Here is a 72089-nt window from a genome sequence, read left to right as displayed (position 1 = left end):
GGAGCTAACCAATCGGTGCAGAGAGGGGCGCGGAAACGGGGACGCAACAACACGCCTTCGTGCATCTCATCTAGGTCGTCAACGAAATCGTTAATAGGGTGTCAAACATACAGATTCATGCAGCCCAGCAGGACTCCAACGAGCCAGAAATGGCCCAAGCTGTTCGGCATCGATCAGCGATTTCGCAGCAGGGGGTGAATCGTTGGTACGTGTCAAACGTGACGAGATCGCAATTGAAGTCGTTCTTGCGTCACAGAAACTGTGACGTAGTAACGATCTAGTTTACGATCTCGTTATGTGTGAAGTGGCCTTTAGGGATAATCTTAAACGCTGAGGAATTTGCAGGTGTTTTGTGGTAATTATTCTAATTTTTTGAGATAATGACTTTTGGGTTTTCATTGGCTGTAACCCATAATCATCAACATTAACAGAAATAAACATTTGAAATACAGGGTGGGGCATTTATATGGATACACCTAAATAAAATGGGAATGGTTGGTGATATCAACTGCCTGTTTGTGGCTCATTAGTATATGGGAGGGGGGAAACGTTTCAAGATGGGTGGTGCCCATGGTGGCCATTTTGAAATTGGCCATTTTGGATCCAACTTTATTTTTTCCAATGGGAAGATGGTCATGTAACACATCAAACGTATTGAGAATTCCACAAGAAAAACAATGGTGTTCTTGGTTTTAACGTAACTTTATTCATTTATTACTATTTACAATTTTATGACCACTTATAAAATGTGTTCAAAGTGCTGCCCATTGTTTTGGATTGTCAATACAACCCTCTTCTCTCACTCTTGACATACTGATAGCAACACTGCAGAAGAAATGCTAGCACAGGTTTCCAGTATCTGTTGTTTCAGATGCTGCACATCTTCTATCTTCACAGCATAGACAATTGCTTTCAGATGACCCCAAAGATAAAAGTCTAAAGCCTAGGTCACACGTAGCAACGCAGCAGTGATCACGACGACGATCTGACCTTATCAGGATTGCTGCTGCGTCGTTACATGGTCGCTGGTGAGCTGTCAAACAGGCAGATCTCACCAGCGACCAGTGACCAGCCCCCAGCCAGGAGCGAAGCATGGAAGCGATGCTGCGCTTGGTAAATAAGGTAAATATCGGGTAACCAAGCAAAGTGCTTCGCTTGGTTACCCGATATTTACCTTGGTTACCAGTGCACACTGCTTAGCGCTGGCTCCCTGCACTCGTAGCCAGAGTACACATCGGGTTAATAAGCAAACCGCTTTGCTTATAGTTACCCGATGTGTACCTTGGCTACGTGTGCAGGGAGCAGGCAGCTGGCTTTAAGAACCTGCGGACGCTGGTAAAGAAGGTAAATATCGGGTAACCAAGCCTTTGCTTGGTTACCCGATATTTACCTTGGTTACCAGCGTCCGCAGAAGCCTGCTTCCTGCTCTCTGCACATTCAGTTTGTTGCTCTCTCGCTGTCACACACAGTGATGTGTGCTTCACAACCAGAGAGCATCAACCAAAAAATGGTCCAGGACATTCAGCAACAACCGGCGACCTCATAGCAGGGGCCAGGTCATTGCTGGATGTCACACACATCGACATTGCTAGCAAGGTCGCTGCTATGTTACAGAAAATGGTGACTTAGCAGCAACGTCGTCGTCGCTATCGTTGTGTGTGACATGACCATTAGGGGGTCAAATCTGGAGACCTTGGTGGCCATTCAACTGGCCCACTATGACCAATCCACTTTCCAGGACACTGTTCATGTAAGAAGGCTCGGACCCGACGCCCATAATGTGGTGGCGTAACGACTCTATATAATATATGCGTTTCCCTTTCGTATTTAATTACTGAAATAAATTAACTTTTTAATTATATTCTAATTTATTGAGATGTACGTCTACTGTAAATATAATTGTCAATTATTGTGATGATACACTGCCACAGTAAAGTATTTAGCCATTCTATTTAATTTGTAATTGTGACTTAGGCTTGTCATAAATGTGAATCTAACTTTCCAAGTTCACGGATAGCACATAGGTCATCAGGTCTAAGAGCACTGTTTAATAGTGAATACAGTTTGTTGTATGACATTTGGTAACAGATCCAGTTCAATACATAGTGGTAAATGCAAAGAGGATGAATATTTTGGGGTTCAGAACTGAACTATTGATCAGCTATCCTTAACAGAAGTCATCAATATGAGATTGATAAGGGACCAATACCTGGTACCCACATCGAGTAACTGAAACTTGCTAAAATATTTCTGCCCCATACATCTCCAAGTTTCAGTTACTGCCAAATGTTCAGCTAATCAGTGGAGGTGCAGGGTGTCCTACCATCACCAATCTCTTATTCATAACCCATTATTCGGAAAGTTCATCATTATTTTAGTCCTAGACAAACCTTTAATCAGTTTGTGTGATATCCGTGTGCAAAACAGGTAGCCATATGAACAGCACGTAAATCAACTCAATCCAATGTGTTAAATTACATGAACGTTTTCACAGTGGCGTAGCTACTGCTTTTGCCGCCCGAGGCGGTCGTCAAATTTGCCGCCCCCCTCCTTTGGCCGTCGATAATCCAGAAACTTTCAAAAATCCGGAAAACCATCAAAATATTTATTTTTCATGGAACTACAATCAAAGATCTAATTGTAGACTGCTGCTATTAGTCCTAGACTTTCACCTTTTTACACACATGTAGGCCTATTATACACACAAACACAGCTCTGCTGCATACATAGACACACACAGCTCTGCTGCATACATACAGACACACACAGCTCTACTGCATACATACAGACACACACAGCTCTACTGAATACATACAGACCTACACAGCTCTACTGCATACATACAGACACACACAGCTCTACTGCATACATACAGACACACACAGCTCTACTGCATACATACAGACACACACAGCTCTACTGCATACATATAGACACACAGCTCTACTGCATACATACAGACACACACAGCTCTACTGCATACATACAGACAGACACACACACACACACAACTCTACTGCATACATACAGACACCCACAACTCTACTGCATACATACAGACAGACACACACAGCTCTACTGAATACATACAGACCTACACAGCTCTACTGCATACATACAGACACACACAGCTCTACTGCATACATACAGACACACACAGCTCTGCTGCATACATACAGACACACACAGCTCTACTGCATACATATAGACACACAGCTCTACTGCATACATACAGACACACACAGCTCTACTGCATACATACAGACAGACACACACAACTCTACTGCATACATACAGACAGACACCCACAACTCTACTGCATACATACAGACAGACACACACAACTCTACTGCATGCATACAGACACACACAGCTCTACTGCATACATACAGACACACAGCTCTACTGCATACATACAGACACACAGCTCTACTGCATACATACAGACACACAACTCTGCAGTATACATACAGACAGACACAACTCTACTGCATACATACAGACACACAACTCTGCAGCATACAGACACACACACACACACACACACAACTCTGCTGCATACAGACACACACAACTGCATACATACAGATTGACACAAAACTCTGCAGCTGCTGCATACAGACACACAACTCTGTAGCTGCTGCATACATGCATACATACAGACACACACAACTCTGTAGCTGCTGCATACATGCATACATACACACACAACTCTGTTGCACATATAGACACACATGCGGCTTTTGGGGGCCCGCACACGTGGCTGCTGCAAAGCTGAGCCTGCACCAAACACAGGGCAGATGTAGCAGAGCTGAGCCTGCACCAAGCACAGGGCAGATGTAGCAGAGCTGAGCCTGCACCAGACACAGGGCAGATGTAGCAGAGCTGAGCCTGCACCAGACACAGGGCAGATGTAGTAGAGCTGAGCCTGCACAAAGCACAGGGCAGATGTAGCAGAGCTGAGCCTGCACCAAGCACAGGGCAGATGTAGCAGAGCTGAGCCTGCACCAAGCACAGGGCAGATGTAGCAGAGCTGAGGCTGCACTAAGCACAGGGCAGATGTAGAGGAGCTGAGCCTGCACCAGACACAGGGCATATGTAGAGGAGCTGAGCCTGCACCAGACACAGGGCAGATGTAGCAGAGCTGAGCCTGCACCAGACACAGGGCATATGTAGAGGAGCTGAGCCTGCACCAGACACAGGGCAGATGTAGCAGAGCTGAGCCTGCACCGAGCACAGGGCAGATGTAGCAGAGCTGAGGCTGCACCAAGCACAGGGCAGATGTAGCGAAGCTGAGGCTGCACCAAGCACAGGGCAGATGTAGAGGAGCTGAGCCTGCACCAGACACAGGGCAGATGTAGCAGAGCTGAGCCTGCACCGAGCACAGGGCAGATGTAGCAGAGCTGATCCTGCACCAAGCACAGGGCAGATGTAGCAGAGCTGAGCCTGCACCGACACACGCGGCTCCTGGGGGCCCGCACATGCAGCTCCTGGTGGGGGGAAAGCCCATGCAGCTCACTGGGGCCCATAAACCGGGTGGCTGGGAGGGAGTATACAGGTAGAGGGGGGGAGGGCGGTAGCACTTACCGCTCGGTCACGGAGGAGAGGGAGCCCACACAGCACCAGAGGACAGCGCTGTGCTGGGGGACGCTGGCTGGCACTCCTTCATCTGTGGGACTGAGCAGGATGCCGGGAGGTAGCTCCGCCCACAGATGAAGCTCAATCCAGCAGGACGCTGTGGTCTGCATGCCTTAAAGAGACGGCAGACACAGTTTCCTGCTGAGGACTCCGGTCCTCGGAACTCGGCCCGGGGGCAGCAGAACTGAAGGCGAGTGGCCAAAATGCCGCCCCCCTGACACGTGCCGCCCGGGGCGGACCGCCCCCTCCGCCCCCAATTTGCTATGCCTCTGCGTTTTCACATTCAGTACGAAGCTTGTGAGCGTGATATCTTGAATTTACATGAGCGACCTCACGTCTGCTCCTTCAGAATCTCGCGCGTGCATGCTTACCATTCTTGCCGCCTTCTCATCCTGGTGTTTACATGCCAGGTTCAGACGCGCGCTGCGCATGACCAGAACCCCAGAAGTCTTCTGAGCATGTGCAGTGCACGTCAGAAGCCGACATGTAAACACCAGGATGAGAAATTGGCAGGATTGGTAAGTATGCACGTGTGGGATTCTGAAGGAGCAGACGTGAGGTCGCTCAAATAAGTCCATGGTAGCACGCCCACAGTGGCGTGATACCATGGAAAGTATGCAAACGCCCACAGGGCGATGCAACTCCCATTGGGCTAGAGACCCTGCTCATTTACATAGGGAATATGTAAGTAATAAAATGTATTTTATTACTTTCATATTACACAATTTTACAAAAAGGGATGGGTAGGAAGGGGTTACTAGCACACATACGCTCCTGCTTGTAGGTTATAAAACTTTTTTGACCTGACGGGTTACCTTTAAGGTCACCCCTTTGGCCTTCATATGGACAACTTGCTGCCAGAGGGTTTCAGTCACTTTGGAACGGCACACCATTTTTGCAAAGTCAGTGCAAACGGGAAAATTAGGCTGCCAGTTAAATAGGGTTAGTCAGATAATTAAGGACATTAGCACCAGAAGCCAGATTAACACTAATAACTTGCAGGTATCTGAAACTGCTTTTTAATTTTGTTCAGTGTTTCTTTTTATTTTTCTCATTTACATCTTTATTATGTGCTTTTGAAAAAATTCAATTTATGAAATAAGCTTAAAATACTGCTAGTTTACTCATGAACTTAATATTTAGTAAATTGTGTGTTCTCTAATTTTGATCTACAGTGTGTGTATATATATATATATATATGATCCACAATGTAGAGATGAAAGGTCGCACTCCAAAGGTCGAATAAAGAATTTCTTTTTATTCCACGATCACGGTTGTCTGGACCCGTAGAAGCAAGTTCACTTGCGAAACGGCTGCCGTCGTACGACGTGGCACACCCTCATCCTCCCTCACTACCTGTACCCCTGATGTGATCGTGGAATAAAAAGAAATTCTTTATTCGACCTTTGGAGTGCGACCTTTCATCTCTACATTGTGGATCTTGTATCGCCTTTGCTTTGGGACACGCACCCAGGTCTCCACCTGCCTGAAAGCACAGCTTTGTCAGCCATACAGGGATCGGCGGTGCCCGGTATCCTCCACTCAGCTTTATATATATATATATATATATATATATATATATATATACAGTACAGACCAAAAGTTTGGACACACCTTCTCATCTCTAGAACTATTAAGAGGAGACTTTGTGCAGCAGGCCGTAGTAGTAAAATAGCTGCTAGGAAACCACTGCTAAGGACAGGCAACAAGCAGAAGAGACTTGTTTGGGCTAAAGAACACAAGGAGTGGACATTAGACCAGTGGAAATCTGTGCTTTGGTCTGATGAGTCCAAATTTGAGATCTTTGGATCCAACCGTGTCTTTGTAGAAAAGGTGAACGGATGAATTCTACATGCCTGGTTCCCACCGTGAAGCATGGAGGAGGAGGTGTGATGGTGTGGGTTTGCTTTGCTGGTGACACTGTTAGGGATTTATTAAAAATTGAAGGCATACTAAACCGGCATAGCTACCACAGCATCTTGCAGCGGCATGCTATTCCATCCGGTTTGCATTTAGTTGGACCATCATTTATTTCTCAACAGGACAATGACCCCAAACACACCTCCAGGCTGTGTAAGGGCTATTTGACTAAGAAGGAGAGTGATGGGATGCTACGCCAGATGACCAGGCCTCCACATTCACCAGACCTGAACCCAATTAAGATGGTTTGGGGTGGAAGGCAGAGTGAAGGCAAAAGGGCCAACAAGTGCTAAGCATCTCTGGGAACTCCTTCAAGACTGTTGGAAAACCATTTAAGGTGACTACCTCTTGAAGCTCATCAAGAGAATGCCAAGAGTGTGCAAAGCAGTAATCAAAACAAAAGGTTGCTACTTTGAAAAACCTAGAATATAAGACATATTTTCAGTTGTTTCACTTTTTTAAGTATTTCATTCCACATGTTTTCATTCATAGTTTTGATGTCTTCAATGTGAATCTACAATTTATAGAGTCATGAAAAAAAAGAAAACTGTTTGAATGCTAAGGTGTGTCCAAATGTTTGGTCTGTACTGTGTATATATATATATATATATATATATATATATATAATATGTGTGTGTGTGTGTAGTACCCCTGAGACTGGTTGCTACAGGGTATATCATTATATCCTTCCCGGGCAGAAAGAGGTTAACCTGGGAAGTTTACACACACCTCACATAGATCATCTAAACACAGTCAGGAAGTGACTCAACCAGTTCCTAGCAGACACAGGCACTAGGGGAACTCCAGGTCACCATAACAACGATCTGAATCGTGTGCAAAGGTGAGGGGCAGGAGTAGGAGTAAATTACATAGCAGACAGGAAGTCGAGGTCAGTTCCAGTCAGACACAGACAGAGCAGACACGCTGTGGAGCAGCTCCCTGAGGAGTTCTTGCCAGGCACCCCTCAGGGAGGCAGAACGGAACCGACTGGGATGTAGCACCGCACTGACCTCTGCTACAAGCTCACCTGATAACAATCTGCCCGGAACCGACTGGGATGTAACACCGCACCGACCTCTGCTACAAGCTCACCTGATAACAATCTGCCCGGTGAGGGGACCATCAAGGACCTTACCGACGTTAGTGTCCGGGGCACAGCAACAGAAAGGGAACCTGGGAACGGGGACAGAGGTGTATATATATATATATATATATATATATATATGTTTGTGTGTGTAGTGCCCATGAGACTGGTTGCTACTACTACTGGGATGTAGCACCGCACTGACCTCTCTGCAGAGGGGAGCCAGCCAGACTGGGGCTAATAACACCTGGAGGGACGGTACCCGGTACCAGTAATCATGAGCAAAAGGAGTACAGTCACCAGGTAGAGTACGGTGTGAGTACTCACAGGACTGAGCACAGGCGGGGTACAGAGCCCTAGTTCAGGAAGATGCTACAAGCTCACCTGATAACAATTTGCCCGGTGAGAGGACCATCAAGGACCTTACCAACGTTAGTGTCCAGGGCACAGCAGCAGAAAGGGAACCTGGGAACGGGGACAGAGATCCAACCCAAGAGAGGGTAAAGCTGCCTGCCAAAAAGGCCAAGTCAGAGAGTGAGAGAGAGAGCATGACGGGATCCCAAGATGCCTCAGGCCACGGGGACCCACCAAGTACAGAGTTGTGAATAGAGGAGAAAGCCCACTGATTACCAGACCAGATCAAACCTCTGACCTGCCCTGGATCAACCGGAGTCTCTGACGGCGAGGACTAGCACCTGGGGTGTGATACCATCTTAACTGGAAAATAAAAGCATCTGGAACCTGCACCCGGTGACTCTGTGAGTAAATGCCGCTGCCCTGCGCTCCGGCGCTAGCGTGGACTCCTGCCCCGTTCTCCCCAACCTCCTGGGGTAATCCTGCTCCGCCTGTGGGGAGCGATACCATTCTGACTGCACCCAACACCTGCCCCGGACAGAGACTATGTAGTAGCAGTTAATTCCTGGCCACACACCACGGGTGGTGCTGTGAAGCATCCCCGATTCCCATCCATCATCGCCCTGGGAGAGGAAAAGTCGCAGGAAAGGTCTGCGGCGGAAGAGGCCGAGACCCAGTCGCCATTGCAACCAGTGACATGCTTCCCAGGGACCCGTCGCCCTCCTTCCATTCCCATTTACACAGGACATCTATTTGTTTGTCATTTCATGTAGCCGATGGGGCCACGGTGCCGGGTCAGGCCAGTCACACCAACCCCATGAAACCACTGGCCCAGTGACGAGTACCCTAAGGCCCCGTAGGGCGCTACATATATATATATATATAAAAAAGAGACTGGTACGTGTACCATTAGGTCCAGAAATATTTTGACAGTGACTAAAGTTTTGGGATTTTTGTTATTTATCAAAACATATTCAAGATACAGTTATGTAATGAACTTGTGCTAAAAGAGCACACTTTTGGCTTTAATTTGATGGCATTCACATCCTAACTGGAGTAAGGGTTTAATAATTCCACATCTTTATACAGAATGTCAGCAGGTTTTTGCTACCTCCTCTGAGAGCATCATTATGAAGTCAAAGAGACAGTGAATGCAATAATGTATGACTTACTTTATTGGGTGAAACAGTTGTGACATTATTTGTCACGGGTGTGTCACGTGCGACAGACAGTCATGTGATTTCTAGCTATAGAAGATCACAGCGTTTGGCTGTGCAGAATAGTTCCTGCTTCTAGTATTCATTGGTATAGGTAGCTTTCCTGCTGGATTCATCTCTCTCTCATTTGGACACAACAGGAGCTCGACGTCCACTCAGCGGCTGATTATCAGTACTCTTAAATACTTGATGTGCTGGAGGGGATACAGACCAGAGGAGAGGATATGGGTCTCAGCATTGGATGTGAATGCCACAAGATTGCTTCATTCATTTCAGGCTACCCATCCAGATTGGCCTGGTTCTGAGTGTCCACAGACCACTCATAGAAGGGGAGGTACTGTCACGGGTGTGTCAATTGTGAAAGTCATGTAGTTTCTGGCCATAGGAGGTCATAGCGTCTGGCTGTGCAGACTGCTCCCTGACTTTCCATTTGTCCTGCTGTCAGTATTCATTGTTAGTGGGAGCTTTCCTGCTGGATTCATCCTTGTGGACCCAGCAGGAGCTAAACTTCCACCCAGCTGTTGATTTCAGTATTCCCTTGGTGTTTAAATACCCCTTCCTTTGGACTGTGGTGGTAATATTTTTAGTTCCTTCAAGCTGAGGTTGCAAGCAGGTGTTTGTAATCCTCTGTGGTATCATTGCTGAAAACTCTGCTGAACTTCCACCTGGGTCATCTAATGTTAAGTAGTTCATTATTTTCCCTCTGTTTGTTCTCCTTGTGTCTTCTATAGTTGTTTAGTGGGGTTGACAAAGAGCTCAACCCATCTGTTTCCTATTTAGAGCCCAGCATTAAAGATACCTAGAGTCAGGTATTCGGCTTGGTGCATAGATGCGGAACCTATCTAGGGTGGTCAGGGACCCCAGGGATCAACACTAGGTTTAGTCAGGATCACCATTTTGCCTCTCCCTAGACACAGGATTTCCCTTCCCTTCCTTTTAGCCGTGCACTGTGTACTTCCCCATATTTAGCATAACACTACTATAGTTTTTAAATTTAGCATATAACAGAGCTCAAAACGCTTCTCCCACCCACAGCAGGCTCTCTATAGACTGTGTACATTGACAGTGATCTGCTAATCACAGCAGTGGGCGTGTGGGACTGCCACACACAAGGCAATGTAGTCCAACTATGATAAGTTACTGGAACTAAAACATACATTGTAAGCAAACAACACCATGGGCCTTGACAAGAGAGGCATTGCTGAAGTCTCAGTATTAACCCCTACAGGATGCTGTCCTGAGATTACTTAGGAAACATCTGCTGACAGATTCACTTTAATATGCAGCTGCCTCTTTTTCAAGGAAACAAACGTTATTGCACGATTATATCAAAAGCTCTTTAATAGTCTACATGGGCTATTCCCTTTTTAAACCTTAATGAATAAAGCATATAAAAGGTCTGGCGCTGATTCCAGGTATGGCATTTGCATCTTAAAGCTGTGTGTGTGAACCCAGAACATGTGGTCAAATAAGCTCTCAATGGAAGAGATACAGACCATCATTAAGCTGAAGAAATCCAGCAGAGTGGCATTTAAAAACCACTCAGGTTTATTTTTTAATAGTTTGCATATCTAGTTTTTTATGTCTATAGAAAAAAAAAACCTTGATAGTTTTGAAACGCATCTAGTGTTTTAAGCTATGTTAAAATTATTGGCTTGAGACACGAATGTGACGCCCCTGGACTATCAGGTTGTCACAGGGTACTGCACAAACTGCATTTCCATGCAGTATTCCAAGACCCCACGGTTCTGGGTCCCTATCTTGTGGTGTTGCCTACAATAGCAAATCAAATCCTAGATACACACTGCACCACACCCACCAGGCACACCAGTGGACAGCTTGAGTGGAATAGAGTCGCCCACCTGGGGGGTCAGGGAGGGGAGTAGTGTAGTGAGGAGTCTGTAGTGAGGAGTGAAAGTGAGAGGAGGTTGGGAGTAGACATGAGCAATGTTCATCTCGAACCGTTCGCCAATTTCAAATTCGAGTGATTTTGGGCGGTGTTCGAGTCATTCGTCGAACTCGAACGAATTGCTTCAAGTTTGGCAGTTCGAGTTACCGTTCGATAATGGTTTGATCACCAAAAGCGTGGCTTTTTACAGTAAGGCTATGTGCATACGTTGCGTATTTGCATGTGTCCTGCGTCCCCAGCACAATCCCTCTCTCTTTCCTACTCACCGACCACGGGCGCGGTGCTACACGGCTGTCACAAAGCTCTGGCTGCTTTTCCTCTTTTGAAAATGGCTGCCGCTCATTATTCAATCTGTTATTCCCTGCTTTACCTGCCCACTGGCGCCCATGATTGGTTGCAGTCAGACATGCTCCCACGATGAGTGACAGCTGTCTCACTGCAACCAATCACAGCCACCAGCGGGCGGTCTATATCGTGCAGTAAAATAAATAAATAAAAAAAAAAACTGCAGTTCCCCCCAATTTTGATACTAGCCAAGATAAAGCCACATGGCTGAAGGCTGGTATTGTCAGGATGGGGAGCACCACGTTATGGGGAGCCCACCACCCTAACAATATCAGCCAGCAGCCGCCCGGAATTGCCGCATCTATTAGATGCGACAGTCACGGGATTCTACCCGGCTCATTCCGAATTGCCCTGGTGCGGTGGCAATCGGGGTAATAAGGTTAGGTTAATCATGACAGGCGTCTCCCCGAGATACCTTCCATGATTAACCTGTAAGTGAAAGTAAATAAAGACATACACCCGAAAAAATCCTTTATTTGGAATAAAAGACAAAAAAAACCCTCATTCACCACTTTATTAATCCCAAACATCCATCCTGGTCCGAAGTAATCCACACGACAGTTTCAGCTCTGCTACATGAAGCTGACAGGGAGCGCCGTAGAACACCAGCGCTCTGTGTCAGCTCCACTCAGCAACTGAAGTGAGCCGTGCTGTCACCGAAGACTTCACTCATGTAGTGCCTGCGTGTCTCTCTCTCTGGATTCTCTACTGCAATACAGAGGTCAAGATTAACAAATCTGCCTATGCTTCTCATTACAGGTAGTGGCTCAATGGGTAGAGCTGCTGCCTAAGGAGATTAGTTTATGAGTTTGAGTCCCGGCCGTTCCGGTAAACATTTTAATTTATTTATAATTATTATTTATTTATAATTGTAATTTAATTTAATTATGCACTGAGGGGAGGAGCCGGACATCAGCTGTGAGCCGCTGGACACACCTCTAAAATCGAAGCACTTAATGGAGGCTGCTTTCTCTCTCTTTTTCTCTTTTTCTCTCTTTTTCTCTCTCTTTCTCTCTCTTTTTCTCTCTCTTTCTCTTTTTCTCTCTTTCTCTTTCTCACTTTTCTCTCTTTTTCTATTTCTCTCTCTTTCTGTCTCTTACTCTCTTTTTCCCTCTTTCTCTCTCTTTTTCCCTCTTTCTCTCTCTCTGTCTCTCTTTCTTTTTCTTTCTCTCTCTCTTTGTCTCTCTCTCTTTCTCTCTCTTTTACTCTCTCTTTCTCTCTTTCTCTCATTTTCTATCTTTGTCTCTTTGTTTCTCTTTCTTTCTTTTTCCCTTTTTTTCCCTCTTTCTCTCTTTCTTTCTCTCTCTCTTTTCCTCTCTTTTTCTCTTTCTCTCTCTTTTTCTCTCTCTTTCTCTCTCTTTCTCTCTTTTTCCCACTTTTTCCATCTTTCTCTCTCTTTCTTTATCTCTCTTTCTCTTTTTCTTTCTCTCTCTCTCTTTCTTTCTCTCTCTTTTTCTCTCTCTTTTTCTCTCTTTTTCTCTCTTTTTCTCGCTCTTTCTCTCTTTCTCTCTCTTTCTCTCTCTCTCTTTCTCTCTTTTTCTCTCTTTTTCTCTTTCTTTCTCTCTTTTTCTCTCTCTCTTTTTCTCTCTCTTTTCTCTCTCTTTTCTGTCTCTTCTCTCTCTTATCTCTCTCTTATCTCTCTCTTTTATCTCTCTCAGACCTGGCAATGATCAGCTGATGCGGTCACCTGACAGAATCAGCTGACACTCTAAGTCGAACGGTGAGGCCGGCTTTTCACCACCCGGCCGGCTAAACTATCAGCTGCTGCTGTCGGACAGGAGTCTGCACAGAAGTGTGTAGTTTGTTGTTTTGTTCTTTTGCACTGATGCACCAGCTGATTGTATAAAAGCCGTTTATACAATCAGCTGTTGTGTCATGTGATTTAAGCCCTTGAACCTGACACATCAACTGATCGCTTTGCCTTCCAGCAAACCAATCAGATGGTATTGGATCCGGATTGGACGGCCCAGGATTACTGCGGATGGGGTTCTTTATTTCAATAAAGATGGAGTCACTAATTGTGTTGTGTTTTATTTCTAATAAAAATATTTTTCTGTGAGTTGTGTTTTTTTTTTATCTTTACTAGAAATTCATGGTGGCCATGTCTAATATTGGCGTGACACCATGAATTTCGGGCTTAGGGTCAGTTAATAATATACAGCTAGCCCTAACCCCATTATTACCCAGCGAGCCACCCGTCACCAGGGCAGGTGAAAGAGTTTGATACAGCGCCAGAAAATGGTGCTTCTATGAAAGCAGCATTTTCTGGGGTGGCTGCGGACTGCAATTTGCAGCAGGGGTGCCCAGAAAGCTTGCGCTGCAGATTCCAATCCCCAGCTGCTTAGTTGTACCTGGCTGGACACAAAAATTTGGCGCAGCCCACGTCATTTTTTTTTTATTATTTCATAAAATTCATGAAAAAATTTAAAAAAAGGGGCTTTTTGGTTCAAAGCCGGGTACAATTAGGCAGCTGGGGGTTGGGGGCAGCCCGTAGCTGCCTGCTGTACCTGGCTAGCATACAAAAACATGGCGAAGCCCACATAATTTTTTTTGGGGGGGGGGGGCAAAAAACTCCTGCATACAGTCCTGGATGGAGTATGCTGAGCCTCCCACTAGTGCAACGAGGGGAATAGGGACTTTCAAACAAACGGTCCAGAAAATCCAAAGTGTGAGCCTTGAGAGCAGGCTCCCACACTTAGCCACAGTGGGGAGCGGGGCCCGACAAGTTTCAGACTACTGGGCCACCATGTTGAATTTAAACTTAGTGCCAGGAGGAAGGTCACGGATCACCAGGCAACATCATAGGGGACAGGATCCGTACGAGCTCCCCTCAAGCGGCAGCGATACCCCGCAAGTTGGTTAACCTGGTTGTCAGCGTCTGCTTATTGACTGAGTGAGTACCTGAGTGACCCCTGCATCCCATGGCACCCCACCATCCAGAGTCCCGGGGCCAATCCCTACCCGTGGTGGGCAACGACACCTTGCTGCCCCACTCCATCACCCTGGGTACTCCCAATGGCAGCGGCAGTACTCCCAATTACTGTACACCACAGGTGGCATCATGATTGAGCAAGAGCAGCTCTGTATGAAGATGCGGACGCAATTCCTCTTCATACTGGACCACTGGAGGGAAGAGATGATGAGCCTGGCAATGGCGGCGCGAGACCATGAGATAAACGTCCCAGGTGAGGAGCGGGTAAGCGGTTACCCAGTCCTAGTTGATCTGAGTGATCCGGCCTATGTGGCTGTGGGATCCAGTCTGCCCCCGCTCGCGGCAAGCACTTCACCACCGCAACCCCCATCCTCGGTGGATGCGAGGCTGCCTATTCCAACCTCTGCAGTGGAACCTTCAGCTCCAATCTGCGAGGAGACAGCTGCAGAGCTCCTGACCCCATCACCCGATCAGGCCACGACAGTGCTTACCCCAACACCGGCCCAACCAGACCAGGCCGCATCATCAGGCCCGTACCTTGATACGGAGCACCCGGATTCTGCACCCCCAGCTGAGGAGCAGTCGGTCCTTCTTCCTGTAATGGTTGGGCGGAACCTGAGGAGCTGCTAGTTCTGCCGCCGCGTGGCATCCCAGCGGCTGCTGGGGCCGCAGGAGTACACCTACAACCCATGCCAGCAAGGGAGGCAAGGCTGGACACTGACGCCCCCTACTGGGAATGATACCAGCGTAAGCTACACCAGGAGATGACAACCCAAGATCAACGACGACGGGAGATTGCTGCCCATACCCAAAGAGAGAAGGAGCATTTGAAGAAAGCCACCTTCCAAGTCCGGGGGCTGCGGTACCATGGTCTAGTGAGGTGCTTTGACCCCGATAAAGGGTAGGAGTTCATAATGGAAGCAGGCCTCATTTTTCCCGGAGAGATGTGGAGGAGCATCTCCCGAGGGGGCATCCGGGCCATGACCTAGAACCAGGAGAGGTGGTGTCTTATACCCGGCATTGTGGAAAGCGGGGCTTGTATGCCCTAGATATGAAGAGGCTCGTCATGGTTAATGAGCAGGTCATGCCAGCCTCCGCTGTGGATTACAAGCATGAATGATAGTGGTACCTTGCTATTTAAAGTTAAAGTGTTAAGCCTGCTTTACACCTTTGAATTCTGCATACGATATCGTATGCGATGTGACACGCCCCCATCGTATTTGACCGTGTCGCACAAACGATTAATTGCTGTCACACGTACTTACCCTTCCATACGACCTCGATGTGGACGGCGAACATCCACTTCCTGGAGTGGGAGGGACGTTCGGCGTCACCGCGACGTTACGCGGCAGCCGGCCAATAGAAGCGGAGGGCCGGAGATAAGCGGGAAGTAAACATCCCGCCCACCTCCTTCCTCCAGCATTGCCAGCGGGAGCCGTGGGATGCAGGTAAGCTGCAGTTCATCGTTCCCAGGGTTTCACACAGAGCGATGTGTGCTGCCCCGGGAACATTGAACAACCTGACGTTCAATTTTTAGTAATTGAACGACGTGCATGCGATGAACGTTTTAACGTTCAATCGCAATTTCACGGAGGTTTCACACGCTACAATGTAACTAACGATGCCGGATGTGCGTCACTTACGACGAGACCCAGCCGACACATCGTTAGATAAACTGTAGCGTGTAAAGCCCGCTTTAAGCCTGCCTTATATGTTATGATTCTGTATACGATATCGTATGCGATCGTAACCGCCCCCATTGTATGTGCGGCACGTTCAATTTTGTTGAATGTGCCACACAAATGTGCCGCACAAAAAACCCCCGTCACACGTACTTACCCGTCCATACTACCTCGCTGTGGGCGGCGAACGTCCACTTCCTGGAGAGGGAGGGACATTCGACGTCACATCGACGTCACGCGGCAGCCGGCCAATAGAAACAGAGAGGCGGAGCTGAGCGGGACGTAAACATCCCGCCCACCTCCTTCTCTCCGTATAACCGGCCGGGAGCCGCAGGACGCAGGTAAGATCTGTTCATCGTTCCCAGGGTGTCACACACTGCGATGTGTGCTACCCCGGGTACGATGAACAATCTGACGTTCAATTCATGAGGAATGAACGACGTGCGTGTGATGAACGTTTTACCGTTCAATTGCAATCGCACGTAGCTGTTACACACTGCAATGTACCTTACGATGCCGGATGTGTGTCACTTACGACGTGACCCCGCCGACACATTGTAAGATACATTGCAGCGTGTAAAGCGGGCTTTAGAAAGATCTGTGCTTTCTTTTCTTGTTTTTCATAGTTTATTATTTTTCTTGAACAATGATAAGTAGTGTTTATAGACAAAAATGATTATCACCGGGTTTATGTAACTGAACACCTCATCTGATTATGAAGTTACATAATGTTTGCACCAGGTGCATGGACTCCGGTTCTTATAAATATTTTTAGTAGTAAAAATGGACCATGGCTGTGGTTGCGGCCAGCACGGACTTGTGCTCAATATAAATAGTTGCACCTCCTGTGCCTACCAAAGTCGTCTTTTCAACAACCGGGACCTTAGCCTGGTCACTGACCCACAAATAGGAATGCAGAAATTCAGGTTGTTTGGGTGGCGGGTTGATGGGATCCGGAATGTTGCGACTGGACTGTTGCAGGAAGAGGCTGCAACAGAGCAGGTTGCGCCTCCGCTACTAGCATAACCGGTAGCATTCCATAGTTAAAGGATGAACTCTCAGAGTTTAAAGTAACCTTTAAGCACTGTGCCTCCCTAATGTGGGACATGAGTTTGTAAATAAAATGTTATTCTTTTTTTTCTTCCAGTTGCAAAAATAAACTAGATGTCCTGTAGCTCGGGGACGAGCTACGTTTAAGCAAGGGGGAATGTGATTCCCCTGGACTATCAGGTCGTCACAGGGTACTCCACAAACTGCCCTTTTGTGCAGTATTCAAAGTCCCTCATAGTTCTGGGTCCCTATCTTGTAGTGTTGCCTACAACAGCAAATCAAATCCTAGTTACACACTGCACTACACCCACCAGGCACACCAGTAGACGGCTTGAGTGGAATAGGGTCGCCCACCTGGGGGGTCAGGGAGGGGAGGTGAGTAGTGTAGTGAGGAGTCTGTAGTGAGAAGTGAGAGTGAGAGGAGGTTGGGAGTGGTGACTCCCAGGAGAACCTGTCTAGGTTGCAGACGGTTCTCTGGACATAGAGGAGTTGGACCCTCGGTCGCAGGGGATTACGGCTAGGTGCCTGGATCTGTCAAAGAGGACGGTCAGCAGCCTGGCACTTTCGCCAGTCCGGGACCGAAAGCAAGGCGTGGTACATGGGCCCTAGGTCGGGGAGAAGCTTCAGGCAACCCAGCAATGAACCTGAAGAGAGGTCCGGAGACCCTTGAGCCATGAATGAACACTGCCCCAGGATCCGAGCGGTTCGATCCAATGCTGGGGCGGCGCACTAAACTGTTATTCAAACTGCTACTTTACCTGCAAAGATAATAACAACTGTTACCCTGCATTGTAGAGTGCTGTCCTGATTGAGATGCAACAGAATCTTGCCACTTCTTGAAATGCAGAGAAGTATAAGCTATTTTTGTCTGTGCTACTTCAAACCAGCATTGGTATGACCATCTGGCCCATTAAATCTCCTGATAATTGTGGCCAACTGTCATCTCTGCTCACGGACATCTAAAAAAGTTGATACAGTGGCATGCAAAAGTTTGTAGACAGTTAAGCAAGTTGAAGATGAAATGATCTCTAAAAAGCATAGGGTTTCTATTACACATTTCTGTTGTAATTTAGGCAAAACAATATTTTCATGTTTTACATTTTTTAATTAACAAAAAAGGAAAATTTGTTCCAGTTGATCCAGGAGAAAAAGCTTAAGGCTGCTTTACACGGTACGACCGATTGTGCAATTTCACAATCGATCGTACCCGCCCCTGTCCTTTTTGCGTCACGGGCAAATTGCTGCCCGTGTCGCACAAAGTCAGTAACCCCCGTCACACATACTTACCTCTCATGCGACCACGCTGTGGGCGGCGAACATCCACTTCCTGGAGTGGGAGGGATGTTCGGCGTCACAGCGATGTCACACGACCGCCGTCCAATGGAATTGGAGGGGCGGAGATGAGCGGGACGTAAACATCCCGCCCACCTCCTTCCTTCACATAGCCGGCGGCGGCCGCGTGACGCAGGTGAGCTGCTGTTCATCGTTCCCAGGGTGTTACACGGAGCGACGTGTGCTACCCCGGAAACGATGAACAACTAAATTAAACAATATTATGGAACCTAGCGAGCAGTACACGACTCACAATTTGTGAGCGATACTGCGTCGCTAGGAGGTGTCACACAGGCCGGCATCGCCAGCGATGCTGGATGTGCGTCACAAAAACCGTGACCCCGACGATCTATCGCACGATAGATTATCTGGTGTAAAGCAGCCTTTAGATTAGAGAAGGGTTTGTACACTTGCACCCTTTAGTGCCTTTCATATGGCACCAAATGGTAGTTTTAGTCTTGTTTAACCTAATAAATAAGAGCCAGGCAAAGCGCCCGAATTAGCGCCTCTAATGGATGTTCTAATTCTGGGACAGACTGGGGGCAGGTATTAGTAGACTGGGAATGGGCTAATATTCATTGACCTTCCAAGCCTGATAATCTCAGCCCATAGCTATCTGCTTTACCTTGGCTGGTTATCAAAAATATGGGGGAACTCAAGTAATTTTATTTCTTTATTTATTAACAAGTACAGAAAACTACACACTCAAGGTACATAGATATCTGTCAAATATATGATTAGTGCCCTCGTTCATTGATTTATTATCAAAAATGTTTCCATCAAAATTCCTCCATCGTAGTCCACGTTCTCTGAATGCATCTCCAGTGACTGTGAATAGCAAGAAAGTACTGCTATTCACATGCTCAGGGTAGCAGCTACAACTTTCATTAGAGCCGCCAGGTCTCATTGAATGCAGAGTTGAGCTGGCGGCTCTAATGAGCATTGTCATCACTACTTACCGCCTCTGAATAGCTGTAATTTACTGCTATTCACAGTCGCCAGAGCTGCATTCAGGGAATGGGATGTGCCAACTCAGCTACGGGTTGGTATTTTTAGGCTGAGAAGGTCCAAATTACCATGGACCTTCCCAGTCTTGTAATATCTGCCCCCAGCTGTCTGTTTTATCTTGGATGATAATCAAAAATAGGGGCGACTCCATGTTTTTTTTTTAAATTATTTATTTAGTTTCCAACAGTTACCTGGGAGTTAGAGATGCATCCAGGTGTCTTCCCCATTCCATTTTAGTGCTGTTTTCATCCATTTCAGTGATTTTTTTCACCCCAACAGTAGTCATGCTTGGGTCTTCCAAAACAATGCTCGAGTTTCCCATTGACTTCACTTATACTTGTCACTTGAGTTAAGCCCTTCTGAGCGTGTGACTCTGTTCAATTCAAGAACTGAGTAGTTGAGCATTATAGTGCTCAATCATCACTAATATTAAGACATAATATATGCCCGTAGCTGTCTACTAGTCCCAAATTGTGGGTTTGCACAACACAGATACGTAATACAGCGATATGCGTGAGACCTATCATAAAGATGTCAAAATATAGTGCAGCTTACTTGTATACATTTGTACTAAGATATTACAGATTAGGAACTCAACAGCAGATTGCACCTTTAAAATATTATGAAGAATAGGACAGATGAGCTCTATATAAGTATGAGAGTAAAGTCATGCATGTAGCATAAATAATAAGGCTCAAGTTCACTATGAAATTACATTACTTTGAAATAATTTAGAAGGCAACCCTGCCTCGGTAGTAGTTTTAGGAAATGTGATTTTTTTTACAATTAGCTTTTCATTTACAAACGGCACAATAACAGAAGGAATGTAGTTTCACTGTACCGTAATGCACAGCTGACAAGTCAGGTTCTTGTCATACAGTAGCCTTCCAATTTTAACATTTTCATGTCTGTCTGGCAGGTTATTAAAATAAATGAGAGTGGCTTCTACTGATGTTACTCTTTCTTTAATGGGAGTTCAGAAATTTCCAGTTCACAATAGTACATTAAATTGACTGATGGTGAAGGCTAAAAGGGGTTGGCTAAAGTAGACAATTAGGCCCATCTCTGTAGAATTGAGTGAAAGATTCCTTGTTATTTCAATAATTCAGACACTAGCTAATTTTCATAGGTTGAGTTTGTCAAGATAATGTGCCTTGTGCTTGTCTGCTTGTCATTTTTAACTCAATCCTGCATGTTACAGGTGCAGTCTAGCTTACAAAACAGGAAAATCACTCAACGAAAGGTATGCATAAGCAATGCTCCTGCACTGTGAAAGAATTGGAACAGATTTGAAAAAGCATATATAATGAGGAGAAACTTGATCATCAAGCCATCAATAATTGTGGCTATTTCAGGGCAAAAAAGTCATAAAAATGTACAGCTAAACAGATTAAACAGATGTGCCACGTGGCAGAAAGTAATGTATGCATGCACGTATCATGATTGCTTGTGAATTCACTGCTCAGCATAATTGAGCACGCCACCTCTGAAAAGTAAGATTATCAATTATCTCACTGAACAAAACAACAACTTCTAAAATTTTGACAAGACTAAAGGCACCGTTACACGCAACGACATCGCTAATGAGATGTTGGTGGGGTCACAGAATTCGTGACGCACATCCGGCCTCATTAGCGACGTCGTTACGTGTGACACGTACGATCGACCGCTAATGATCCCAAATACTCACCAAATCGTTGATTGTTGACACGTCGTTCATTTTCAAAATATCGTTGCTCGTTTGGGACGTAGGTTGTTTCTCGTTCCTACGTGTGACACCTCGGGAATGACGAACAACAGTGTTCCTGCATCCTCCGACAACGAGGTGGGAGTAACGTTCATGCGGCTGCTCTTTGCCCCTCCGCTTCTATTGGTGGCCTGCCGTGTGATGTCGCTGTGACACCGCACGAACCGCCCCCTTAAAAAAGAGGTTGTTCTTCGGCAACAGCGACGTCATTAGGAAGGTAAGTTTGTGTGACGCATAATTGTGATATTGTTCGCCACGGGCAGCGATTTGCCTGTGACGCACAAACGACGTGGGCGGGTGCGATTGCTAGCGACATTGCTAGCATTGTCGCAGCGCGTAAAGCGGCCTTTAGTTTTATCGGACTTTATTTTAACCCATAACATTGAAGTAAAGTAATATAACTTTCATTACAAGATCTGAGTTTTACGCAATGTAGTTGATGAACAAATAAATACAATCAATGTCAAATATTTCTACACGTAGTATTGTACTTTTAGTACAGAGTAGATCAATTGTGGAAGCAGAGGTATGGCCATTTCACCAAAGTGTCCAAAGAGCTCTTTTCTAACACGACAATGCCAAGTCACATGTTGCTCATGCTACTGTGATAAGCCTGTTTGCCATAAACCTCATACCATGGTGTCTGGACTTCATTCACACTGAGCACATCTGGGATGTAATTGTTTGGCAATTGCAATGGAAACTTTCAGTAACAGATTTTGATGATTTGTGTGCACAAACCCATTCAGTGTGGCAGATCATTCCTCAAACAAATATATATAATTTCTTTGATAGCATGTAAGGCGGGTGTAATTGTCACAAGGAGTTTTGCTCAAAACTCGCTGAGTGTCATGGCGGCATCATGTACTATTCACACTACAGATTCTGACACTCCACACTATGGTTTCTCAGGTGTTTCAGAGTTATACAGGCAGGTTCGGGTACCAATCAATTGTGTGCTCATTAATGGTCAGGCTATCAAGATATAAACTCTGCTAGACTTCTGGTTACCAATGAGATAACCTATGACATTAACTCACCACCTTTTTAAGATGGTGGAGTCTGTCCTCCCACACCGACTATAATCTTAAGCTGTGTTTCGTCTTCGTGCTCTTGTGTCCCAGTCCAGCTGGTGATTTTGCAGTTTTGCACTTGATGTTGTTGTGTAGAAACCCGTTATCTTATTTCAACCCTGCTCTTACTTTCCTCCTATGCTCTTATTGTCTTATTTCTCTGTGTGAGCATGCGTGAGAGATAGAGTTTTGAATTCTCCTGTTTGTCTATCTCTATTCATGTTATCACACTCCTGTCATGCCCCTATCCTAGGGTTGGGGGTATAAGATTAGGGCTGGTCAGCAGCAGGGACAGGGTGGTAGCTCAGATATCCTCACCTTCACAGATAGCTCTGAGGTAAGGGATAGCTAGGGACCCCTAGCCTGAGGACCAGACTAGGATCCACTGTTCTTTGTTGCTCTCCCCATTCACCATGACATTATGATCTGCCCATACTTAAATTTTTGCCATGTACACAGTTATTGCACTATCTAGGCAGTTTCAGTTCTTGTCCCTCCAGGTGACGGAATTAAAAGGGCAGTACAGCAAGCACAGATTGCCACCCCAGCGCAGTCCACATTTATTGCCAAACCTAAACTGCCCATTCCGGAAAGAATTTCTGGGGAGCACAGCCGATTTGTTTCCTTAAGGGAAGCATGCACATGGTATTTCCATCTTCTTCTTCACTCCTCTGGTAGTGAGACATTGAGGATGGGAATTGTGATCTCGCTTCTCTTTGGGGATCCACAAGCTTCAGTTTTTCCCTACTCCCTAAGTCACCTGTGTTTGTGGTGGTGGACAGATTTTTCTCTGCACTTGGAGACCCTGATAAGATATCTTTAGTTAAGTTTAAAATCAATTCACTCTCTTCCCATATCTTCATCTACAGTTTTAGTTGATGGGTCTTTAAAGTTTCAGAATAGAAAATTATAGATTCTTGTGTCGTTCGTCGTTCTTTACAGTACTTGGTTCACTGACAGGGTTATGGTCCGGAGGAGAGGACTTGGGTAGCAGCCTCTGGTTAGAGCATTTCAATGGCATAATCTGGAGAGACCTGGTCCTGAATGTCCAGAGGCCCCTTGTAGAGTTATGGTTACTGTCACATAGAGTTTTGCTCAAAAATCAAAAAGTGTCATGGCAGTTACAGACACTTCCTACAATAGATTTTGACACTCCATACTATGGTTTTTTTGTGTTTTTGAGTTATACAGGCAGGCTCGAGCATTGACCAGCTGTGTGCTCATTAATAGTCAAGTTAGCAAGAGTTTAACTCTGCTAGCCTTCATGTTACCTTTGGGATCACATGTTGTTGGAAACCTATCACAGTTACTCCCCGAATATAGTCTTATGCTGTGTTGGTCTGTGTGCTGTTGTATCCCAGTCCAGCTGTGGATTGTGTTGTTTGGCTTGTTGTTTGCTTGGTGTTGTTGTGGAGAAACATATTGTCTTGTTTCCTCTCTGCTCTTATTTTCCTCCTATGCCCTTTTTGTCTTATACCTCTCTGTGCGCATGCTATGAGATTTTTGTTTTCCCTGTTTGTCTAACTCTGTTACCTTTATCACACCCCTGTCCTGCTCCTTCTCTGGGTTTGGGGGAGGGGAGTATAAGATCAGGACTGGTCAGGTGCAGGGCCAGGGTGGCAACTCAGATATCCTCACCTTCAGAGGTAACTGAGATAAAGGATAGCTAGGGACCTCTAGCCTGAGAGCCAATCTAGGAGCCCCTCTCCCTTGTGAACTCCCCATTCACCATTCCAGTAGTCCAGTACTTTTTGCTCATACTCTATACTGAATAAATCGAGATGTTTTGAAATTTTTGTTTCCATTTTTTCATCAATTAATACAAATATAGTGAATCTGTGAGCAGGATTTCACACCCCAAACTATTTACATGTGAGTGTAGCCCTTTTAAAGACAAGTCTAACAATATTTCCATAGACAGATTGTTCCTCTATTGCTGAAAATTAGTGTTTGAATTGAATTGCAGATAAGTCTGTAGAGCTGAAGCCTTTGTCAATGAAGCTTTATTAACTGTCCAGTACCATCTCCTGTTGCTTGAGTCTCAATGCATAGAGGCTGTTAGCCAAGCAGAAGCAGGTGTCTGTGGTCAGGGAACAGAGCCAGAGTGACAGAGACTTCAGGTCTATAGTATCATTTTCATATCAATTTAAATGCGCATTTCTCAGGAATGGAGGAACGGATTGGCCACATAAAGGTATTGCTGGACTTTGGTACACATGCATAGAAATAGTTTAGTGCATGAAATCCTGCTGACAGATTCTCTTTAACGTGTTTATTGATCATATGAGTTTTGTAATCCCATGATTTTAATAAGGTCTATATCAAAGAGAGTAAACTATTTTTAGGGTATTATTAAAAAAAAAAAACAAAAAAAAAACAGTTTACACCTTTCTAAACTGTGGAGTTAAAAAGTGATTTCAAGTCACCTACAAATATCACATACATTTGGCAAGTTGCGAAGTATCAGTCACTATTCTGGAGAATGTGATTCCTCCATGCAAAAGCTCAAATAAATTTACTGTGAGTGCTCTACATTTCACCTTACTTTAGAACAAGAAACAATAATTCCGTTAACCTCTTCACGACACATGACGTACTGGGTATGTCATGGATTGTGTCAGGTTAATCCCTGCCTGCTGCCACCGGCAGTCGGCAGTGATCGCTGCACATGTCAGCTGATCTGAACAGCTGACATGTGCAGCTATCAGGCATGAGTGGATTCACTACCCACTCGCTCGTGCTTATTAACCCCTTACAGCGCGCTGTGAAAATATCACAGTGTGATGTAACAGTGGGCCGCGGTAAGCATTCACTTACCCGGCTCCATCAGAAATCATGTGATGTGATCACATGGATTCGATTGTTGCCATGGTAGCAGAGGGTCATGTGATGACTCCTGTAGCTATCATGAGTGAGTTCCTCTTACAGCCAGCAGAGGGCTATGTGTAAGAGAAGAGCTGCTTTTGTGCAGATCAGAGCAATGCTGCTCTGATCTACAAGAAATAATGAGTGATCAGACTGCTGTTCGTTATAGTCCCCTAGGGGGACAAGTAAAATAAAAGAAAGGTTAAAAAGTTTTAAGAAAATAAAAAAATAAAAAAACCTAAAAGTTCAAATCACCCCCATTCTCCCCATTGAAAATTTAAGGGTTAAAAAAATAAAAAATATACACATATTTGGTATCGCTACGTTCAGAAATGCCCGATCTATCAAAATATAAAATCAATTAATCTGATCGGCAATGGAATAGTGGCAAAAAAATTCCAATCGCCAAAAGTACGGTTTTTGGTCACCGCAAACTTTGCGCAAAATGAGATAACAGGAGATCAAAACGGTGCTTCTATGCAAAACTGTTACCATTAAAAACATCAGCCCAAGATGCAAAAAATAAGCTGGCACTGAGCAATAAATTCCGATTAATGAGAACGCTACGGATCACGGAAAATGGCGCAAAAAGTGAACTTTTTTTGGACAAACTTATGAATTTCTTTTAACCCCTTAGTTAAAAGTAAACCTACACATGTTTGATATCTACGAAGTCATACCGACCTGAGGCATCACACTGACACATCAGTTTTACCATATAGTGAACATTGTGAATAAACTATCCCAAAAACAATCATGCAATCACACTTATTTTTGCAATTTTTTTTTCACTTGGAATTTTTTTGCCGTTTTACAGTACACTATATAGAAAAACTTATGGTTTCATTTAAAATTAGAACACGTCCTGCAAAAAATAAGTCTTTATTAGAGTTGAGCGTGGTTCGCGGTTCGAGGTTCTCCAGTTCTAGGCTCGAGTGATTTTGGGGCCTGTTCTAGATCGAACTAGAACTCGAGCTTTTTGCAAAAGCTCGATAGTTCTAGAAACGTTCGAGAACGGTTCTAGCAGCAAAAAACCAGCTAATTCCTAGCTTGGTTTCCGCTGTAATAGTGTAAGTCACTCTGTGAATCACACTATTATGACATTTCAGTGTATAGTGTGCGTGAACAGCGCCTTCAGATCACTGCTGTTTCTATAATGGCGATCACCATTTTTTTTTTTTCCTTGTCTTCCTTCCCTAAGCGCGCGCGTGTAGTGGGGCAAGCCAGCATGTCAGCCAATCCCAGACACACACACAGCTAAGTGGACTTTTAGCCAGAGAAGCAACGGCATGTGTGATAGGATGTCCATGTCACATGTCCCTGCATTATAAAACCGGACATTTTCCTCCAGGACGCCATTATCTCTTCTGCGTCTTTGGTGTCAGACATCACTGTCGCAGCTCCGTCCTCCTGAGTCCTATCGCCGATACAGCTGTATGCGCTCCATACACAGCGTTAGACAGCTTAGGGAGAGCACTTTCTATCAGTCCTTTTAAGGGCTCAAACCGGTAGGGTCAGAGCCATAGGTGACAGGTCCTGAAAACAGAGACAGCGTCTGTGTAGCCAAGGTCAGGGATTTCGTCGCTGCATTTCCCTATTAGGAGGGAATAGAAAGGCAGGCTTCCATTCCTCTACCCAGAGCCCCACAACCCTGGCACTGTACCCTCCTGTCCTCTGCACACTCCAACTCATTATATCTAAGCCATTATGCTAGCAAACAGTCAGTGTACCTAGTGGCATCCTAAACGTGGCTATTGGACTTTTGTGTAGTCACACTAGTGCAAAGATATTTGCAGCACGTCTGCCTGCATTGCACACTCCAACTCTTTTTAACTGAGCCATTATACTAGCAAACAGTCAGTGTACCTAGTGGCATCCTAAACGTGGCTATTGTACTTTTGTCTATTCACACTATTGTAAAGATATTTGCAGCACGTCTTCCTGCATTGCACACTCCAACTCTTTTTAACTAAGCCATTATACTAGCAAACAGTCAGTGTACCTAGTGGCATCCTAAACGTGGCTATTGTACTTTTGTCTATTCACACTATTGTAAAGATATTTGCAGCACGTCTGCCTGCATTGCACACTCCAACTTTTTTTAACTAAGCCATTATACTAGCAAACAGTCAGTGTACCTAGTGGCATCCTAAACGTGGCTATTGTACTTTTGTCTATTCACACTATTGTAAAGATATTTGCAGCACGTCTGCCTGCATTGCACACTCCAACTTTTTTTTAACTAAGCCATTATACTAGCAAACAGTCAGTGTACCTAGTGGCATCCTAAACGTGGCTATTGTACTTTTGTCTATTCACACTATTGTAAAGATATTTGCAGCACGTCTGCCTGCATTGCACACTCCAACTTTTTTTAACTAAGCCATTATACTAGCAAACAGTCAGTGTACCTAGTGGCATCCTAAACGTGGCTATTGTACTTTTGTCTATTCACACTATTGTAAAGATATTTGCAGCACGTCTGCCTGCATTGCACACTCCAACTTTTTTTAACTAAGCCATTATACTAGCAAACAGTCAGTGTACCTAGTGGCATCCTAAACGTGGCTATTGTACTTTTGTCTATTCACACTATTGTAAAGATATTTGCAGCACGTCTGCCTGCATTGCACACTCCAACTTTTTTTAACTAAGCCATTATACTAGCAAACAGTCAGTGTACCTAGTGGCATCCTAAACGTGGCTATTGTACTTTTGTCTATTCACACTATTGTAAAGATATTTGCAGCACGTCTGCCTGCATTGCACACTCCAACTTTTTTTAACTAAGCCATTATACTAGCAAACAGTCAGTGTACCTAGTGGCATCCTAAACGTGGCTATTGTACTTTTGTCTATTCACACTATTGTAAAGATATTTGCAGCACGTCTGCCTGCATTGCACACTCCAACTTTTTTTAACTAAGCCATTATACTAGCAAACAGTCAGTGTACCTAGTGGCATCCTAAACGTGGCTATTGTACTTTTGTCTATTCACACTATTGTAAAGATATTTGCAGCACGTCTGCCTGCATTGCACACTCCAACTTTTTTTAACTAAGCCATTATACTAGCAAACAGTCAGTGTACCTAGTGGCATCCTAAACGTGGCTATTGTACTTTTGTCTATTCACACTATTGTAAAGATATTTGCAGCACGTCTGCCTGCATTGCACACTCAAACTTTTTTTAACTAAGCCATTATACTAGCAAACAGTCAGTGTATTTAGTGGCATCCTAAACGTGGCTATTGGACTTTTGTCTATTCACACTATTGTAAAGATATTTGCAGCACGTCTGCCTGCATTGCACACTCCAACTTTTTTTAACTAAGCCATTATACTAGCAAACAGTCAGTGTACCTAGTGGCATCCTAAACGTGGCTATTGTACTTTTGTCTATTCACACTATTGTAAAGATATTTGCAGCACGTCTGCCTGCATTGCACACTCCAACTTTTTTTAACTAAGCCATTATACTAGCAAACAGTCAGTGTACCTAGTGGCATCCTAAAGGTGGCTATTGTACTTTTGTCTATTCACACTATTGTAAAGATATTTGCAGCACCTCTGCCTGCATTGCACACTCAAACTCATTGTTACTAAGCCATTATACTAGCAAACAGTCAGTGAACCTAGTGGCATCCTAAACGTGGCTATTGGACTTTTGTCTAGTCACACTAGTGCAAATCTATGTGCAGCACCTGTGCATGACACCCTCCTGCTCTGTTTTTAATAAGCTATAATGATAGCAAAAAATACTGCCATTTAGTGGCATCATAGAACTGGCTGTTGTATTCCATTAGTGCCCCACTGGTGCCAAGCTATTTCTAGCACCTGTGCATGACACCCTCCTGCTCTGTTTTTAATAAGCTATAATGATAGCAAAAAATACTGCCATTTAGTGGCATCATAGAACTGGCTGTTGTATTCCATTAGTGCCCCACTGGTGCCAAGCTATTTCTAGCACCTCTACATGACACCCTCATGCACATTTTGCTACGCTAATGTTATAGCAAACTCAGGGAATTCATTGCTGCATTTGATAATTCGGAGGGATAGAAAGTGAGGCTTCCTTTAGCTTTTCCTTCTGTTCATAGACAGCATCTCCAAGTTCACACCCGAAGAGCAATTTCTCCTCCACGTCTAAGTGTGGAGAGGCAGCTAGTGCGCATGCGTGTGCCGATTTACCCCAGCTGCAGCCTAACTACAGTGTTTCGCCTAGTGAGTATGCTCAGCCTGACTGTGCCATTCCTGACGCTAAGTCTTCATTTCGGGATACAGCGCATGCTCCCACACTAAGTGTCAAAAGCCTCTTTGCACAGGTACTTGCATTCCATGCCGGGTCTAAGTCCTGTTTTGTGCCTAGACACCATGCTAAAGCTGATAGTCTTTTTTCAGAGACTGTATTTCATGCTACTGAGCATGCTCAGGCACTTACTGCATCAGAGACTAGGTCCGGTAATGAACTCTTTGGCCCTGCCCCTGATGTGGGGGGCCCATATAGACCACAGGGCATCAGGTGTCCTCCCAAATGGCTTGCAGAGGCCCACCCCTATGACTTGTCACCGCATTATTGATGGTCAGACGATGACTGGTGAGGTGTTTGGGTCATGGCAGCCATGAGGTCATCATTGAAGTTGCGTTTCCAAATAGGACGCTAGTTATGCCACTCATGACGTGTCACTCTACTTTTGTCTCCAGGAGGTGCATTGTGGTTCACCCTGGTTTGGGGCGGACCCAGGTTATAAAAGGGGCTGGAGCCAACAAGGAGGTGCGCAGTCTTCTATTATTCTCCGAAAGAGCACACCTCCATGTGTTGAACCCATTGCGGCTTTAGGCCAGAGGTAGGCAAGGATAGGGTGTCGATGCAGGCCACCACCACAGTTGGTAACGCAGAATGGTTAAGACCAGATCCTGTCCTACCAGTCCTGCTTGTGCAGCCCAGTGGCATTAACAGGCCTGCTGCTGCTGATGCGCCTGCTGTCCACAGGTGTGCCCCTACGCACACGGTCAGCGTACTCAATGGCCCCTGTGTTGTTAACAGGGAGTTCCTGGGCTGGGTGGGCATGTGGACCCTGTGACGCTAACAGGGCTCCCAGTCTCCAGATCCGAATGGCGTCTAACTCGGTTCAGGCTACTATTAGTTTCATAGCCACACAGCTCTGTATCCTCCACCAAACCTTCCAGTTGCCAACCTCTCCTTTTCCAACTGGGAGCACGGTGGACACTGACTGCTGATGGGGATATATACCTTTCTCTTTCTTTTCTTATTAATTTTCGTTATATAGCGGTAACATAGTATATACCACTTTATCCAAATCTGCCAGTCCCACTGTAACAGATGGTGTTTCTTCAGCAAATGTTACTGTTGCTTAACCACCAAATCCACGGACCAAAACTTTTTCCCCTTTCCAACACACCTGTTCCCCTTTCCACCAGCATCTGTCCTTTTTCAACTCATTTTGGTATATGACCAAAAGTGCAACTCTGCAGGGACACCGTACTCAACGCCATCTCAGCACAGCAGCCAGCCCTCGGTCCCTCAGATGTGGACAAGTAAAAGACCATTTCCTCCTATCCATGACAAAGCGTTGAGATTCACTCTGTGCAGCACTGGTGTTTAGTGGAAAAGTAGATCTAAGATTGCGTACCACATTCTGCAGATACTCCTGTATACGTGCGTCAATTTCTATGGCAGGAATTATTTTGCCAAATTTTGTCTTGTACTGGGGATCTAACAGTGTGGCAACCCAGTATTCTGGATTACTTTGAATTCGTACAATCCGAGGGTCATGTTGTAGGTAGTGCAGCAAGAAGGCGCTCATGTGTCTTGTGCATCCAGGAGGACCAAGTCCTTGGTGTGTTGGTGGCAGAGACGTGAGAATCGTGCCTCCTTCCTCTGCCCTCTCCCCACAACCTCGCACAACCGAAATGTGAGCAAGCTCTCACTCATCTGCTGAGTCTTCCATGCCCATCGCCAGTTCGTCCTCCATTTCTTCATGGGCTCCTGCACCTTCCTCAACACTTTTTGCTGATACTATGTGCCCTTGTTAATCCCTCTCCCTCACCATGACTGCCGCATAGGTGCCGCTGACCATCTGGACCTCGTAGATCTTGTTATCCCTTCCGCATATGACTCCTCCTGTACTTCCTCCCCTTCCTCTTGTCCCAACACCTGACTCCGAATAATAATTACAGTGTGCTCCATCCTGTAGATGACCAGAATTGTCACGCTGAGAATGACATTGCCAGTGCTAAACATCTTCGTCGACATTTGTAAACTGTGTAGCAGGGTGCATAGGTCCTTGATCTGACACCACTCCAGCAGCGTGATCTGCACCACCTCTGGATCAAGTTAGCCCAGGCTATATGTCATAACGTATTGCAGCAGGGTTCGGCGGTGCTGCCACAAACGCTGCAACATGTGCAGATTCAAATTCCTGCGTGTCGGCACATCGCATATCAGGCGTTTAACCACCAGACCTAAAGACTTCTGTAGCGACGAAAGTTGTTGAGCTGCTGTGTGCGCACGATAGAAGTGAGCACATAGCGAGCGTGCACGCTGCACAAGGCCATGTAGGCCGTGATGGTGTTTTAAAAATTGCTGGAGAATTAGGTTCAACACGTGAGCCATACAAGGCACGTGTGTCACAATGCCCTGACGATGGCCCGCAGCCAGGTTTGCATCATTGCCGCACACGGCTGTTAAGTCACCAACGGAGTCCGCTCCGTCAATTTGTACTCCGGTCGCCAGGTGACAATGTGTTCCTTTCATGAATAGTGCTGATGATGGGAGAGGAGTCGATGCCAGCGGCGCAGGTGGACGCAGGTTATGCTCACCCACTGGGCTGCATTACCTTGACAGATGCAGAATCTCTGGCTGAATGTAGCTGGTGGGTATCTCACAGATGAAATACCATCATTCAGCTACAACCAATGGGAAGACACCACACCCTTTTTTATGCCCATCCTGTCTGCAGACCACTGCCAGACATAGCTCTGCTTTTACCCCCAGTTCAGTTTTATGATTTTGTGTGCTTGTTACCTGACTACTTTTCCTGCTTGCTGTTTATGTACCTTGTTGGCCGATCCGCATTTCACCTCTGCTTGTTTTCTGATTAAGTCCTGGCCGTTCCATTCTGTTCCTGTTCCTCAATTAATGTTTTGACCCTGCCTGACTACTATTCTCTGGAACTGCAGCCTTCCACAGGTATTAATCACCTTGGGCCCTGTGCAATTCCTAATCCCTGTATAGGGGTTAAAGGGTTTCAGGGTTCTAGGGGTCCTGCTTGGTGAGTGGCTTCCCTCTAGCCTATCATTTACAGCCCATCTGAGTGTGTGGATCAAGCAAGGCGTTACACCGTGCTCTCTGCAGAAGGCCATGTGGGCCAGGATAGTGCTTTAAAAATTGCTGGACAACCAGGTTCAACACGTGAACCACACAAGGCACGTGTGTCACATTGTCACAGCGAAGGGACGCACCCATGTTTGCATCATTGTCGCACCCGGCCTTCCCTGGCTGCTGGTTGAGTGGAGACAACCATTGATGAAACTCGGTCTCCAGAGCTAACCGTCCACAACTTCTCAGCGGTGTGACTCACATTTCCCATACATTTCAAAGTAAAACTTTGACCGCCTGATGGCATTGAGCTCTGCTGCCAGCATAGTAAGGAGGTGTGTGGTAGTCCTTGTGCGCAGTTACAAGGAAGGGTGGCCTGACCACACAGGGTTTGCGCCAAGGTGGAGGACCCACACGAGGTTGAAGAGGCAGAAGCAGTGTATTAACTTCTACATACAGAAGAAGGATTGAAACAACTCGTGGGGACGGCAAGACTTGTACAGCAGACCCTTCTCCATCTCTCCCCACAGTAACCCATTGCCCAGTCAGCGACATGTAACGCCCCTGTCCATGCTTACTGGGCCAATTATCTGTGGTGAAAATTAAGCAAAGGAAGAAAAAAGGAACGGCACTCGCCGGTAATTGCTGTGAAGTATTCAGGTTTATTTCATGGTCAGAGGATACATGCTTCGGCGTTACAGGGAGGGAATGAGGATGGTTAGCACAAAAAGACTACGGCCGTTTCGCCCCTGTAGGTGGGGCTTCAACAGGTCTTACAGGTTTCTCAAGGAATCAGTGATGTTTAGTGCGACATGCTGGTGTAGCGCGTGCACGCCTTTGTTGGAGAAGGAGTGGCGCCTGGGCATCGGCTCTTGGGGCACTGCGATGGGCATAAGGTCTCGAAAATCCTCGGTTAAAAAGGTTGGAAAGGCAGCATTTTGGTAGCCAACAGTTTCCAGATGCTAAAAGTCAACCTCTAAGCCATGTCATGCCCTTCTAAAAGCATGTAAAACACAGCGCGGGGACTCCAACCACAGTCTCCCTCGTTTCCACTAACTGGGCCACACACACCCCACTTGACTGGCATCGGTTGAGCCCCCTTTTGAAAAAGAAAAAGATGCTTTGCATGAAGCACTCTCAAAAATACGCGTGCCTTTCCCGTCCCCTGGCTGACCCAGGGGAAGAAAAGTCCTCTGAGAGCCATGATTTGTTCATTTTGGTTCTTTTATAAACACAGCGAGGGGACTCCAACCACAGTCTCCCTCGTTGCCACTAATTGGGCCACACACACCCCACTTGACTGACATCAGTTGATGCCCCTTTTCAAAATGAAAAAGATGCTTTGCATGAAGCACTCTCAAAAATACGCGTGCCTTTCCCGTCCCCTGGCTGACCCAGGGGAAGAAAAGTCCTCTGAGAGCCATGACTTGTTCATCTTGGTTCTTTTAGAAACACAGCGAGGGGACTCCAACCACAGTCTCCCTCGTTGCCACTAATTGGGCCACACACACCCCACTTGACTGACATCAGTTGATGCCCCTTTTCAAAATGAAAAAGATGCTTTGCATGAAGCACTCTCAAAAATACGCGTGCCTTTCCCGTCCCCTGGCTGACCCAGGGGAAGAAAAGTCCTCTGAGAGCCATGACTTGTTCATCTTGGTTCTTTTAGAAACACAGCGAGGGGACTCCAACCACAGTCTCCCTCATTGCCACTAACTGGGCCACACACACCCCACTTGACTGGCATCGGTTGAGCCCCCTTTTGAAAAAGAAAAAGATGCTTTGCATGAAGCACTCTCAAAAATACGCGTGCCTTTCCCGTCCCCTGGTTGACCCAGGGGAAGAAAAGTCCTCTGAGAGCCATGACTTGTTCATCTTGGTTCTTTTAGAAACACAGCGAGGGGACTCCAACCACAGTCTCCCTCGTTGCCACTAACTGGGCCACACACACCCCACTTGACTGGCATCGGTTGAGCCCCCTTTTGAAAAAGAAAAAGATGCTTTGCATGAAGCACTCTCAAAAATACGCGTGCCTTTCCCGTCCCCTGGCTGACCCAGGGGAAGAAAAGTCCTCTGAGAGCCATGACTTGTTCATCTTGGTTCTTTTAGAAACACAGCGAGGGGACTCCAACCACAGTCTCCCTCGTTGCCACTAACTGGGCCACACACACCCCACTTGACTGGCATCGGTTGAGCCCCCTTTTGAAAAAGAAAAAGATGCTTTGCATGAAGCACTCTCAAAAATACGTGTGCCTTTCCCGTCCCCTGGCTGACCCAGGGGAAGAAACGTCCTCTGAGAGCCATGACTTGTTCATCTTGGTTCTTTTCGGAAACACAGCGAGGGGACTCCAACCACAGTCTCCCTCATTGCCACTAATTGGGCCACACACACCCCACTTGACTGGCATCAGTTGACCCCCCTTTTGAAAAAGAAAAAGATGCTTTGCATGAAGCACTCTCAAAAATACGCGTGCCTTTCCCGTCCCCTGGCTGACCCAGGGGAAGAAAAGTCCTCTGAGAGCCATGTCCACATTGTCAGTGGACAGACACGTGTGCTTATCTGCCAGCAGACCCCCAGCAGCACTGAAGACAGGTTCCGAGAGAACGCTGGCTGCAGGACACGACAAGATCCCCAAGGCGTACGTGGCGAGCTCAGGCAATTTATCCAGATTGGAAGCCTAAAATGAGCAGGGCTCAAGTTGCACAATAATGGAATCGATGTTTCCTTGCATATACTCATATATCTGTGTGTCCTCCTCTTTTTCCTTGTCCAGCTCTTTTGTTGTCGCATGAGTATATGTCCTTGTCACTTTCCCATGTGCTGTGAGTTGTTTGTCACCTTTTGGACACCTTTGAGGGTGTTTTCTAGGTGTTTTTCTGTGTTTGTGATTGCCTGCCATTGTTTCCTATGCAGTTCGAGTTCGGTTCGTCGAACGTTCGACGAGCCGAACTCGAACGGGACCTCCGTTCGGCGAACCGACCTCGAGCCGAACCGGGACTGGTTCGCTCATCTCTAGTCTTTATATGGCAAGATTGAAAGAAAAAATAATAAAGTTATGGCTCTTGGAAGGAGGGGTGCAAAAAAAAACACGGAAAATGGAAAATCGCCCAGGAGATAAGGGGTTAAAGGTGTTGTTCCACCATCAAATGTATTTTAAATAATATATATGGATAAATAATAAGTTCCACCATTGGGTGCATTATAAAAATGTTCCTGTGCTGAGATAATCTTATCAATATGTCCCTGCTATGCAATTTGTATGTGTGTAATGGATGGCCCATAGTAAGGGTATATTTATCTCAGGATCTCAGTACAGCAACATTACTTTTACTCGTCCAGTTGTGGAACTTATTTTTATTAAGAGATCTATTAAATAAAATATATGTTGTTTATGGTTAAAAAAAAAACATAGAGCAAGCTTCATCCACAACCAGCAATTTATCTATAACAGTCGTGGCTGGAGCGGACGTCTGCCCATGGTTTTAAGCTATGTAAATGTAAGTGTCAATCTCTGACAACAGTGTTTAAATGGGACCCATTTATACACACGTGCAACGTTGCAGTCCACCAAATGGTAACAATGGAGTCTCCTGAAGACCTCATTGCTTCTATCTTGGTACTTCCCTGAAGCTCCGATATTTTCTGAGGTTCAAAGGAGACCTTGATTTTCACTATATATTAAAATACTATGGTATTATAGTATATAGTATAAACAATCATATGATCTCAGGTTGAGGTATAATGAAATGACATAAAATAAAGTAAAATTTTAAAAAAAGTTAGCAAGAAAATAAAAAATATGAAAGTTTGAATCAGCTTCCCTTTCCCATTTAAAAATTAAGAAATTAAAAAAAGTAAAAGAAACATATTTGTATTGCTATATTCCTAAAAATATAATCTATCAAAACATGAAATTAATTAGCCCAATGCCTTAACAAGAAAAAAAATCAAACACCAGAATGTGCAGTTTTTAGTCATCTCACATCCCTGAAAAATGATATAGAAACTGGTCAAAGTGTTCTATTTACTACAAACAGACATACGTAAAACTATCATCTCATCACGCAAAAACAACCATACACCCAGCTCAAGCCAACATTATTTTTTGTCAATTACCTACTTTTTTTTATCTCTACTTAAATAAATAGTATTCAAGTTTTTCTATTGCCAGAATCATGCTGACCTGGAGAAACATGATTCTGGGCAATTTTCACCCAAAATAGATGTCATTTTAATTTTTTTTTTAAAAGAATAACATATTTTTTACATATTTGTATCACGTTTTCCTTAAACATTGAATATGACAATAAATAGTGTCCTTCAAAGCAACAACTATTTTACAGTCAGTAAATGTATTAGACTTATGTTGGATTAAGCACAAGTAATGTAGTATTCTGTAAATGGGGATGCTTAAATAGTAGACCAAAAAATTTCTGTTTCATGGTTAGATAGCTGTCTAAGAATATATATACTTTTCTATGATACAAAATAATTTAGAATACAGTGCCTACAAGTAGTATTGAACCCCCTGCAGATTTACAGGTTTGATAAGATGCAAATAAGTTAGAGCCTGCAAACTTCAAACAAGAGCAGGATTTATTAACAGATGCATAAATCTTACAAACCAACAAGTTATGTTGCTCAGTTAAATTTTAATAAATTTTCAACATAAAAGTGTGGGTCAATTATTATTCAACCCCTAGGTTTAATATTTTGTGGAATAACCCTTGTTTGCAATTACAGCTAATAATCGTCTTTTATAAGGTCCTGATCGAGCCGTCACAGGTCTCTGGAGTTATCTTGGCCCACTCCTCCATGCAGATCTTCTCCAAGTTATCTAGGTTCTTTGGGTGTCTCATGTGGACTTTAATCTTGAGCACTAGGCCACTGCAACACCTTGATTTTTTCCCTCTTGAACCAGGCCTTGGTTTTCTTGGCTGTGTGCTTTGGGTCGTTGTCTTGTTGGAAGATGAAATGATGACCCATCTTAAGATCCTTGATGGAGGAGCGGAGGTTCTTGCCCAAAATCTCCAGGTAGGCCGTGCTATCCATCTTCCCATGGATGCGGACCAGATGGCCAGGCTCCTTGGCTGAGAAACAGCCCCACAGCATGATGCTGCAACCAGCTTGACTGTAGGGATGGTATTCTTGGGGTCGTATGCAGTGCCATCCAGTCTCCAAACGTCACGTGTGTGGTTGGCACCAAAGATCTCGATCTTGGTCTCATCAGACCAGAGAACCTTGAACCAGTCTGTCTCAGAGTCCTCCAAGTGATCATGAGCAAACTGTAGACGAGCCTTGACATGACACTTTGAAAGTAAAGGTACCTTACGGGCTCGTCTGGAACGGAGACCATTGCGGTGGAGTACGTTACTTATGGTATTGACTGAAACCAATGTCCCCACTGCCATGAGATCTTCCCGGAGCTCCTTCCTTGTTGTCTTTGGGTTAGCCTTGACTCTTCGGACAAGCCTGGCCTCGGCACGGGAGGAAACTTTCAAAGGCTGTCCAGCCCGTGGAAGGCTAACAGTAGTTCCATAAGCCTTCCACTTCCGGATGATGCTCCCAACAGTGGAGACAGGTAGGCCCAACTCCTTGGAAAGGGTTTTGTACCCCTTGCCAGCCTTGTGACCCTCCACGATCTTGTCTCTGATGGCCTTGGAATGCTCCTTTGTCTTTCCCATGTTGACCAAGTATGAGTGCTGTTCACAAGTTTGGGGAGGGTCTTAATTAGTCAGAAAAGTCTGGAAAAAGAGATAATTAATCCAAACATGTGAAGCTCATTGTTCTTTGTGCCTGAAATACTTCTTAATACTTTAGGGGAACCAAACAGAATTCTGTTGGTTTGAGGGGTTGAATAATAAATGACCCTCTGAATAAACTTTTCTCAATTTAAAAAAAAAAATAAAAAAGAAATAACATTCTTTTTTGCTGCAGTGCATTTCACACTTCCAGGCTGATCTACAGTCCAAATGTCACAATGCCAAGTTAATTCCGAAAGTGTAAACCTGCTAAATCTGCAGGGGGTTGAATACTACTTGTAGGCACTGTATGTTGCACATAGTTACACATAATTTATTTTTTTCAACCTTTCTTTTCCTTTTTTAAGTAAGATTACAAACAGTAAAACACACTTTATGACAGTATCACGATAGGAGTAGCCTACTAGCCACTACTCTTGTCTTAGGGTACCTTCACACTTAGCGATGCAGCAGCGATCCGACCAGCGATCTGACCTGGTCAGGATCGCTGCTGCATCGCTACATGGTCGCTGGTGAGCTGTCAAACAGGCAGATCTCACCAGCGACCAGTGAACAGCCCCCAGCCAGCAGCGACGTGCAAGCGACGCTGCGCTTGCACGGAGCCGCCGTCTGGAAGCTGCGGAGACTGGTAACTAAGGTAAACATCGGGTATGGTTACCCGATGTTTACATTAGTTACCAGTGTGAGCAGGGAGCAGGGAGCCGCGCACACTGAGCGCTGGCTCCTTGCTCTCCTAGCTACAGTACACATCGGGTTAATTAACCCGATGTGTAATGCAGCTGCATGTGCAGAGAGCAGGGAGCCGCGCACACTGCTTAGCGCTGGCTCCTTGCTCTCCTAGCTGCTGTACACATCGGGTTAATTAACCCGATGTGTACAGCAGCTACATGTGCAGAGAGCCGGAGCCGGCAGCACAGGCAGCGTGAGAGCTGCAGAGCCTGGTAACTAAGGTAAATATCGGGTAACCACCTTGGTTACCCGATGTTTATCTTGGATACAGCTTACCTCAGCTGTCAGACGCCGGCTCCTGCTCCCTGCTCGCTTCATTTGTCGCTCTCTCGCTGTCACACACAGCGATCTGTGTGTCACAGCAGGAGAGCGGCTTTGAAGAAAACGAACCAGGGCTGTGTGTAACGAGCAGCGATCTCGCAGCAGGGGCCAGATCGCTGCTCAGTGTCACACACAGCGAGATCGCTAATGAGGTCACTGCTGCGTCACAAAAAGCGTGACTCAGCAGCGATCTCGGCAGCGAGCTCGCTGTGTGTGAAGCACCCCTTAATCAACTCAAGGTCTGTAGTATGACAAGTTGTGCAATCCAGTGCGTTCAGTCTTTATTGACAATGGATCAGAAGACAAGACTAATATGTTGTTTTTTATAGTTCACTCTGTCATCACAGCAGGAGAATATGTTGGCAGGTATAAACTGTTGATCGTAGACTACCTCATTTAAAGCCCTGGTTCAAATGTCATCCCTTACATTTCTTTTTATAAATAACATTGACTCAGTTGTGGTTTCTATTTTTGCCCACACTGTGAAGAATATAAGTCCTTTGCTATGACTGCGCAATTAATATAGAGATCTCAACATAGTATTGAAAATACAGTAACCGTATATAAATAAATTAATAAAGCATCTGTAAATCTAAATATGCAATCAAGAGATGACATAGAAATTAGAGAATATTCAAGTAGAATTGAATTCAACTAAAATTTTACAAAAATCAACATTCACCTAAATTTGGATTTTTATTAATTCACTTCCACAAAGATTCACCAAAGTCTCAGCCAGTATTTTTCTGAATCAAAAAGAGTTGTCAAAAGGTTGAAAGACAAAAAATACTTATACTCACCTTATCACTCCCCTCTCCAACCTATTTACTCCTTTACTTAACTTGTCCAGTTCACACAGCATTTTATGATCTTCACCACAATTGCTGATACACCCAGCCTCCTCATACTATTTCAGGACTTTCAACACTCATGAAGCCTGGGATGGATCTGCACATGTGTGCACAGCTCATGGCATATGACGTGATATCATAATATCATGACCCATAGCGCACTTGTGCAGAAACGTTTGAGGATTCAGCAGTTGCAACCAGTGATCAGAAGATTGGATGAGGACTGGACAGGTGATGATGAGAAGCAGAGGACTCAAAGAGAAGTGAGCAGTAAGGTGAGAATATTTGTTATATTTATTAATGCTCTGGGATCTCAAGAGACATAGTAAGAGACCTTCAAATTCTGGATAATTACTTGTCTGCTAATTCATTTCCTTGGAAAATCTCCATGAGTAGGCAAATTAAATTTTTGCCTTACCCATGATCTATTTGTAACTTAGCTTTTCCTATTACTTTACTCAATTACTTTAATCTATCTTCAACTCTATTTTCTAAATGGTTTGCTTACTTTTATTCAAAAACTCTAACTTTAGATTTATAGATAGCATAAATGTTTCAGAGGGGGCATGGGGCTATAGTCGCAAGCGAGACAAGTCTTCTGCTTTGGCTGAGCAGGCCTCCTTTGGTGGTCTGCAGCATGGAAAGGGGAAAGAGATTCTTGAGAGGCTTTCTGATGGAGTGTATGGACTTTGTGTGTGTGAGCTATACCTTTGCTTAGGCCCTTGTACATCACAGGATTTTTCCTCCGGGGATTCAGAGACACAGATTTGGGTTTCTTTTTCAACAGTCTTTTACAAGCAGTTGCACACAGTATTTCTGCAACATCATTGCTGTGGGCACAACACTTCAACAACACTTCAACATTTTCAGTACAGGACAATGTACTTCAAGACACTATTTTACTGCAGGCTGCTCCATAGTTTTTGGCACTTTTATTGCTGTATTCACATCCTTGTCATCATTCTCTGACACTACAGTCTCTCACAACATCTTGTCCCACCCACAGGGACCCTGTTCTGTGTATTGGTGATCAGCAGCCTATGGACTAAACTCATCAACCGGTGATTCCATGTTGACCTGTTTGTCCAAGCCTATGCCAAAACCTTCCCTTATGGACTAGTACCAGTGGAGTCAATCGCAACCGAGGAATCCTCTCAAGAGTTTGGGCCTACTACTCACAGTTGTGGGCGAGAGCAGTACCCTCCACCGGTCTTTGTCGAAATCCTTCCCGGATTTCCTGGGGTGACCAAGAGGGTCTTGTTGAATTAACTTTGCCACAGACTCCCACTTTATTCAGCCTCAGTTATTTAGCTGGCTTGCACATTTCTCCTTCTTGCTACACTTTCCACAAGGGCTTTTTTAAGCTCTCTACTTCTTCTTACTACTCATTAAAATATTATGGAGTCAGAATATATTCTGCATCAGGCACCTCCCACTGTGGGCTGAACTCACAGAGCTTAACTGTCTTCCTACCTATCATAGACACCAGAGAGGAGTACCTAAACCGGCCACTAGATGACCACATTTACACATTATGAATAAACAAATTGCAGAAGTAACACAATTCACATTATTATATCACAATGATGGTCAATGTCTTCAGGGAGGGAAATCTGGGCTTAGCACCCTCCTACATAAGTTTCACCAAAGGCTAAAAAAACAATGGTTTTATGAATTACAATAATAGTTTACTGGGATGCAAACTAATTCATGATGTTTCATTTGTTTGTTTCATTCCATAGCATTAATCATTATAGTATTAAACAATAAATGCTGCACTTGAGTCCCAGATATAACATTAAGTTAAAAAAGTGATTTAAAAATTAAAAAAAACTTTTGTACTGTATGTTTCAGTTGTGTGTCAATGTGGATTTGTTGCACACAGAAAAACATTAACAAAAATTTCATAAATAAATTGTTAGGGTAAGTTCTAAAGATGATCGAATCAATTCAAGTTCAATTAAATTCACTTCAAATTTTAGAAAACATTCGAATTTACCAGAACCTGAATTTGTGTGACTTGATTCAACCTAATCAAGAAAAAAAAGGAATGCCTGCAGGTCACCAATTTCATTGATATATAACAAGAGTATATAACTTTAAAAAGAAATCATCTTGGCTCTTACATGTCCTAGTTTTGCAGAATCTCACACAGTACTACACTGGCTTGCTTCATCCCATGAGTTCTGGTCTTCTCTTCTATTTTCACTCATTGACCCCTCTGGCACTAACTAGGCTTGCAGTGACGTCATGTACTAAAACATGTACGGAGTATGTGGGTATATTTTACATTTTTTAACTGCTTGAATTGCACAAATTCAGGTGAGTCTAATTAAATTTTGTTATATTCACTCTAGGTGCATTTGCATTGGAAGTTGATCAAAAAAACTGGAAAAAGTAGATTGGCATTTGTCCTCTATAATTAAGTTGATATTATATTCTAAGGAGCTGATACTATCCTTTGTTTTCCTTTTGGAATTAAAGTATTTATAAAAAATGTTGGGATTTATTTTAATGTCCTTGACGATTTTTGTTTCAGTAGCTAATTTTGCTTGCTTGATTTATTTTTTACATTTCCTATTGATATCTTTATACTCCTGAAATGCAATTTTTATATTCTCAGCCTTAAAGATTTTAAACATGTTTTTTTTTTATTTTATTATACTTTGTACTGTCTTATTTATCCATAGTGGTTTCTTTTTATTCCTGGACATTTATTACCAGAGGGTATAAGTTTTTTACAGGACTCTAGTAGTATATCCTTAAACTTACCGCATTTATGTTTGGTTTTCCCAGTAACCATGACATTGTTCCAATCTACACAATTAAGCTCTTCCCTTAGTTTGTTGAAATCAGCTTTCCTAAAATTCCAGGTTTTAGCATTTCACCTTTCAAATGTTCTATTGAATATTACTTTGAAGCTTTCTATGAAATTGTATCTGGTCTATTTTACAGGACCAGATCTATTTGACAGGACCAGATTTAGATATGAACTAAATAGTAAATGTGTTATGCACAATAGGAGACCAATCATGTTATGACTCACATCAAAGCAGCAATAATGCAGACTCAGATGCACTTGGCACAAGCCACCACTGCTTGTCAAGTCCACAAAAGCTGTGATATACTTCACCTGCTCCCAAAAGGGGGTGGGGTTTGATAGAGCCTTCCCCAGACTGCTGTCTCAGGATAACTGGCGTCTGGTGACACGGATGATGCAGGAGTCAGGTAACAGGAGTAAAACTAAAACTTGGGGTGCAGTACCAAATAAAAATAAACAAGGGAAAACCGGTGATATAACCAGTGATGAGGAACCATAAATAACCGTTAGTAAATGCTGAGAAGAAACCAGAGACCTTCTAGAAACCCCTCACCACACAGTGCATAAGGGAACTGAATAAACAGCGTTGGACTGGGTTATGAGCAGGGTAAAAATTGCCTAAGGCTAATGATTAAGCTCAGTTGGTGCACCACCCCTAGTCAAGTCCAGGGAGCCACTCCCTGCTCACTTGTACACCAGGTTGCAAACATTTCTACCATTGACTTAAACTAAGGAAGGCAGCCTCCTCACGAGCTATGAAACAAGTGGGAGGGCAGAATTCCACTTCCCCACATTACATATCACTTTCACACACCAGACGGTATTGTGTATAGTTGCACAACTTAAGTGAGTGATAGCCCCACCCCCAGAGTGGACAGACTGGCAGGAAATTCTGGCATCCGGAGGTGGACGATTGCAACCACATATGGTCCTCCTAACAAAATGTTAGCAAGGTGAATATTGATTACATATTGGTTGCCTCAGACAAACATAGGTCATGTTCACATGGTCAGGATTTACAAAATCAAAATATGCCAAGAATTTTCACTACTGAGACTTAATATTTCTGTTATGAATTTGAAAGCAACACATCACAGTTTGCATGGTGATTAGATGTACTGAAGCACAATTGAACTTTATGGCAGCTTCTTAACACAGAATCCACAAAATAAAGGATCATGCTATGGTGCTAAGAAAAAAAAATGTGCAGGTCTTTTTCCATGACACAGCAAATGGAATTGTATAACAGCAGGCTTATGCATTGTATAAACATCTAATATATAAAGCTGAATGTGTGTATGTGTGTGTGTGTGTGTGTGTGTGTGTGTGTGTGTGGGATTGGCATCTGCACCGTCGCAGCTACAGCCACAAAATTTTGCACACTTCTGGACCCCGAGAGCATCATAGGCTATGTTGTAAGGGGAAATTTTAACCCCGTGCATTCCAATTTACCAATAAATTTTGCCCCTATCTACATAATGGGGAAAAAGTGAAACGAAAAGTGTATCCGCACCGTCGCATTTACAATCACGAAATTTTGCACAGATACCTCATGTGACCCAGGGAACGTCATAGACTATGTTTTAACAGGAAAATGTAACCCCGCGCTTTACAGTTACTCTCCAAAAAAACATGGCTCCATTAAAGTAAATGGAGCCTGGAACTACAGGTTATTAGTAGGAGCTGTGATTGGTTGCTATAGGAACAAAAGACATCATAGTATAAGAAGCGTATATGTGAGGTAATAAAATGTCGGTGGGGAGACGGATATAGAGAGACTGACAGAGAGACAGACAGAGACTGACCTGGCGCTATGGAACTGATATAATACATACATTCTGTAAGGAAATCCACAACCTGTTTTTTCTTCAAAAAGCATTAGAAATTTGGTCTCTGTGTAGGATTTTCAGTTCTGCTAGGGCCCCTCCTATGCTTGTGGTGTCTTTATCCTCTTTCTTATTTAAATTTTGCACTGATGCTGTCCTGGCCTATTCAGACTGATCTCCTGGCAGTCTTTAGAAATATAGTGGCAGTGTTGGCACATGTGCAGATTTACATCATGTCTCGTCTTTGAGCAGAGATCTAAATCTGCACTGGCTAAAGTGCCATTTTACTGAAGACCATCGGTGGTCATGCTTCTTCATCTGCTACTACCTGTGTCCTTTTACTAAAGCCAACCATGAGATTATTCTGCGTAGGCACCAACCATGGCCAGGATGGTGCCAGAGCTAAATTTAAATAAAGAAGAGGATAAAGATGCCAGAGTCAGCAGAGGGGTCATGGCAGAGACAAAGACCCTACCCACAGTCCCAAGATATAGTCTCGCCCCAATGCAAGACCAAAACTAATAATGATTAGAAAAAACAGGTTTCTGGATTTCTTCACAGAATATATGTATAAAATCAGAATAACAGCGCCATTATGGACATACGTTTAATTTACTTTGCATAACCCTGATGGCTGGTTCTGTTTAACGTTTACAAAAAGCCCATTAAAATTACTTTCTATTCTGAGACAGGTCTCGCTAGTCAGGAATGTTGTTAAAACAATTTTAAGAAGCTGGGATGTAATACATATTTACACGTATTATGAAGTTCTCTGAGCTTCTAGTGCTTTCTAAAGATATAGATTATAAAAGGACTGTCTGTATGATCTGTTTTTCTCATACTCAACTATCAAATCTTTCATTACAAAACTTGTACTAGAATACCTCAAGTAGAGATGAGCGAACCGGTCGCGGTTCGGCTCGAGGTCGGTTCGCCGAACGGGGGTCCCGTTCGAGCTCGGTTCGTCGAACATTCGACGAACCAATAGGCTATAATGGGAGGCAATCACAAACACATAAAAATGCATGATAAATGTACACAAACAGTTAATAAACATTGCCATAACACTTACCGGTCCCCGCGATCCCTCCTGCACTCTGTCTCCTGCCGCTATTCCATCCGATGATCGCTGAATCCTCCCGGTGACTGGCACTGCCAGCAGAGAAGCAGGACCTATCGTGACATCAAAATAGCCATGTGACCAGTCACGTGGCTATTATCTCATTGGCTACAGACTGGTCACATGACTATGACACGTCATGTAGGACCTGCGAGTGCATCTCTCCGGTACACGGTGCTCATTTGTGTATCGCCGTGTACCGGCGATATGCTCTAGCACACGGTCAACTCCCCGTTCCATTAGGGACCGGCTGACACAGCCGGTCATTAACGGAGATCACCGTTGCCATAGCAACGCAGTTAGCGGTGACGTCACCGCTAACCGCGGCTCCGGGAGCACCGTTGCTATGGTAACGCGTCTGTCAGCGTTACCGCTGTTACCGCTAGCAGCACTGATCACTCACGGAGTGAAGGCTGCACGATGCTTCCCGATTGTAGTGAGGATTGTAGTGAGGATGAGGTGCCCCAGCCCATCAAGTGATGGGCTGGTGCACCTCATCCTCACTACAATCGTCACTACTACTACACTAGTGAGGATTGTAGTGAGGATGAGGTGCCCCAGCCCATCAAGTAATGGGCTGGGGCACCTCATCCTCACTACAATCCTCACTACAATCCTGAAGTGCAGTTTCTTCAAATTCATTTAAAGGCACTTGGAACACTGAAATTGCTGCTTATAATTTAAGCCTCTATTAAAAACCTCTTATCAGCGCTGGTTTATTGGGGATTTATTGGGCTGACAGGGGTAATGTAATAAAGATGGAGTCTCTAACGTGTCTGTGTATTTATTTCTATTAAAGTATTTTTTCTCTGTGTGGTGTCTTTTTTTTAACCCTTTATTGGAGATTTTTAATGGCCGGGTCAAACGTGCCTGACAATAAGAATCTCTGGCTTAATACTGGCTAGTAAAACAAAGCCAGTATTAACTCATGATTACCCAACAAGCCACCCGGCTCCAGGGCTGTTGGAAGAGTTGGATACAGAGCCAGATGATGGCGCTTCTATGAGAGTGCCATTTTCTGGGACGGCTGCGGACTGAAATTTGCAGCAGAGGCGCCCAGAAACCTCGGGCTAACCTGTGCTGCGGATTCCAATCCCCAGCTGCCTAGTTGTACCCGGCTGGACACAAAAATGGGGCGAAGCCCGCGTCATTTGTTTTTTAATTATTTCATGAAATAAGTGAAATAATTAAAAAAAAAAGGGCTTCCCTATATTTTTGGTTCCCAGCCGGGTACAAATAGGCAACTGGGGGTTGGAGGCAGCCCATGGCTGCCTGCTGTACCTGGCTAGCATATAAAAATATGGCGAAGCCCACGTCATTTTTTTGGTGGGCAAAAAACTTCTGCATACAGTCCTGGATGGAGTATGCTGAGCCTTGTAGTTCTGCAGCTGCTGTCTGCTCTTCTCCATACAGACACACAGCAGATGCAGAACTACAAGGCTCAGCATACTCAGCATACTCCATCCAGGACTGTATGCAGAAGTTTTTTGCTGAAAAAATTATGTGGGCTTTGCCATATTTTTGTATGCTAGCCAGGTACAGCAGGCAGGTACGGCTGCCCCCAACCCTCAGTTGCCTATTTCTACCCGGCTGGGAACCAAAAATAAAGGGAAGCCCTTTTTTTATTATTTCATGAATTTCATGAAATGATTAGAAAACAAATGACGTAGGCTTCGCTCCATTTTTGTGTCCAGCCAGGTACATCTAGGCAGCTGGGGATTAGAACACGCAGCACAGGTTGGCCTGAGCTTTCTGGGCCCCACTGCTGCGAATTGCAGTCTGCAGCTGCCTCAGAAAATGGCACTTTCATAGAAGCGCCATCTTCTGGCGCTGTATCCAACTCTTCCAGCACCTGCCTGCTATATCTGGCTAGCATACAAAAATATGGCGAAGCTCACGTCCTTTTTTTGTAGTTTTTTGGCCAAAAAATTAAAAAATGCTTCCCTGGATTTTCCATTGCCAGTGAAGGTAACACCAAGCAGTGGGGGTTAGCAGCCAGTAGCTGCTTGGATTACCCTTAGCTAGCAATACAAAAAATGCAGCGGGAGCCCATATATATTTTTTTTAATTATTTATTTAAATAACTAAAAACAAAATGGGCTTCCCTGTATTTTGATTGCTGGACATCACAGTGCTGTAAAAATAAATCTTTAAAAAAAAAATGACATAGCGCTCCGCGGTATTTTTGATTCTCAGCGCAGATAAAGCAGACAGCTATGGGTTGCCACCCCCATCTATCTGTCGTTAGCTTGGTTGGCAATCAAAATACAGGGAAGCCCATTAATTTTTTCTATTTAAAAAATAGTTAAAAAAAAAATGACGTTGGGTCCCCCCATTTTTAATAGCCAGCTAGGGTAAAGCAGACGTCTGTAGCCTATAAACCACAGCTGGCAGCTTTACCGTGGTTGGGGATCCAATGTGGAGGTCCCCCCAGGCTCTTTTTTTATAATTATTTTATAAATATTAATAATTACACAAAAAAAGTAGGGTCCCCTCCAAATTGGATCACCAGCCAAGGTAAAGCGGACAGCTGTGGTCTGGTATTCTCAGGGTGGGAAGGTCCATAGTTATTGGGCCTTCACAGCCTAAAAATAGCAGGCCGCAGGCACCCCAGACGTGGCGCATCCACTAGATGCGCCAATCCTGGCGCTTCACCCCAGCTCATCCCGTGCCCTGGTGCAGTGGCAAACGGGGTAATAAATCGGGTTGATACTAGCTGTAAAGTCACCTGAGATCAAGCCCAGCAGTTTGTGATGTCATGGTGTCTATTAGATACCCAACATCATAAACTGTCAGTACTAACAAAAAAAAAAATCGACAAAAGAAATTTATTTGAAAAAACAGTCCCCAAAACATTTCCTCTTTCACCAATTTACTGTAAGAAAAAAAATAAAGGGGTCCCACGACGACTCTGGACCGTCTAGAATATGGGGGGGAGACACTCAGGGAACGTATCCCCCATTTTCTAGGAGTGCGGACCCTTCATGTGAGGAGTGTGGGTGCAATGAATCTGCACTCACTCTCCCCGGGTCCACAGCAGCAGAGTCCATGTCGTAATGGTTGCTACCAAAGCTGCAATGCCCTGCTCATGAGGTAAGGGCATGCCTAATCAGGAGAACTACTGTAGAGGAAGCTCTGCTCACTGGTATATAGGTGCTCAGAGGTAATAATAGATAAAATTAGTGAGTAACCTCGGCACTCTAAATCTCCCAGACTAAGTCAGTAAGTCACAACGAATAGTAATGCAAAATCACTCTTTATTGGTCCGTATTAAGAAAAAAAAAAATTTCATAAGCATATATGTTTTTGTCCAAAACAAGTTACAAATGACGTTTCGGCCTGAGCCTTCGTCAGATTGGACTTATCTGCATGTATATAGAAGAAAGTTGGTATGCAAAAAACAGGGATGCACCTGTACAAGTATACAAAAAGTCTTTATTATAGTAGTCACTCAAGTGGACACAAACCAATTTAAAAACAATTAAAAGGCTCAAGGCCTATAAATGTCCTTGTCTATCCCCTATAAGGGATAGAACAACCCCCTAGCAAATGTAATGGTTACAGATAAACAAAAAGGGCTGTACACATACAGTAAAAAGTCCCAACAGTGGGGCAATAAATATAAACCTCACATGCACAAGTAATGATAAACGCATTTACATGGGTCATAATACTGTTGTAAGATAGTAAGAAAAATCACAACACCGTATCCCAACAATGGGGCAGTGTGAATGGGACAATCAGCATATGTGTAATATGAAAATGAACACATTCATCTAAAGCACATAACTGTTAAATAGAGTTATAGACTGGTAAAGGAAAAAACCTCATATGCAAAAGTCAAAGATAGCCACATAAGCATATGCCACAATACTATTGTAAGGTAATATAAACTTACAACATGAGATTTATAGGCTGGTTTATAATAAACCTACATGTATATAAAGTACACAAAAACCTGAGCTGAAACAATGTTCAGTAAACATGCAACATTAAGCATGTGAATTGCAGCCTTAAGACTAGAAAAAACCAAGGAGAAAAATTGTATGAAAAATACCCTGAATATAAATAAATAAATTGCAAGTGCTTATGCCCCAAAATATATGTCGGACAGACAGGACAGGAGCTTCGAAAACGAATCCAGCAGCATCTATCTACGATTGGAACAGCAAAAACGGATCTTGAAAAGGGAAAGACTATATCATCGGTGGCTATGCATTTTTTGAAGGAGCATGGAGGGCGGACTTCCAATATAAGGATTCTCGGACTGGAAAGAATTAAAACCAACATAAGAGGTGGTAATACCACCCTGGAACTTCTCAGATGGGAATCAGCTTGGATTTTCAAACTAAATTGTCTTGCCCCGTTGGGCCTAAATGAAGATCTGTTGTTTACAGGGTTTTATAAACAAAGATGAGGTTTCTCTCCTTCTTCTGGTCTATTTTTGGATGTTATCCTATGGGGTCTAGACTCTTTTGTTTGACCGTGTATAGGAATGTTAATAATGGCAGTTTTTTGTATCTGAAATCCTGTTTTTCTTCAGTCTGGGCCTGGAATGAAGAAAAAACAATCACATTGGGTAACTTTTAAAATTTGGGTGGGATATTACCTAATTCCCAATTGGGAACTTCTATAAAAAGGGAGATGTGACCTATTCCACCCTATATGGTCTGTCTCCTTTTTTTGGGATTTGATGTACCTAATGTGAATGGGCTCAGATGGAGGTATACAAATGACAGAAAATTGCCATTATTATTATCATTTTTTATGTTTCTCCTCTGCTAAAATGCAACCACGCTATTTCTATTTTGTTATTATGGAATATTCTTCTTACCATATGAAATTTCTGTCTCTTTTTCCTTATGAACGGGACCTCTTTACATTATGTCTCCTTGTATGGCGGCCGCCATTTTTTTGGAGTCCCGCGCATGCGCGGTACCCGAAAATACTGAATGACTCTTTTCCTCTTCCTGGTTGAACGCTAGCATGCATGTGACTTCCGGGACGCCGGGCACATGCTTCAACGCGGCGTTTTTGAAATCACTAACAGCTGTAAAGGTAATCTTTGGGTTATTTAAACCCTAGCCCCTCTTGTGGGCACACTTTACCCCTGATGAAGCTGTCCCAGGTGACAGCGATACGCGTGGGGACCTCTTATCCCACCTAGCTACTATATGGACCATAATCTCTGGTGACTCAAATTTGGGCTGATATTTCTTTAGGGACTCTTGCATGTGTTTTATTTTGTATCTATGTGCATGTGGCCATTACCATCTTAGGCACATGTGGATTATGGCTAAATCTCATGCTGTGAACCTTTGTCATCTTGCCACTCATGCCGTATAATGTATTATGTCATATGAGACCGCAGCTATTACTTTATATACATGTAGGTTTATTATAAACCAGCCTATAAATCTCATGTTGTAAGTTTATATTACCTTACAATAGTATTGTGGCATATGCTTATGTGGCTATCTTTGACTTTTGCATATGAGGTTTTTTCCTTTACCAGTCTATAACTCTATTTAACAGTTATGTGCTTTAGATGAATGTGTTCATTTTCATATTACACATATGCTGATTGTCCCATTCACACTGCCCCATTGTTGGGATACGGTGTTGTGATTTTTCTTACTATCTTACAACAGTATTATGACCCATGTAAATGCGTTTATCATTACTTGTGCATGTGAGGTTTATATTTATTGCCCCACTGTTGGGACTTTTTACTGTATGTGTACAGCCCTTTTTGTTTATCTGTAACCATTACATTTGCTAGGGGGTTGTTCTATCCCTTATAGGGGATAGACAAGGACATTTATAGGCCTTGAGCCTTTTAATTGTTTTTAAATTGGTTTGTGTCCACTTGAGTGACTACTATAATAAAGACTTTTTGTATACTTGTACAGGTGCATCCCTGTTTTTTGCATACCAGCTTTCTTCTATATATATGGTTATTTTGGTGTGCTTAGGTGATCCCTGCTCAGTTTAAATTATTGGATGACGATATCCTTTGGGTGGTGCCCTCCTTAAATTTATACTTATCTGCATGTAATCATGAAAAATGACAATAATCAGTATCACATAAGAGTGAGAGTGTTAGGGGCACTTTGCACACTGCGACATCGCAGGTGCGATGTCGGTGGGGTCAAATTGAAAGTGACGCACATCCGGCATCGCATGCGACATCGCAGTGTGTAAAGCCTGGATGATACGATTAACGAGCGCAAAAGCGTCGTAATCGTATCATCGGTACAGCGTCGGCGTAATCCATAATTACGCTGACGCAATGGTCCGATGTTGTTCCTCGCTCCTGCGGCAGCACACATCGCTGTGTGTGAAGTCGCAGGAGCGAGGAACATCTCCTACCGGCCTCACTGCGGCATCCGTAGGATATGCGGAAGGAAGGAGGTGGGCAGGATGTTTACATCCTGCTCATCTCCGCCCCTCCGCTCTGATTGGCCGCCTACCGTGTGACGTCGCAGTGACGCCGCACGACCCGCCCCCTTAACAAGGAGGCGGGTCGCCGGACACAGGGACGTCGCACGGCAGGTGAGTGTGTGTGTGAAGCTGGCGTAGCGATAACTTTCGCTACGCCAGCTATCACCACATATCGCTGCTGCGACGGGGGCGGGGACTATCGCACTCGACATCGCAGCATCGGCCTGCGATGTCGTAGTGTGCAAAGCCCGCCTTAGGGCCAGGTGGACGGGCAGACCCAGGAGGTGGATCCACTGGGCCGAACTCCTCACTGAAGGCAAGGGGTCCGGTAGCCGGAGCACTACAGGTAGCAGGACAGTCCGTGCAACAGAGTAGAATGGTGAAGTCCCTGGGACCACGGAGTCACTGATGGTAGTCCGGGTGACGGAGCTCAGGTTCGGAGGCCGAGGTGTTGTCAGGCAGAGTCCGGAACCGCTGGAGCGAGAGGACGGGTCACCACAGGGATCAGAGATGGAACGGACTGACGGGATGGCAGATAGTCAGCGTTCGGGGTTCGGGAGTCGGCAGGACCGGATGACGAGGCAGGAGCGGCTCTAGAAGAGAGATAGGTGAGTATATCACAAAGACACAAGGAGACCTGACTCCTAGCTTAGGAAACACGAAGAACAGGCCCCGCCCACTTGGACACTAAACCCCTTTATACCCTGTACCTGTGTGTTCAATTTCCTGTCAGTGGACGCTGGCCCTTTAAGAGAGGGTCAATGACCGCGCGCGCGCCCTAATGCGCATGCGCGAGGCCCGGGTGCCAGAAGCCAGGGCAGGGAGCGGTGAGCAGGAAGCAGGAGAGCCAGGCTGGGGCTGAGTAGCCGACGGGCGCCGGGAGCGGGGACCAGGATGCCTGGGGACCGCAGGCAATGGAGGCTGGAGACACGGGAAGCGGCGGACGACGGACAGAGGAACCAGGGAGCAACGCAGGGAAGCCGGGGAGCATGGCAGGTGAGCCGGGGAGCAGAGCAGGGGACCCGGGGAGCGTGACAGTACCCCCCCCACGCCCCCATCCCTGCAACCGGGACAGGAAGGCACGGATCAGAGGAGTACCCACATTCTCCCGGGGTTCCCAGGACCTATCCTCAGGACCATACCCTGCCCAGTCCACCAGGAGGAACTGGCGGCCCCGTACGGTTTTCATGGCCACGACATCCCTTACCGCATAGATGTCATCATCAGCAATAGGTGGAGGAGCCGAACTGGCAGCAGCGGAGAAGGGACCAAGGACAACCGGCTTGAGCAGGGAGACGTGGAAGGAGTTGGGTATCCTCATCGTGGCCGGGAGCTGCAGCTTGTAGGAGACCTCATTGATCTTGCTGAGGACTTTAAACGGACCGATGTAGCGAGGTCCCAGCTTGTAAGATGGAAGCTTCAATCGGACGTACTTGGAAGCAAGCCAGACCAGATCTCCTGGAGAGAAACACGGAGGATCCAAACGCCTCTTGTCTGCGTGTCTCTTCATCCGCAGGGAAGCACGTCCAAGGGACGCCTTCACAGAGTCCCAAATTGTTGCAAAGTCACGGGCTACAGAATCAGCAGCAGGAACATCCGAGGAAGAGGATACAGGTAATGGGACGGAAGGCTGAAGTCCGTAAACGACATGGAAGGGAGAGCTGGAGGAGGACTCACTGACGTGGTGGTTATGGGAGAATTCAGCCCAAGGAAGAAGCGTGGACCAGTCGTCATGATGGGCGTTGACGTAGTGACGTAAGAAGGAGGTCAAGATCTGATTGACCCGTTCCACTTGGCCGTTCGACTGAGGATGGTATGCTGAAGAAAAGTCCAGAGTCACTCCCAGATGTTTGCAGAGAGCCCTCCAGAAGCGGGAGGTGAACTGAGTTCCTCTGTCGGACACAATGTGTGATGGAAAGCCATGCAAGCGGAAGATGTGTTGTATATAGGCATCAGCGAGTTCCTGGGCAGAGGGCAGTCCAGCCATAGGGACGAAATGAGCCATTTTGGAGAACCGATCCACCACGACCCATATGACTGTGTGTCCGGAGGACAGTGGCAAATCCGTAATAAAGTCCATCGCAATGTGTTGCCACGGAACTGAGGGTATAGGCAGAGGAAGAAGACGGCCATATGGCAGATGTTTGGGCGTCTTGTTCCTGGCACAAGAGGAGCAGGCTGAGACAAAAGAAGCGACATCCGTACCAAGGGATGGCCACCAGTAATGACGTACAATCGTACTCCATGTTCTCTTCTGACCAGCATGACCGGCTATTTTCGAGGCATGGCCCCAGTGTAACACTTTTTGCCTGTCAGTCTCAGAGACATAGGTCTTCCCGGGCGGTATCTGGGCCAGGGTGACAGGAGCCACCGGAATGATTTTACTAGGGCAGATGATGGGCTGGGATGTCTCCTCCTCCTGCTCCATGGGCATGAATGACCTGGACAAGGCATCTGCGCGTACATTCTTGTCCGCGGGTCGGAAATGGAGCTGGAAATCGAATCTGGCAAAGAACAAGGACCACCTGGCTTGCCGTGGGTTCAGTCGCTGAGCAGACCGCAGGTATTCCCGGTTCTTGTGGTCCATGTAAATAATAACGGGGTACACTGCTCCTTCCAGAAGGTAGTGCCATTCCTCCAGAGCCAGTTTGACTGCCAATAGCTCTCGGTCACCGATGGTGTAGTTGCGTTCAGGCGCTGAGAAGCTCTTGGAGAAGAAACCGCAAGTCACCATCTTCCCGGAGGAGGACTTCTGCATGAGCACTGCTCCGGCTCCCGAGGAGGAGGCATCCACCTCCAAGGTGAACTGTCGGTTTAACTCCGGACGGTGGAGCACAGGGGAGGAGGCAAATGCCCGCTTCAGAGAGCCAAACGCGGCATCGGCCGCAGGTGACCAGTCCTTTGGATTAGCCCCCTTCTTGGTCAAGGCGGAGAGAGGAGCAGTCAGAGCCGAGAAGTGAGGGATGAACTGGTGGTAATAGTTTGCGAATCCCAGAAAGCGTTGGATTGCCTTCAGTCCAGAAGGAGAGGGCCAGTTGAGAATGGAAGAGACCTTCTGCGGATCCATCTGCAATCCGGTATCGGAGATTACGTAACCCAGGAAGGGCAGAGTAGACTGCTCGAAGACACACTTCTCGTACTTGGCGTACAGACAATTTTCCCTCAGTCGTTGTAGTACCAGCTGCACGTTCTCTCTGTGGGTTTGGAGGTCCGGAGAAAAGACCAGGATGTCATCAAGATACACCACCACACAGATGTAGAGAAGGTCTCGGAACACGTCGTTCACCAATTCTTGAAAGACTGCTGGTGCGTTACACAGGAGGAAGGGCATCACACAGTATTCATAGTGCCCATCGCGAGTATTGAACGCGGTCTTCCATTCGTCCCCTGAGCGGATGCGGACCAGGTTGTAGGCACCCCGAAGATCCAACTTGGTGAACACACGAGCTCCTCTAAGCCGGTCAAACAATTCGGGGATGAGCGGCAGGGGGTACTTATTTTTCACGGTGATTTGGTTCAATCCCCGGTAGTCTATGCATGGGCATAGGTCGCCCTCTTTCTTCTTGACGAAGAAGAAGCCTGCTCCAGCAGGAGAGGAGGATCTCCGAATGAATCCCCTTGCCAGGTTCTCTGTGATGTAGGTAGACATGGCCCTTGTTTCGGCAGGAGACAGCGGATATATCCGTCCTCGAGGTGGTGTAGTTCCCGGGAGCAGGTCGATGGCACAATCGTAAGGACGATGTGGCGGTAGTACCTCTGATTCCTTTTTGTCAAAGACGTCCGCGAAGGACCAATAGGCCGAGGGCAGTCCCGGTAGGGACTCTGGAACCGGAGGTCGTCGGATGGGTTGTATAGTCTTCAGACAGTTCTCGTGGCAAGAGGAGCCCCATCGGGTGATTTCACCAGTGCCCCAGCTGACGGACGGTTCGTGTGTCCATAGCCAGGGGAGTCCCAGCAGGATTTGATGGGACATGTGTGGAAGGACGTAGAGAGCGATGTTCTCGGTGTGCAGGACACCGATTCGCAGTTCCACCGGCTTGGTGATCCACGAGATGGTGTCAGAGAGGGGTCTCCCATCCACAGAGGCAATCACGAGAGGTTTGTCGAGTGGAGTAACAGGCACCTGGTACTTGTCCACCGTGGCCTGCTGGATGAAATTGCCTGCTGCCCCGGAATCGAGGTACGCCTCAGCCGTGAACCGCGTCTCTCCCGTTGTCACTTGAACAGTCCACGTAACCGGGTCTGAGAGAGTCCCAGCACCTAGGGTTGCCTGTCCTACCAACCCTAGGCTTTGGAGTTTCCCGGCCTCTCTGGACAGGAGCGTAGAAGGTGTGTGCCCTCTCCGCAGTAGAAGCAGAGGCCCTTAGCGAGCCGTTCTGCTCGGCGTTGTTCAGACTGCCTCAAACGGTCGATCTGCATGGGCTCATGGGCGGAGACACCAGATGCCGTTGACTGAAGAACGGCGGGCTTCTGCAGAGGAGAGGAATGCCGTATCGGACGTCTCTCATGGGACACTTCCTTGGATCGTTCCTGAAAGCGAATGTCCACTCGAGTTGCTAGGGCAATCAGGGCATCCAGGGTGGACGGCACGTCACGACCAGCCAGCTCATCTTTGATACGACCCGAGAGACCTTCCCAGAAGGCGGCGGTTAGAGCCTCATTGTTCCACCCAAGTTCCGAAGCCAAGGTGCGAAAACGGATGGCATATTGACCCACCGTCAGAGTCCCCTGACGTAACCGGAGGAGAGATGAGGCAGACGCGGCAGCGCGTCCGGGCTCGTCAAAGGTGCCACGAAATGCCTGCAGGAACTCCTGGATGTTAGTGGTCACAGGGTCCTCCTTCTCCCACAAGGGGTTCATCCACGCCAGTGCCTCACCCTCTAGATGGGACATCATGAACGCGACCTTGGCTTGGTCGGAGGTAAACAAATGCGGCAGTTGCGTGAAATGGAGGGAGCATTGGTTTATGAATCCCCTGCAGGTCTTGGGATCTCCGGCGTACCGGGGTGGTGAGGCCAAACGAAGCTTGGAAGCATCCGAAGAGGCTGCCACGGGAGCTGGGGCCGTGGATTGTCCAGTGGAAGCTCGAGAAGCCGAAGATGTAACCGACGCATGTAGCGTGTTCAGGCGGGCGTCCACAGAAGACATAAAGTTCAGCATGCGGGTCTGGGTCTCACGCTGGCGTTGGAGTTCCTCCTGCAAGGCCGCTAGTGCTTCGGCGGGATCCATGGCCTGTTCTTACTGTTAGGGCCAGGTGGACGGGCAGACCCAGGAGGTGGATCCACTGGGCCGAACTCCTCACTGAAGGCAAGGGGTCCGGTAGCCGGAGCACTACAGGTAGCAGGACAGTCCGTGCAACAGAGTAGAATGGTGAAGTCCCTGGGACCATGGAGTCACTGATGGTAGTCCGGGTGACGGAGCTCAGGTTCGGAGGCCGAGGTGTTGTCAGGCAGAGTCCGGAACCGCTGGAGCGAGAGGACGGGTCACCACAGGGATCAGAGATGGAACGGACTGACGGGATGGCAGATAGTCAGCGTTCGGGGTTCAGGAGTCGGCAGGACAGGATGACGAGGCAGGAGCGGCTCTAGAAGAGAGATAGGTGAGTATATCACAGAGACACAAGGAGACCTGACTCCTAGCTTAGGAAACACGAAGAACAGGCCCCGCCCACTTGGACACTAAACCCCTTTATACCCTGTACCTGTGTGTTCAATTTCCTGTCAGTGGAAGCTGGCCCTTTAAGAGAGGGTCAATGACCGCGCGCGCGCCCTAATGCGCATGCGCGAGGCCTGGGTGCCAGAAGCCAGGGCAGGGAGCGGTGAGCAGGAAGCAGGAGAGCCAGGCTGGGGCTGAGTAGCCGACGAGCGCCGGGAGCGGGGACCAGGACGCCTGGGGACCGCAGGCAATGGAGGCTGGAGACCGGGAAGCGGCGGATGCCGGACAGAGGAACCGGGGAGCGACGCAGGGAAGCCGGGGAGCGTGACAGAGAGAACAACAACATAAACTCGAACAATGTAGAGGTACAATTGGAATGCAGCAAAAAAATTGCAACACAGCAAGAAATGAAACACATGATACAAATGTCATAATACAGTACAAGGACAATATATTAATGACAAATATGGGGTCAGAGTAGGCTTAGACAGCTCTGGTACGAAAGAGATGTCAATCATAAAGTAACATGTGCAGTAGGTGTAGAGCTACACTATACATGACAGAGCTAATGGGTAGACCGACCATAGAAGAAGTGGAGAAAAAGTGGAGAAAAAGTGGAGAAAAAATGGAGAAAAAGTGGAGAAAAAGTGGAGAAAAAGTGGAGAAAAAATGGAGAAAAAGTGGAGAAAAAAATGAAGAAAAAGTGGAGAAAAAGTGGAGAAAAAGTGGAGAAAAAGTGGAGAAAAAATGGAGAAAAAATGGAGAAGAAGTGGAGAAAAAGTGGAGAAAAAGTGGAGAAAAAGTGGAGAAAGAATGGAGAAAAAGTGGAGAAAAAGTGGAGAAAAAATGGAGAAAAAGTGGAGAAAAAGTGGAGAAAAAGTGGAGAAAAAATGTAGAAAAAGTGGAGAAAAAGTGGAGAAAAAGTGGAGAAGAAGTGGAGAAGTGGAGATGAAGTGGAGAAGAAGTGGAGAAGTGTTTGTTCATGCCAGATGGGAGATAAATAATTTTTACCGGCGCTGTCATTTACTGTAACGTGATCATTGGTGTACGGTGTATACCTGTGATCACGTGAGCGGGGACCGGAAAAACCGTCCTGAATCATGATCTCCAGGGTCTCAACTAGCCCTGAAACCCCGGAGATTTTCTGATGCTGGGGGGCGTTATTCACTTATTTCTGCCTGCTGTTTATAAACGGCAGATCAGAATAAGGCTACATTAACACGACCGATCCATTTTTGTGGTCTGCAAAAAACAGTCCGTTTTTTTTCACGGGTGCATCCGTGTGGCATCCGTTTCCGTTCCGTAGACGGTCCGTATGTCATCTGTTTGTCATCCGTGTGCCTTCCGTTTTTTTTGTGTACTGCAAAAAAACTGAATGAGGGTAAATGCATAAATTTACCCAGGATCCATAGCTTCATCCTACATGAGGCGGTCACATGTTCACTCCAGTGCCATTTTCTACTGCTTTTCACAGCGTAGAGCGCTCTGGTGATTTTCTTGTGCTTGTGCACTTCATATCAGTCTTTTCTGTCATTATAATGGGAGAAAGACACATAATGTCCCACTCTCCTGCATTTTGTAATTTTGCACCCTTTGGTGCCTTTCATGTGGCACTAAGGGGTGCTTAGCTTTGTATTTAGCCAAAAAAATGAAAAAAAAAATGACGTAGGGTTCCCCCTATTTTTGTAGCCAGCTAGGGTAAAGCAGATGGATGCAGCCTGCAGACCACAGCTGGCAACCTCACCTTGGCTGGTAATCCAAAACTGAGGGCACCCCACGCTGTTATTTTAAATTAAATAAATAATAAAAAAAAAAAACACATAGGGGTCCCCCCAAAATTGGATCACCAGCCAAGGTAAAGCAGACAGCTGGGGTCTGATATTCTCAGACTAAGGAGGTCCATGGTTATTGGACTCTCCCCAGCCTAAAAATAGCAGGCCGCAGCCGCCCCAGAAGTGGCGCATCCATTAGATGCGCCAATCCTGGTGCTTCGCCCCAGCTCATCCCGCGCCCTGGTGCGGTGGCAAACGGGGTAATATATGGGGTTAATACCAGATGTGTAATGTCACCTGGCATCAAGCCCTGGGGTTGGTGAGGTCAGACGTCTATCAGATACCCGACATCACCAACCCAGTCAGTAATAAAAAAAAATAGACGACAAACACATTTTTATTTGAAAAAACACTCCCCAAAACATTCCCTCTTTAACCAATTTATTAGAAAGAAAAACAAGTCCAGGTCTGGTGTAATCCAAGGGGTTGCCATGACGATCCACACTGTCCCAGTCAATGAAGAGCAGGATGTTCCCCATTGGCTGGGAGAGCAGTGCAGTGACCTGAGCTAACATCAATGGGTCAGCCCAGGTCACTGCAGGGGGGTGACAAGTGCTGCTGTCAGCGAGGTACATTACCTGCGCTGATCTCCAGCACACTGACAGCCCCTGTCACTGAGTTCAATGACCGGCGCCTTCACACCAAGTATCGCGAGAGGCCCTTGACGTCACCGTTAGTCAGTCTCGGGTCGGAAGCAAGAGAAGGTGATGTGACAAGCGGCGGCCATGGAGGACAGTGACAGCGCTGAGGTCGGGATGGCGGGACTTCATCACCGCAGGTAAGCCGAGCGGGACCATGTGTGTGTGTGTGTATGTGTGTGTGTGTGTGTGTGTGTGTATGTGTGTGTGTGTGTGTGTGTGTGTGTGTATGTGTACATGCCGCGGGCAGGAGGGGGCGGAGCGAGCTGAGCGGGGAAGTGTGGGCTTCCTGCACGTAACTAGGATAAACGTCGGGTTACTAACCAAAGCGCTTTGGTCGGATACCCGATGTTTATCTTGGTTACCAGCTTCTGGCAGGCTGCCAGCAATGGCTCCTGCACACTGTAGCTGTAAAGAGCCCTGCTTTTTGCTGCTAGAACCATTCTCGAACGTATCTAGAACTATCGAGCTTTTGCAAAAAGCTCGAGTCTAGTTCGATCTCGAACAGCCCCCAAAATCACTCGAGCCTAGAACTGGAGAACCTCGAACCGCGCTCAACTCTAACCTCAAGGGCTTTACATATCGTAAAGTTTCCCATAATTGTAGAAATAGTCATGAACTGCAAATCTAAAAATCATGGAATGATCTAATGCCACTAGGGGAAAATTTAAAAAACTAAACATAAGGTTCTTTGACTAACATTCTGGTCAGACTGTATCAAGTCCACTACCATGTCAGTGGGTCCCTAATTCTTCACCACAAAGGTGTGGAACCATGCCTTAGCCACTGCCAAAGTGACAGCGCACCAGCAGGAGGAGCTCCCAGATTTTCCCATGCTTTGTATATTCTCATAAGCCCTGAAGTTTTATCATTTCAGGTCTTTTCCATTCTATTCTTATTTCACTGTCCTCCAAACATCTTGTTTCAAAGTTTCTAAAGCAATAAGACTCTACTGGTACTTGTCAGGTGATGTAATATTAATTAGGTATTTTTAAAGAGAATGACTAGGACAAAACTGCTCCAACTAACACAAGGCATCATAAATAACTCTATATATGCATAGATTTTTCAGTTACATTGGGGATCTACTAAGACATAAATAATATAATAAAATGAACAAGCTAAAAAAGAATTTGATAAAAAATAATATTTTTAAGGGCTAGAATTAGACAGTAGTTCACACTCTATTTGCCGGATAGTATTGTCTGATTCAGGGATAGCTGTTTGTTTTGCGTATATGGCAATTGTCGGGACTTGGCAGTGTATAGAAAAACATTATCCTGTTTTTGTGCACACATAACAGCATATATCCTTGCCAAATGTGTTTTAAACCTTATTGATTTGTCCCACTGTCCACAGTTCCAATAGAAATTAATCAAATTTATATAGAATTTTATAGTAGCAGGATAAAAAGTCTCATGCAGCCCTCTCAAAGACTAGGTACGATGTCCACATGAATGGATGGTAGTAGACATAAGTAGTTTTACTGATAGTGTCCTTCTTTAATATTGGACTTTATGAAATTTGCGGGTCTTGGTGTTTTCTAAAAACATGAGATTTGATATGCGCAAATCGCCAAAAAATGGCAACCAACTCTTTATACATTGTAATAGATTTAAAAAAAGCCTAACCTGATTTTAGATGTAACTGGACTAACTTCCCAACAGTGCTTTGCAGCTATCACATAACATAGTATAGCACAAAAAATATCAGGAAGAACCATCTTAGATTGCATAAAAGTCAAGGCAGGAAATGCAGCAGCCATTTTAGGTTACTTAATGGCAGTACGACATCAAAGCTCCAAACTTAGCAAGATATGAAAAGTGAAAACCTTAACTCATTGGTCAAATACTCTAGATAGTGATGTATTGCCCAACAGCAGTAGTGAAGAAGATGAGAGCAATAGTCTGGGAATATTAATCATAGCTAGATAGATAGAAAGATATATAGATGATAGATATTCAATTAATGGGGGGAGAATGCTATCAGAGATGCTAGCAGCATTGTAAAATGTATCTGGCTATTTTTCATTATTCTTAATACACTAGGAAATGACAGAAAGAAAGCACAATCTTTTTTATATCCCTGATAAAGCATCTGTGAAACGTACGTTGGGTGTTTGGAGGTTGAGCCTGGTACTCCTTTGCTGCCACTATTTCTCCTATCTCTTGCACCACATGTGATTTGGCTCATAGCAAATATATATTTTTGGTAAAACAATTAAGAAAGGATCAGCTCACCAGGTGCTAAGCTTGATGTGGACAGTGCATGGAAAATCTGGGCCGGCCACCAGGAATCATGATGAAAGGAAAAAAAGTCTTACCAGCATCAACCTCTGTCCACACTGCTGTTTTAACATTTTTCTTTTTTATGGATTTGGAGTAAAGTTTTGTTTTTCAATATATTCTTTATGTGTTTGCTGGTAAGACTTTCTTCCTTTCATCATATATTTTTGGTACTTCAATCCAAATCAGTTAATACTTACACCTTTATTGAGAATTTTTAAATTTATGTCTAGGGGTTTCATGTTTGTCTCACCCACCAATTTCTTGTGTTTATTGTACTGCATATTTACATGCTTATATTTAATTATACATGTTTACTTTTTAACTTTATTTAATAGATGATTTTTACCATCTATGCTAATACCTTGTTACTGTGAAACATGTCTAATATGTGTGCTACGCTTGTGTGATGTGTCTAATGTGGGTTCTGTGCTTGTGTGACCTGTATTTGTGTGCACTGTGCTTGTTTGATGTGTGTCATATAGTTTGGTGCAGAAATATTTGGACAATGACACAAGTTTTGGTATTTGTTCTATTTACCAAAACATATTCAAGATACAATTATATAATCAATATGGGCTTAAAGTTCAGATTCTCAGCTTTAATTTGAGGTTATTTACATCCTATTGGAGTAAGTGTTTAGGAACAGAGATGAGCGAACCCATGGAAGTTCGGTTCAGTGGGTTCAGCTGGACTTTAGATAAGGTTTAGTTTGGGATCCGGACTTCACCTTAACCCCAATGGAAATCACTAATTGGACAGTTCCGGTCTCCTCCCACAAGTAGCCAGCCATAAACAGAACACTTCCGGGTGCTGAGTGGGCGAGATTTCTCAAATTTCTTTTGGGGGTGCTCACTACATACATATGATCACTGTTGTTACCACCAGTGCAAGCCGATCAAATACTGCAGGCAGCTCACACTGGGTTGAGCACTGAGTGTACCGAATCACATCGATGCTCGCTCAAGATGTCAGCATAAGTGAAGCACAAGTCTGTGTTTGCTACAAACACTAAACACAGAACCTTGGGTTCTCTAATCTCTATTTAGGAATGATAGCTCTTTAACATTTAGCTGCCTCTTTGTCAAGGGGCCAAAAGTAATTGGACAGTTATCTCAAAAGCTTTTTCTTGGGCTATTCCCTCATTAATTCATCGTCAATTAAGCAGGTGAAGGTGATGACGTGCTTTGTGATTTTCTGACATATTTTTGTTATATTAAATAATACTACTTAAAGGGATCTTCAATTTTAATTCATTTATTACTCATAATGTTACACGATGTAAAACAGTTCAATATCTGTCTTATTATGCTAGAAAGTTGAGTGACGTAGAGGCAGTCGAGGCACAGTCTTGTTAATTTCTTAATTAGATATATTTAGAAGTGTGTTTAGTATGTGCCATTTATATTCTTTATAAATTGTAGCTACAGTTTTATTTTTTTTATTTAATTTATTATTTAATTTTATACAGTATTTATTGCCTCAATTGTTGTCTTTAGGTGTGCTACTCTGTATGCACCAGGTCTCATGGCTACTTAGGATTCTGTTCACACTGCAAAGTCTGACATGCCACCTGGTGCTTCTGTGGTGCTTAGTCAGAGCCAGGCGTCGACCAGTTTTGCGCTTGCTGGTTTTTGGTCCTACAGGAGTTAATTTCTGCTAGCCTGTGAATTGCTACTGGGTTCACAGGTTACTAAAGACCTATCACAGCCACCTCAACTCTTTAAAAGATGGTGGATCCTGTTCCTTCATGCACAAATTAACTAAAGTAATTCCAGTCTTGGTGCATAGCGATTCAGTTGCTGGAGCACTGCTATATGCTACTTTTGTGTGTTGTGGAGATACCCTTGTCATTGTGTATTTCCTTCCTTTTCTTTATTTCCCCCTTGTGAACATATTGTCATGATTGACTGATGTGAGTGTGTTTTAATTCCACCTGTCTATTTGGGGGGGAATTTATCACTCTAGTCCTGGCCCCCTCTCGGGGTGGGGTCAGGGGGTATAAGATCAGGGCTTCTCAGAAGATAAGGTTACTCTGAGGGTCCAGTTCTCACCACCATCAGGCGTACCTCTGAGATAAGGGACAGTTAGGGGCTCCTCTAGCCTCAGGGTCAGCTTAGGCATCCCGACTCCCAGTCACTCCGCTACTGTCATGACAATAGTACAAGTAAAACCAAGAACATTTTTTAATACGGCAAGAGATGAGCAAACCCAAATGTTAAAGTTTGGAGCTTGTATCAAACACAGACCTTACAAAAAAAATCAGAATTCAAGTTTAAAGTTCGGTTGCTTTATGTATACAAACCACTCAAGTGACCATCACTGTGCTTGGGTATGCCCAATGCGAGCTGCTTGCAGTGTTTTAATGGCTCCACTGGGGGAAAAAACAGCGTTATCGGATGTAGTGTGCACAAACAAAAAAAAGAACATTCCACGCCCTCCCTAACCCGGACGTTTTCTGTTTATGGTTGGCAGCATGCAGACGGAGACCTGGACTGACAATAAATGAATTCCAATGAGGTTCAGGTCAAGCCCAGAACAGAACTTTATATAAAGTCTGGTTGATCCAGCAGAACTCAAACTTCCACAGGTCTGCTCATTTCTAAATATGACAGAGAAAAACAAAAAGTTATTTTTCCCATGAATGAGTTGTTTCTGTTTTCCATAAGTCATCAAAATACAATACACCTTCGGCCTAAAAATATAAGGAGAGGGACAGGTTGAGAACCTGGAGGGAGAAAAGTGCAGTGAAAATGAAGAAACTCCTGAGGACTATACTGCTAAAAGATGCTGAAATGACAAAAATAGTGTTATTCCCCATGGACACATATAACAATTAATTCTTAAAAGTTACCTGAAAGTACACTTACATTTTAAATATTATGAAAGGAGATTGATATATAAACATTTATAGTATTGAATAGGAACACAAATATGATTGTGGCCATTTTATCTTTTTTTCAATTTATAAATTACTAGCTGTAGTACCTGGGCATTGTCCGGGATAGTAACTGTCTCTCTGCCTCTCTCGCAGTCTCTGTCTGTGTATCGCTGTCTTTCTGTCTCTCTGTCTGTCTCTTTCCTTGTCTGTGTGTGTCTATGTCTCTGTCTGTCTATTTCTATCTCTATGTCTGTATTTGTATCAGTCTGTCTCCATCTCTGTGTCTGTCTGTCTATCTCTATCTCTGTGTATGTCTCTATGTGTGTGTGTCTGTCTTTTTCCCCATCTGTCTCTTTCCCATCTGTCTTTGTCTGTCTCTTTCCAGGTCTTTCTCTTTCCAGGTCTGTCTCTTTCCCCGTCTGTCTTTTCCCCATCTCGCTTTCCCCGTCTGTCTCTTTCCCCGTCTGTCTCTTTCGAGGGCTATCTCTTTACCCATCTGTCTCTTTCCCTGTCTGTCTCTTTCCAGGGCTGTCTCTTTCCCCGTCTGTCTCTTTCCTTGGCTGTCTCTTTCCCCGTCTGTCTCTTTCCCCATCTGTCTCTTTCCAGGGCTATCTCTTTCCCCATCTGTCTCTTTCCCCGTCTGTCTCTTTCCCCGTCTGTCTCTTTCCCCGGCTGTCTCTTTCCCCATCTGTCTCTTTCCAGGTCTGTCTCTTTCCTGGTCTGTCTCTTTCCCCGTCAGACTCTTTCCCCGTCTGTCTCTTTTCCCGTCTGTCTCTTTCCCCATCTGTCTCTTTCCCCATCTGTCTCTTTCCCCGTCTGTCTCTTTCCAGGTCTGTCTCTTTCCAGGTCTGTCTCTTTGCCCGTCTGTCTCTTTGCCTGTCTGTCTCTTTCCAGGTCTGTCTCTTTCCAGGGCTGTCACTTTCCCCATCTGTCTCTTTCTGTGTCTCTGTCTGTCTCTCTCTGTCTCTCTCTATCCATCTCTCCACCGACATCATATTACCTCACACATAAGCTTCAACTAACAGTTTATTTTGTTCCTATAGAAACCACTGACAGTTGCTATTAATAGCCCGTATCTCCCACCTCCATTCAGGTTAATGGCGGCAGGATTTTAGAGACTAACTGTAAAACACGGGGTTACATTTTTCCGTCAAAACATAGTCTATGACGTTCCCTGGGTCACATGGGGCGTCTGTGCAAAATTTCGTGATTGTAAATGCGACGGTGCGGATTCCTTTAACGGACATACACACACACATATATGCACACATACATACACTCAGCTTTATATATTAGACTAGAATGTCTCTTGACCTTTTTTTTTTGCCAAAATAGATAAATATTTTCCAATGTTTTTCGTACCTCAAGAATATGTGTTCACTATATGGGTATTTCATTACAAATCAGAAATCTCACCTATACCGTATGCTTTAGTAGCTGTGCTGCACTGTAGATGATATTGCTAAGTAGCTGAACATTTACGGTTTCAATCAAAAATTTCAAGGTGACAGATGGGGTATACAATAAAAATGAAATACGGCCACTCCATAAAGGCATCAATAGAAGAAAGAGAGGAAGGAGTGTTAAATGGCCAACCATATAATCAGAAAAAATCATCAAGACCATTGTCATTATAGTATAAAAACTAAAAAAGTTTATTAAGTACAAATTCAGACAATGGTAAAATCACAATAATAGAAAAAGACATAGTAGGTAGGAGAACAGTCCCAGACAAATAATCCCAAAAACAGGAGGACATCAACCCAATAAGGTAAAGGCATATACAAAGAATGGGCAAGCAGCACCCTGAAGATGTAGTAAAGGAAGTTCCTCTAACTACAAGTACAATGAAATGTCTATAGAACAAAGCTGCTTACCCATTAAAAAGTTGCAAAGTGCTAAATTAGTGCCAGGGCAGAAGTCCAAGTATCAGTGGGAGAAGCCCCAACGCGTTTCGCTTTGCGTTGCTTCTTCGGGGGGCAGTGCATACATCCTATGTGGCCAAGTGCCCCTAAATACCCCTGTACATTACCATAGATCACCGCCATCTGTGCCGCATGTATCGCGTCAGCGCTCCCCATCCACCCATCACTTCCGGGTCTCCCCGGCGGAAGTGACACCACAACAGCGTCACCTCCCACCGCATCCGAGATCCTCAGCGTGGGCGGAAGTGGGGAGCGGCAAGATACATGCGCCGCGGCCATCTTGTGTGTGGGCAAGAGAAAGGGCGTCCCCGAACTCATAATGCCGCACGGAACCTAGCATCACACAGCATTATTGCAGGTCCGTTCCACACCGATTCGCCTCAAAGAGAAGGGAACCACTAAGATGCCATCACTGGAAAAACCCAATGTGATGGCACCAAATATAAGCTGGTATAATAACTATATGTGTATGGGACCGGCAGGGGTATCCCTGGAATAGCAGGAGAACAAGGGGAACCGAGAGGTGATAATAATCACTACCCAAATGGAAAATGAATTCAAATATAAAGGACACATCATGAAGCATTAACATAAATCACAATGCATGTATGCAACATATTCTTGAAGGCTTCATTTCTGTGTCACACAAAATCCATCATATTGGCCACAAAAAAGAGATAAGAGCACTAAGAAAAAATAGAAAACATAGAGGGAGGTAATTAAAATCAATTTAAAAACAAAACATACATAAACATATATGAAATGCCCCTAGAGAGACAGAAAAATCCGTAATAGCATTATTATAAGAATGGAGAAAAGCTGAGTTTTTCGTTGAGGCCCATGGGTGTCATGGTTCCAAGGCGAACAATCCAGGCACACTCTCTCTGTGCCAAAATCTTGCCATAATCTCCACCCCTCGCCCCAAGATGGACCACATCTATGCCCCTTACCCTAAAATGGGTTGGGTCACATCCGTGTTCCACCTTGTGGTGACGGGGTAGCGTAGTAAGGCCGGGGTCATCCATGTCCAATTCTGATGCCGCAGAAATACTCCTGACGTGTTCACGTGTACGTAGGCGCAATTCACGTGTAGTAAGTCCTATATAGACTAAATCGCACCCACAAGTGGCATAGTAAACTACATTGCCTGTACGACAAGTGATGTGGTGGCGTATCTCAAATTCACGACTGCCATCAGCAGAAGAGAATGTGGTTGCTCTTATCATATTACGACAGGCAATGCAATTGCCACAAGGAAAAAAGCCACGTCGTGGTTCGCCAACACCAAAAAGACGAGGCACCTTAGCCACATAATGGCTGTTGACCAATGAATCACGTAAATTAGAGGCCCTTCTAGCTGTCATGGGTGGATTAGATGGCAACCTATCCCCAAGGGAGGGTTCAGTCTTGAGCACATCCCAATGGCGTTTTAGAATTGTTCGCATATCCTGCCATCTGTCGTTATAGGTGGAAATGAACCTAGTAACAGGAGCTGTCTCCACTTTCTTTCTTGAGACCAGTAGATCATTCCTTGGTGTACTACGGGCCCGTTGATAACCTCTGCGCACGCTCCTCCCACTATATCCCCTAGAAATAAATCTCTCCCGGAGATCTTTAGCCTCTTCTTCAAATAGATGGTCATTAGAGCATACTCGTTTAGCTCTTAAATATTGGCCAATTGGTATCGCGGAGATTGTGGAGGGAGTGTGCGCAGATGAGGCATGGAGAAGGCTGTTCACTGAAGTCTCCTTGCGGTGTATAGTGGTCTGGATCGAGCGGTCTGAATGCACAGATATATGAATATCCAAAAAATCAATGGCAGCGGCATGACATTTGGATGTCAATTTGATGTTATAGCCATTAGAATTCAAAACAGAAATAAATTGAAAAAATTCCAAATCAGTGCCCTTCCAAAAAATCAAAATATCATCAATAAAACGGAGCCAGCACTGCGCCTGAGACGCGGCGGGCGCGCCCTCGCCAAAAACCTCCCTCTCCCAGTAGCCCAGGAAAAGGTTTGCGTACGAAGGCGCGCACGCCGCGCCCATCGCAGTGCCACGCTCCTGTAAAAAGAATCTATCCTTAAAAAGAAAATAATTGTGCGTTAAAATAAAAGAAAGTAATTCCAAAATTAATTCAATCATCGGTGCATCCAGACCGCTCGTCTCCAGAAAAAACCTAGCTGCTTGAAGTCCAAAGGTATGACCAATGGATGAGTACAAAGACTCAACGTCTACAGTGGCCAGGATGACGCCAGGATCCACAAAGATCCCATCAATCTGCCTCAGGACGTCAGTGGAGTCCCCGACATAGGAGGGCAAAGTCTGAACTAGTGGATGCAGGTAAAACTCAATGAACCTACATACCGGCTCAGACAGCCCCCCAATGCCGGAGACTATCGGACGCCCCGGGGGGACAAGGGGATCTTTGTGGATTTTAGGGAGTAGATAGAAGGTTGGAATTTTGGGATCCTTAATCAACAGCCCCTCCATAACCTTTTTAGGTATCAAGCCCAGCTGAAAGGCCCGATCCACTATCTCAAAGAGAATAGACATGAATTGATCGGTCGGATTGGATGTCAGGGTAGAGTAGGATGATTTATCCCTCAAATGCCTGAAGGCTTCCCGCTCATACATTTTGACGGGCCAGACGACCACGTACCCCCTTTGTCCGCAGGTTTGATAACAACATCGGGTAGGGACCCCAACTCCCTCAGAGCTTTCCTCTGATCTAGGGTCAGGTTGCCCCCACCCGATCTCCTACTCTCCAGTGCCTTGAAGTCACTGGACACTAATTTATGAAAAATATCAACCGCAGGACAAAGTGAAAATGGGGGGAACGTGGTCGAACGTGGACAGATAGAATAGGGAATTTTACCTCCAGACGTCGAGGGAAGATCATCATCCAACTCTTCTGACGTTTCCATATTGTCCATTATTGATGTCTCCAATCGATTCGCTCTCAAATCCCGCTGGGAATGTAATTTCTGAAGGACCAACTTCCGTGAGAATAAATTCAGGTCTTTTAGTGCTGTGAAATAATCAAATTTCATATTAGGCACAAAAGACAACCCTAGTTCCAAGACCTCCAATTGGGGTTTGGATAATGAGATGTTCGAAAGGTTAATCACCTCAAGATTATTATCCTTGTTTTTACTTTTTTTCTCCACTGGTGCAGGAGGAGTAATCTTCCTCTTCGAGGAGGTCGGACCTACTTGTTTGTATTTATTATTGTCCCATCTACCAGTCAAGGGGGTCACCAGACTCCTTTTGGATAGAAGATCCTCATCCAAAGAGGAGAGGGAGGAGGCTGAGAGAGACTTTGAATGATCCAAATTAACCGCCATTTTCTTTTTCTTATTAAATTTCTGAGGATTTTTCCACCTATAGACGGAATTACTCCTAAAGTCTCCCGAATCCCTCTTATATTTTTTTGTTTTTACATCAATAATCTCCTTCTCCCATCTGGAAAAGGATTTTTCCAATTCCTCATTTAATTTTTTTAGGGAATCATCCGATATTTTGGAGGACAGATCTTTTTTCAACTCCTCAATTGTACCATCAAGCTGGGTGAGTGTTCCTTCATTAATTCTTACCAGGAGGTTCATAAAACCCCTGGAACAATTTGTCGCAAAGTCCTCCCATTCTTTCTTAATCCCATCATCCTCCACATGGAAGGATGGGAATACTTGGATCCGCAACCCCCTAGGTATAAGATTTTTTGCCAAATATCTCTCCATGAACGCCTTGTTCCACCACACCCGTGTCTTTTGGTTCAACGTGAACTTCAGCTTTTCAATCAATACGTCTGTCTCTCTAGAATTATACATCATAACATTCTCTGGGTCATCACCAAAGACCTGCTCCAATTTATTCCGCCACGTGTTTTCACGTGCTGTATCCATCTGTCCCATAGAATAAGCTGTGGGAATACACAGTAAAACAGTTACAATCAAAAATTTCAAGGTGACAGATGGGGTATACAATAAAAATGAAATACGGCCACTCCATAAAGGCATCAATAGAAGAAAGAGAGGAAGGAGTGTTAAATGGCCAACCATATAATCAGAAAAAAATCATCAAGACCATTGTCATTATAGTATAAAAACTAAAAAAGTTTATTAAGTACAAATTCAGACAATGGTAAAATCACAATAATAGAAAAAGACATAGTAGGTAGGAGAACAGTCCCAGACAAATAATCCCAAAAACAGGAGGACATCAACCCAATAAGGTAAAGGCATATACAAAGAATGGGCAAGCAGCACCCTGAAGATGTAGTAAAGGAAGTTCCTCTAACTACAAGTACAATGAAATGTCTATAGAACAAAGCTGCTTACCCATTAAAAAGTTGCAAAGTGCTAAATTAGTGCCAGGGCAGAAGTCCAAGTATCAGTGGGAGAAGCCCCAACGCGTTTCGCTTTGCGTTGCTTCTTCGGGGGGCAGTGCATACATCCTATGTGGCCAAGTGCCCCTAAATACCCCTGTACATTACCATAGA

The sequence above is a fragment of the Anomaloglossus baeobatrachus genome, chromosome 6 (genome assembly GCF_048569485.1).
Source record: "Anomaloglossus baeobatrachus isolate aAnoBae1 chromosome 6, aAnoBae1.hap1, whole genome shotgun sequence".
NCBI classification, from domain to species: Eukaryota; Metazoa; Chordata; class Amphibia; order Anura; family Aromobatidae; genus Anomaloglossus; species Anomaloglossus baeobatrachus.
This window is presented reverse-complemented; position numbering follows the sequence as displayed.